This window comes from Hibiscus syriacus, unplaced genomic scaffold (assembly GCF_006381635.1).
Source record: "Hibiscus syriacus cultivar Baekdansim isolate YM2019G1 unplaced genomic scaffold, ASM638163v2 tig00110503_pilon, whole genome shotgun sequence".
Classification (NCBI taxonomy): Eukaryota; Viridiplantae; Streptophyta; class Magnoliopsida; order Malvales; family Malvaceae; genus Hibiscus; species Hibiscus syriacus.
This window is the reverse complement of record NW_024062764.1, coordinates 1,932,976-2,005,064: the sequence shown is the minus strand read 5'-3', so window position 1 is coordinate 2,005,064 and position 72,089 is coordinate 1,932,976. Positions and strand designations below refer to the sequence as shown.

The window sequence follows — 72,089 nt, the reverse complement described above, 5'->3', positions numbered from 1 at the left end:
ACCTACCTCAGATCATTTTTGCTGAAATTGTTGAAACCGTAAATCTTGTTCCTAACAAGAAACTTTGTTCATCTCTAGTTTACGGTTGCATTTTGAGTAATTTATTTTCTAAAGCTGGGCTTAGAGTAGGTCTAGATGCCTCATTTCCTCTAAAGAAACAAATTAATCTTCTTTCCTTAATGAGAGCGGGATGGATAAAGGATAAGGAAACCGGTGAATGGGTTCGATCTTCTGAAAATACTCCGGGAGCTAGTTCTTCACGAGCTCCACCAGAAGCTGACGATGATCCCGAGCTTGAACAATTAATATGAGACATCGATGAAGCCGAAGATGAGCCTGAACAGCCCGAGGAGCAAGCACAACAAACGCATCAAATCCCTCCATATTTTCAATCTTTTATGGAGACATTCGATTTCCGATATGCTACCATGGATTCGCGCTTTACTTCTATAGAGTCTCATTTATCCACAATAGGAGCTCAACAATTAGAAATTCTCCGAGAGATGCGCACAAACAACGCTTCGATGAATGAACTTATTGATGCATTCTCACATGAGATGGCTGCTATGCGAGCTCGTTTTCCTCCTCCCGATCCGGATGTTTGATTCTGTGTTTAGCTTTAGAACTTTGAACTGAAAGATTATTGTTTCAACATTTTGAATATTTTGGAATGTTTGATTTTGTGGATTGTTAGACTTTGGATTTGTTTGGATGTTTGAACTTGTATATTGTGTGGTTAAATTTATTCATTATTGCATCATTTACATCATGTTAGATATATGACCAATTTTTCCATGTTACATTAATTATGAATATTGATTATGAAACTAATGGCTAATGTTTCTCTTGCTTGTGATCTTAGCAGATTAAACTATATATAATCAAATTGGCTACGTGATTTGAAAACCTTGTTTAAACTCTTTTCAAATGTCTTTTTGATTTAACAAAAAGGGGGAGAAGTGTTAAAGTAAGGGGGAGTAATTTAAACTTGATTTCAAAATCTTAAAATTACTAAAATATTTTGTTATATCAAAAAGGGGGAGATTGTTGAAAACATTTTGATATTTCGACATAACAAATTAAGTTAAATGAATTTTAAGATTTTCCAAAAAGATTTTCTAAGTATATTCGATATAATTATTCGAATATCAAAATAATACTCCAAATCTTTCAAATGTCATTTTTAATCCTTAATCAAGTGTAAAATTAAGTTTTAATCTTAAAATAATTTCAAAACGATTTTACAAAATATTTTGAACCATCTCAAAGCCAAAAATTCCAGATTGCTCAGAGGGAACCGATTCCCCCCCAAGGGGGTACCGATTCCCCCTGAATGGTTTGGCTCCGAGAATTCTAGTATGCTCGAAGGGAATCGATTCCCCCCCAGGGGGTACTGATTCTCCCCCTGTTTAACGGTCGAAATATTTGAATTTTACACTTAGGGAACCGATTCCCCTTAAGGGGTACCGATTCCCCCCACACTCCAAACTGTTTTATTAATTGATTTCACACTAAAACGGCTATATTATCTTCATTAATGATCCCCAACATTTAGAACTGATTCAAGGTGTATTTAAGCAAGCTTATAAGCCATTGATCAATAACAAGAAACATCAAGCAACTAAAATCAAGAGAGAATCAAAGAGAAAGCATCAAACCTCAAGTTTGAGCATTTCAAGCCTATATTTCACTCAATATTCATTTTGCTTTCAAGAACACTTATTGTGCTTAATTGTATTCATTGTTGAGTGTTCTTTTCTTTGTTCTAGAATTGTGCAAACAATCTACCTTGTGAGGATTTCCTTGTAAGTTTGCAAATTTGTATTGTTCTCTTTGGGAGAGAGTGTTCTCAAGAATTTGGGGTATAATTCTTGAGGGTTTGTAAAGTTACTCTTTTTCCTCAAAAGAAAGACAAATTAGTGAAATTATGGAAAATCTTTAGTGTGGATAGCTAAGGTAGTGGACGTAGGCTTTGGTTGAGAAAGTCGAACCACTCTAAATCGCTGTGCAATTTCTTTCAATTTTCTGCAAAAGCTTCCACCAAAATTTTTATTGCCAATTCACCCCCTCTTGGCCGATTCTGTCAATCGATTAACTCAACATATACCTGACCCGAATACGAGTCTGAGATATCACATTAACCTTTCAAATCATATACTTATACAAAATCATAAAAATTTCAACTTATTTTAAATAAAGCAGCATTATTTACATAAATTTAGCTAAAAAGTTTACAAATCCGATCAGAGCATGTCTGACTCAAATCTTTAATTACATGCCAACTACATTCATTATTAAAAAATACATATGATTTAGTTCTTTTTGATCTAATCTTTGGAAATTAGAAGCTAACCTGACTTGCCTATTATTGCTCTTTTTCTCTTCTTAGAACCTACGTGTGAAAATAATCACACGCTAAGTCACAGACTTAGTGCGGTATATAAAACTTATAATAAAACATCTCATCACTAAATCATACTACCTGCATTTTCATATAATCATATTAAAACTATAAAACACATTATGCAAAAAAAGTATAAACACATACATATATATATATATATAACCTCATTATCACAATTATCATCCTTATCATTATAAACATCATTATCATCACTGTTTAAAACCATTAAACTATTTAATGCATATAATCTTATAATTAACATTTTAAAACATCATACAATACATTTCACAAGCAAAGGACATAACATCACACAAGGTTTAGTTATGTTATCTCTTTTATTAGCCCATGGTACATTTCTAAGAACTAAAGATATGCAAGTGCATTGAGGTTGTGCACAAATGCTATCACCGCAGCTCGTATAACTTGCACTGAGTGCCATATAGAATGTCCCGAAGGACCGCATAAATGTCCCAAAGGATCACATAAATGTCCCGAAGGACCACATAAATGTCCTGAAGGACCACGTAAAACCGTCCCGAATGACCACATATATGTTCCAAATGACCACATATATGTCCCGAATGACGGCGTAGAACCCTCGACTCTTGGCATGCCAATTATACCCTCAACTCTCATATCATATACTATGGTCTTACCATTTATATCATTTATTGTATCTTATTTCACATAGTTAATTAATCACGCAGATCATGTCACATGGCTTATCTTGTATGTTCATGTAAACACGTAGATCATATCACACAACTAATATCTTGTTCACATGTGTTCTCATATATCACATAGCACTCATTTAGCTTACATCCCAGTTTTGCATAATCACTTATATCACCTCAATTATATACTAGTTTCATATATTCACTTAGTTCAGATTCATATAGCTTGTCACATAGGCATATATTCTCATAACTTATTATCACATAGCTCCTATAACATCCTCATATGGTTTTATATATCTTTTCCTTATACCTCATATCACATAGAAATCTCATAAGACTTAGATCATAGTTTCATTTAAAACATAAGCCTCCCCATATAGCTTATCTGACATGTTCGTATAATCACTTATGTCAATATCTCCTAGCTTATATCCTATTATCATATAGGTCAATGCTACTTATCTTATCTCACTTTTCATTAAAACACATAAATCAATTATACTTATTCATATAGATTTAATTAATATAACTTATACATTGTTATCATATATTCACCTAGATCATTATCACACAAAATAACATATAACACATAATTTCCACACAGTCATGTATTCATATAGTATCATGTAGCATATACAATAATATATGACACCTATAACCATATTCATGTACTTATGCATACATAAGAATCATATCAAGCACATACTGATATTCATAGATTCATGTACTCTAACATGGGAAATAGACTCATCGCAAATCTTATTTCCATAAAATATCCTATACTTCATAGTATGCACTCACCTTAGCCTCACTAGTCCAAGCAATACACTTATCCTTTTTCGTTGACTCATTTGGTACTTGCTTTCGTTCGATATCTACAGATACATATAATCGTTATGAATGTCTTAATTCGAGTCACTAATAATCAATCATATATAACATAAGCTATAAAAAGTACTTAATACACAATTTCCATATGAGTAGTAACGGTACCATATGTACAGTACTGATACTTTTATACTATGGTATAGTTACTATGCTTCAGTATCGATACCCAATTTCGATTCTTGAATTCATCTTCAAAATGGAACCAATACTTGCTCAATGGTATCGATACCGATACCGATAGTATCGATACTTCTCCTTCGGTATCAATATTTCTTAAAGATTTAGTCCACTTTTACCATATGGTATCGATATTCTTCATACAGTATCGATACCCATACCCAATTTCCACATATTTTTACTTTGAAGTATCGGTACTGTTCATCCAGTACCGATACCCCTTGCCCAAAATACACTCATTTAACCAAAAAAATTATCAAAACTTATATAAACTTCATACTCTGAACTCCTTTCATTACTTCAAATTCAACTATACTCTCTTAAACCATCTTATATCACTTGAACACATCATAATATTAAATATCTCACTAAAACACTTAAACTCAAAAATCATACCAAATATTCAACATGTTCCAAGTTCATTTCTAACCTTTAGATTTCTTATTCTGACTGATGACAAGTCAAATTTAACCTCAAACTTCACTTACTTACTTTTTCTCAATAATTCACTTAAAACTCCTTACTCTTAATCATTCATAACTTCTTCATCTTTTGGTTTTAAGAAATCTTAAGCTTTCCTTAAGCTTATGTATCACCCAAAGAGCATAAACCAAACATAAATTTCAAGAAATAATCAACTTATAAAAACTCACCTTAGTATTGAAACTCATGGCTAAAGGAAGAAGAAAGAACACACCATTTCTATATACTTCTTTTCTTCCAACTTATGCGTATAAATATCTTGAAGAATGAATTTTAAATTCATTTCTTTCTTAAAGACCAAATTTCCCTTACAGCTTCTAAACTTTTCTATTCAATCCTAAATCAAGATATTCCAATTAAGTCCTTGAACTTTTCAATTTTTCAAAATTGAACACAAGATTTCAAAAACTTACATTTTAGTCAGTAGCCCAATTTTCGGGATATTACAATATGTGTGTGGAAAATTTGCTGGTAAAGTTCCTTATATGTCATGGGAAAAGAATCGAAATGCTCATTTTTTCTTTCTCTCCTTGGTTCCCTCGAATCTTGTCTATAAGTACCTTAGGGTATAACTACAGCTGGTTTTGATTTAGAGATTGTAATGCTTATGCTGGTGTTTAAGCATTGATATTGTTGACATTTTCTTCTTTCTTCTTCATGGGAGGTCTTCTACTTGACTCACCTTCCTCTATCTTTCCTTGTCTTATAGTTGTCTCCAATATTTTTTCAGCCATAACTAGATCAGAAAAGTTCCCTAATGTGATTGCGAACAGGTACCTAAAGAAGGAGCCTTCAAAGTATGCATGAAGAACTTCCTTGTTTCATTTTCATCCAAAGTTAGATGAACCTCCACGGTTAAATTCCTCCACCGTTGTGCATATTGCATGAAACTTTTGTTATGCTTACTGTCCATACTTTGTAGCATAACATGATCTGGTCTCATTTCATTTACATGCTTGTATTTCTCCAAGAACGACTTAGCAAGATCTTTCCATGTCCTGATGTGAGAACGGTTCATTTGATTGTACCACCAGATGGTTGAACCTGACAGACTCTCCTGAAAGCAGTGAAACAGGAGTTGTCATTCTCGATATACCCTGTCATCTTTCGACAGAACATGGTAATGTGAGCAGAGGGGCAACTGTTCCCATTGAACTTCTCAAAATCTGGGACTTTAAACTTATGAGGAAGAATCAAATCTGGGACCAAACTTAGCTTCAATTCCATAATAATTGTCCTCTCCTCTAACTATCTTCATTTGATCTTCCAACTACTAGATCTTTTCCTCCATTTTCTTTATTTTTTTCTTCCTCGTCAAAGTCTAGAATACGATAATCATCCAGATTATTTTGAGGATTGGTTACAGAGGCTTCTCCTTTTGCAGTAGATGAATCCCCTTGAAGTCCTGGTAAGATTCCATGCGAAATAACCAACTACGAAGTATGTGGTACAACCACCCTTTCAGATGCCCCTACCCTAGGAGCATTCATTTGATTCAGGCCAGACAACCTTGCAACAATCTAGTCAACCAATGAATCTTGGTTTCTAGTGATGGAATCCAATGTATTTTGTTGATTCTAACTTATTCACTCCTCAAGCTCCTTTTGCAGTCTCAGCATGTTTTCTTCAAGTTGAGCAATATTTCCTTCCATCTTATTTTTCTTTATACGGGTATTGTGAGGATGAGGTGTGTCCAGTGCTGGATGAAGTGTGTCCAGTTTTTATTCCTTTGTTTGATGAGACATTTTCTGTTAGTTAATTTGAATATAAAGAAATGAAAATGCAAAAATTATGTAAAAAATGTATGATGCATGAAATTTTTGAGGCAATGATCTAAAACGTGTCTGTTATTTTAAACAGTCTTTATTGGGACAAAAGTTTTATTTCTAAGAGACCAAAAATAATTCAAAGGTACATTCTAGCTAGATCTTCTAGATCTCGAATGGCTTCTAATAAGTTGATAATTCTACTTGCTTCTTATGTCACTGGTTGAATACCTTGTCGAACCACCATGGCTTCTTTTGCAAAACCATGTAAGTGACGAGTATCTTTTTGTACCTACTCTAGGAAGTCCTAAATGATTGCATCTCTAGTTTTTACCCTTTGCTAAGACTGTTCCCAATGGAAATGCCACTGATGCCCTCCATCAAAGGGAACTATTTGGAGTTCATTTGTCTACTTCTTGATTTTTTCTACGATGACCTCCAGTTTAGCTATAGTTTTGCCATCCTATTCCTATTGCCTTTGAAGGTACTTTTCCATATCAGTTACTTTGGTCTTCAACTACTTTTTTTGGTGCTGAATTTCTGATAACTTTCTTTGGGAAACCCATAATTGGTTTTCCAGTGCTTCCCTGTCATCCTGACCTTCAAATTTCCTTTTTAGGCTGCCAGATTCATCTTTTCAATACTCAGAAGATTATTTCAAGCTGGTATTTTTCTGAACCTGTTCTTGATATCCTTTTATCAAATCTTCTAACTCAAAACATACTTTCTTCTATTCCATTTTCAATCTATCTGCTCGGTCTTTTTGAGTATCGGCCTCTGGCTTCTATTGGAACTTTTCAGCTTCTAATTCTCTTAATATTTGTTTTAGTTCCTCTTTCTCAGCTTCAAATTCTTTCTTTGATATTTCTAGCTCAAAGGGAACTAGTTTAATATGTTCTTCAATGTTCCAAGTTTCCTCATGATCTGGTATGAGATCAGTGTCATTTTTCCTTGACTTCCTCCATTCCACATAGTCTAGAGTAATAATGTCTTTAGAAGCCACAACATTTGTATTGAATATCTTCTTCTATGACTATGTTATATCTTTTACTTTCTTCTTGTAATTATCTTAAAGATATGTGAACTTGGATCCAAATATCTCATGTGCGACTGGAACAAACTAACGTGGTTCATACTGTCGAAGTGCCAAAAGTGGAGAATAACTAACTCGTCCCCATAGCCTGAGTAACATTAATATTCCCGAATCTCCACACCGATAAAGAATGTCATTGTGATTCAGCCAAAGGGCTCTCCATACGATGTCTTACCTTTACCTATTTCTCCTTTGGAACGCCTTCTCGCCATTTTTGTGTAAGGAATTCCTCCAAAGGTGAATATGTCATACTGAGCCGGCAGTAAGAAATCCCCTCAGTTCTTCAAAAATGATTATGGATCCAAACTTGAAGTAGTTATATGCATCCTATAAAACGTCCTCAACCAGTCCTTCTAGAATAGTTTAGTAAGTGGAAAGTTTCATATAGAATTATTGGTTTAGGGTTCACTCGCTTAGGCAGTTGTTCAAACAATTCCACCACAGCTGCCTCAATGTATCCCAAAGTTTTTGGGAAGATAACCAAACCATAGATTCCCAATGCTAAAATATCGATCACCTTCCATTCATTAGGATGATTCTTCATTAATTACTTGATGTGAGTCCAAGGAATTCATTCTCCTTTACCTTTGTGTTGAATCCGATCAGTTACCCACTTTTCATCTACTCCTACGACCTTTGCCAAACCATTCTTGAAAGGCTAACTTTTGATGTATTTGATGAAGACCCGGTCCATTCTGATTCCTTCGTAATGTAACAGGGTGGTGTACTCCTCAATTGTGGGCACCATATCTTCTTGGTTGAATGTAAAGCAGCTAAACCCCAGATTCCAAAATTACACTAAAGCTCAAATTAAAGGTTCATCTATCTTGACATAAAGCAAGTGTGCAATATCACCAAATCACTGGCAAAACTTTTGTTTTCTGTTAGTTTTCCAGTTGTCCCAAATATTTTGCAACTCCTGAGTATCATTATGTTTGAGGCTGATGGAAGCGTAGCTAGCTAGATCTGACACATAGTTTTCTTGTAGACTGACCCCTTTTTTCTTTCTGAGTCTTTTCTGACCATAGCCATACTTCTGTATTTTTTACCTCTTGCATTATAACCCCTTTTTCCATTAATGCAAACTGTTTAAGTTTTAGAGAACACTTTACGAATCAACACCTCTTTGAATGATGCAAATGAAAAAAATGAAATAAAATAAAAATGAAAGGAAAGGAAACAAGTTAGTAAAATAGTAATAATAATAAAAACTATAATAAAAATTCCTTCCCCACTTGATTTTTTTACCCAACATGCCTTTTATTCCTACCCAGACATGATCTCTATCCCGCATGTTATTTTCTTTGAACAAATCATAACTGCATATATTTATAATTCGCATGCGTTGAGCATTAAAAATAAAGCAAGAAATAAATCAAACATCCTAAGTTTTGAACGAAGTTTTTGGGTTGGGCTTTAATTCCTTTGCAGCATCTCGGTTCGGTTCTAAAAGAGGTACTCAAGTTCTTATTACTGGTGCCCCTTGGGCCTACCAGACCCTCAGTCCTAAGCCCATCACAAGCTCATGTGGACTAAGTTAAACTCAAGAGGATACATTCCCTTATGTTTGTATGGAGGATAAATTCACACATAAGGTATATGAATCCCGAAAGTTACTTACTAGGCCTATACAGAGAATAAATTATCAGGAAAGCATCGATTTCACTCTCACTTAAAAAGGGTTTGGAGCTCTAGAATAGATCCTGAGATGAATGATTTTTGAAAAAACTGAAATCATTAAAAAAACATCAATACAACTATTTATTTAAATAATAATAATCATAGGTAAATAACAAGGATCGAAAGGATAAATTATAATTTATACTTACAAATTTCGTCTAAGAAGATAATCTGAAATCAATTTTGGCCTGACTCTCTTACCTGTCCCTAGTGGAGTCGCCAAGCTGTCGTAACTGTCCTTCGGGTGGTCCCAGAACCGGGTTCCGACTTGAATTGATGTGTTGGAGCCGCCACCGATCATTTTAAATTAGGTTGATCGAACACCTTAACTTACCATTTATCTGATCTATGTTTTACTAGAAATCAATCGAATTAAGGAGTTGATTACGGTCAATGAAGGATTAACACCCTTGTATTGCCCTTTCGGTACCAATTTGATTTTTCGATTATCTTGATTGTGAAAATTAAAAGTTAAATTAAAATTTAAAATATCGATTTGAATTGCTTACCTTTGACCAATTTTAAACTACCTAAAAAAAGAAATTAATGTTACAATAAAAAAATGGCTAAATTAAAAATATAAAGAGAAATTAATGTTACAATAATGTTAAGTTTAAAACATAAATATTAGAGAGGATTATACTGAAATAAACTGAAATTTAGGGTCAATTTGACACTAAAGGTGAGCTGCAAGAAGAAATAAAAAGGTTAGGGTACCAAATTGTAAAATAAAAAATATAAATAGGGGTTAAATTGAAATAATTCAAAATTCAAGGGCAAAATTACAACAAGTGACCAAAATGAACTATGTATAAAACCTTCAGGGACTACAGAAATAATTAAAATATTTAGTAATTTCACATCAGTCCCCCTATAAATAGACTTTAAATCCTCATATTCATTCATTTTCAACATTTTCCTAAAAACTAAATCCCCTAAAATCCACTCGATTCTTTCTTCACCAACTTAACCGGCCTATGGCCGGCCACCCTCCCTGACGAGACACCGCCGCCCGGACCACCGTTTTGGCCGCCGCCTCTGGTGGTCGAGAACTAAAACTGACCCTTTTCGAAAGCTCTCAACATCCCGAGGCCGAAACCAACCCCTAAATACCAAGAAAATTCCTCTATCGGCATATATCTATGAAAAGACTTTTGGGTTTACCTTTTTTCGGTGAAGTATTTTCCCTTTCCCGACGACCGCTTTCCTTCTGATGCTAGACCGATGATAACCTTGAACTTTTTTGTGATTTTTTCTAACTATGAGAATGTTTTTTGGTTGACTTGTTCCTTTTTGTTGTGCAATACCTTTATTATATATTGCTTGGTTGCTCTCTGTGTTTCTCTTGGTTTTTCTCTGTAGTATATATAGCCCCTCCGACGGGGTTGTTTCCGACTATAGTGGGATGGTGCAGTCCTGATATATTAGGGATTTTGCATGTTTGCACTTGATTGTTGAAGTTGACAAAAAAAACGTGGAATTATTTTCCCTTTTGCTTCTATTTCGCTTAGGAAATTTCAATAGGTTGGTGGCCTTGCTGGTGTGTGACTTCCACGCTATGTTGATTGGTGTCTAGTGCATTTTCGGCTGTTGGATCAAAAGGCCAGATCCAATGGCCCTGGTTGTGCGACGCTGGTGCTAAACATTAGAACCCTAATCTGCTAGGTCAGGCTATTATGCTTCCTTCGATGGGCTCCCACAGGTTTGCTTGATGGGTCAAGCTGGCAAGCACGGTTAGGCTTTATTGTTGGACCTAATCTTAGGATTTTTGGACTCTTTGGACCTAAATACAAAACCGAAAAAATAATATTAATATAATAATAAATAATAGTATATAATATATAATATATAATAAATAGAATATAATAATGACTAATATATTATAATAATAATAATATAATATAATATATAATATATAATATAAGTATAATAATATACTTTAATATATACTATATAATATAAATATGTATAATATATATTATACATTACATATAATATATATTTTATAATATATATGGTATATATAATATATACTACTATAATATATAATATATATTATCTCAGACGAAAATAGGTGTATACACCATGCTTAATATTGGATATAGGTATACAACAATAGTCATATGCTGCCTTAATGGGGTGCATAAAATTAATGCTACAAAGAGACAGTTACGTGTGTATCCTAATGAACCTGAAAATGCATTTGAATAAAAATAATTAAATTAATATAAAACTATATATTTAGTCACTCAATTGTTCTTGTAGTTTTATTTGGGTTATTTAACTATTTTTTCAAAATCATACCTAATATTACATTTTGATTCAGTTTTGATCACCTACTATTTGAAAACTAACAAAACTACTGACATGATAATTTTTTATTTTTTTACAATGATGATGTGATATTATCTTATTATAACACGTCCTCATCACTATTAATTTTTTAACTACATGTGATCAAAATGAAACTCAAAATATAACAATAAGTACGATTTTAAAAAAGTAATTAGATGACCAAAATATAATCATACAAATAATTGAGTGACTAAATATGTATTTTACCCTAAAATTAAAAATGAAATGAAATTATGCTTCCAATTGCATGAGTGTGACAGGCTGAGCAATAGGGTTATAGGGAGGTGCACTAAGCAGCATGAGCGTTGGTTTAACAATGGACCCACTATCGAGACTATCATGCGCCTGCCATTAGTTTCTTTTCATTTTTATATTTTAATAATTATTGTAATAGTTTTATAGCGTGACTTCGGTCCTAAAAGTAAAAGTTGTTGGACCAGTTAAATCAAGTACCCATCCGTGCATAACTCAAATCTTTTTTCCAGGGAATTGTCCCTTTGTTGTCATTCCAAAATGCCGTTTTCAAACAAACCCCCCCCCCCCCCTTTTCAGTAATTAATATATAATAAAGGTTAATTTCATCAACATTTTTATATCGAAATCAGGAATAATTATTAAACGGATCCGATTTATCACGATTGTATGTAAATAAACAATGAATAATTATTTAAAATTATTTTGATATAAATGAATCTTATTGTAGGAACCACCACAATTGAAGTGATAAATCAAATATATCTAATAATTTCTTTTAAATTAAGTATCTATTATCACTAACAATATTTAATTCTTCTCATAACGAATATTTTTTAAAAAGATAAACGATTTATTACAAAAATATTACATTCTCATGGATCGAACCTCTATATGATTAAAGAACGAGAATAATATTTATCGTGCCACGTCTAAGAGATATGTTATTAAACATTTTTAAGTTATGGTTTAAAATTTAAGAAGAGATAGAACTTCAACCTCACAGTTAACGAGATTGTTATTTTTCTAGAGATTTTATGTTCGAATAATTGCGCCTGCAGAATGTATGTCCATTGTCAATTGTTAAGAAAAATATATGAATATATATTACCTTATAATCGCTCTAGACAATTAAAAAAATTAAAAAGAGATATAACTTACATCAAAATAATTATATTAGATCCACATATGAAGGGGTTTAAGTCAAACTAAATTGGTATAATAATAAGAAAATATCGTTGTTATTTAACTGAACAATTGTTTTGATCCTTATATTTTTTTCGGATCACTTTGCCCTCTCCCTCACCCACAATGTTTCATTTATAGGAAAAATTACCTATGGAACCACTAGTTAATTCATGGTTAATATTTATCGTTGATATGATAAGTTATATTTATCCAAAGTAATAGCATGATATATGTAAATAAGTAACGGCATGATACATGTCACATGTTCAAAGTTAGGTAACTTAACCCTCTTATTTTCTAATCTTGATTTTGTTCTTGCTAATTAAGTACTTAAAAGTTTAATATTATACCAACAAATGGCTTAGGATCCGGTCTACTTGGGGGATAACATTGTCAACCTAAAAATTTCAACTTATCTGAATGTACAATTTACAAAAGTTCAGTACAAGTGACATAAAATACACATAGTTATTGCAACTTTAGACTGAAACTCCACTATGAAATTATTGGGATGAAAGAAAATTTGCAAGAGAGAATTAAAGCAAAGCACGAGACATGAAAAGAAAGAGTGGTCTACCGCTGTCTAATGAGGTTGTTGACCGTATAATCCTATCAACCGGCCTTACCACCATGGATCTTTGTGTACATTTTTACAATTATGAGAGGTGAAAATTAAAAATATTATTTAGAAATTTAGATAAAATTATAAAATTTCAAAAGGATCAAAATGTATTGTCACCATCAGATCAAAGGAGATGAAAGTTTCTCCCCTAATTACATGTAAAAGTTGTATCTATTAATAGACAAATGATTTTAGAAAATTCATCCGATGATCTAAGAATAGTTAATTTATTGATCGGAATGAATTAAATTTTATTACAAAATTAAGATAAAGAAAAAAATCGTTCCTATGTAATAATGTTTTTCCCCGTCTCTTTAGCTAATATTTGTCGGGAGAAAGATCTATCGGATGAATTATCTTTCATTTTTAAAGATGGACATGGATTAGGTCATGTTAAATTTTTAATCCACTTAAATTTGACTCGTATATTACACTCTTCCACTTATCGATCTGATTTTAGAAATAAAAATCTGCGTGTGCACCTAACCTGACCCGACAAAAATATATATATAATTATCATCAAGCGTTTGCTTTTATTGGTTGTTGTTTTGTTTGTGCCAAGGAGTGGTGTAAATATTTGGAAAGAGGAAAAATTAAAAAGTGGTTAACAATTTGTACTGTTGGAGGTGTATGAGTTGTAAATAAACAAATACAGGATCACTTGGACTATCTGTCTGAATAAAATAGCCATTAATCTTTCAGAATAAAGACATTAGGCAATACTCAAGTCTTCAACATTTGAACAGGATCCATCCATATCAAAGTTGCCTCATATAGGACAATCCCCACAAGAAGTGTCTTTTTGGTACAAAAGAGATCACTATGAGCTCACTAAACTATGCCGATTCAATCTTATAAACAAGTTGATCGACTTTATTTAAATGTTGGGTAAACTATAAATTTTAGGGTAAAGTACATAAATGATCCTCGTCTATAGAGCATTTATTTGTTAAGTCCTCTGACTATTAAAAGTTATAAATGATCCTCCAACTATAGGATGTTGCTTTATTAAGTCCCTCAACTATTAAAAGTTAAAAAATGGTCACTTGACGATTCATATGTTCCAAACTCGTCATTTTCTATTAAAAATTGATGACAACATGAGCTGGATATTAACCTCTGACTGAGATATGATACAATTTGATCTCAGAATCTCAAACGACTATCATTTCTCGATCAACATCTAACTTAAACGATTCGTTAGTTTTTTTAACGATAAAGATGGGTTTAGAACATATGAATAGTTTGGTGATCACTCCGTAACTTTTAATAACCGATAGACTTAAAAAAGCAAAATTCTATGGTCGAAGTATCATTTTATAACTTTTAATAGTTTAAGACTCAACAAAATAGTACCCTATCCTAAATTTTAACACACAATTTTAACCATATTTTTTATTTGATTGTTTTGCTTTTAGTCATTTTCAGACATTAAATTAGAAACAATAAAACTCTTAATGTTCTACCACTATGTAATATGACGCCAGAATCGTCATTTTTCAGTATCCTCTCTAAACATACAAGACACCAATGAACATGTTTTATTGTTCTCTATCAACTTAGATTTTTCTCAAATCTCTTAAAGCTCTCGAACTCAACACAAAATCTAGAGAAAATGACTCCAATATACAATCTCCATAGTTTGATTAACATGAAAACAAATATATAGTTAATCTCCTCCTTTCCACCTCTTCACTATTAGCATCATGAAGAAGATGTAAACCATAACACTGCCAAGAAATCAAAGAAAATTTGAAATCGTTTTTTTTTTCACAAAGACAAGGAAATTTCAAGAGTTTTTTTATATAATTTTTTAGAAAAATATGTCAGTCATATAACATTGTTAAAAAATTAATGGTGACAAAAAATTGAGCAATTTGAAAGTTTAATGATAAGAACAAAAATGTGGTCAAAATTAAGTGATAAAACTTATAGTTGACCCTTTAATATTATGTAACCCTCACAATTACAAACACATCTCTTACGTCAGAAAGGTGTATGGCTTAAAAGCATTTGAGTAAAACTTCATTTCTAAAAGCAACTTTGCTTGGAAATAACACATCCCCACTTCAAAACTTTTAAAGATTTGATTTTCTTTCACCTTTTGCTTTGTTTAGCCAAAACATTTCCCCAATGAAAATATACAAACTCTCTATCTTTTCTGATGTAAACCCATAATTCCACCTGAAAATGACTTTCCACAACACAAATTGCATCCCCTGTTTCATGTATGTGATCCCTCAATCATTCATGCATGAATACATGCATGTCATGTGAGTAGATATGGCTTAAGTACCATTTTCCATATGTGCATAACCTGTTGCATAAGAGACATGATTAGCGTGCAGAAAGGAGGATATATATAGTTTTAGAAAAGAGCAACTGCATATTTATTATTTTTGAAAGACTAGTAGATTTAGTTTAGTATTAAAAAAAAATTTACACATCCATTTTTTTTTTAAAAAATAAAATTTTAAACATGATTTTGAATTTCTAAATCCGTCAATTTATGTAATGTTATTTTCAAATAAATTGTCACACTATTGCTATTGTATAACATTTTGCAAGAGTGGGAGTGGGACCATGTTATCTTTTTCTTGTCTATAAGAACCCTCTTCCCCTCCAACAAGAGCTTATTAGGTGCTTCATTATCATTGATTGCCAATATTTAGTGTCTTGTTTTCCCTTCACTTCCCTCCCCAAGTCATGCAGCCTAGTGAGATTTCAGGGCTCCAATTTATGGTACCTTCGAATCCGTCCCCGTATTCGGCACCGACATTTGATTTGACCCGATTCTCGAATCCCCTGCACAATCTCTACATCCCACCACAACTTCAGGAACTCATTAGTCCCCATTCATCATGCATCAACAGCAACTCCACCTCCGATGAGGCCGACGAGCAACAACTATGTGTCATCAACGAGAGGAAGCAAAGGAGGATGATATCGAACCGGGAGTCCGCACGCAGGTCGCGTATGCGCAAACAAAGGCACCTCGACGAGCTCTGGTCGCAGGTAGTCTGGCTTCGGAATGAGAACCACCAGCTCATATATAAGCTGAACCATGTCTCAGAAAGCCACGACAAGGTCGTCCAAGAGAATGCTCAGCTCAAAGAGGAAGCCTCTCAACTCCGTTTGCTACTCTCCGATATGCAAGTTGCTAGCCCTTACTCGACTTTACGAGACCTTGAACACACTTTAGCCGACCACTGAGAGTCGTCAACCCTGTTTCATTCCCCAAATTTTATCTAGTCCGTTAGGTGTAAGTGAACCAGTACTCTCCGTGCATAATTTGCCACTGCATAGCTTTCTAAGATTGTATAAGAATTGAAGGCGATGAGAATAACATGTTTTGATCATTTCATTTCATTTTCATTTGAGTCCCTAATAATTGTTTAAATTGCCTCATAGGTACTCATATTTTTCACCCAATATGTTAAACCTGGACTGAAAATATGAGGGGCAAATATGTGAGGTCAGGTATATTGTGAAAAGGAGGCATAAGTGGCATCAGGTGGGGGAAGAGTAGGACTGAAATGACACAAGGGAAAGGTGGTGGGGTTGATTCATCATACAGAGAGACTCATTACCATAAAAGGAAAATACTACAAGATTCTTGCTTAATACTACATCCTGATCTTATGATTATTATTTTACGATTTTTACTTTCTCTGGTGTCAATTTTCATGACCGATATTTATCAATGGAATATTTTCATGGTCGCAATGACAATAAATATATTGATATTTTACTGGTACCTCGTTTGATTCGGATAGAGAGTTGAGTTGATGGTTCTATAAAAGTGACGAGAGAAAATGAGTTTAGGAAAATAATGAATTATTCGAGATACAAAGAGTTTTTTCTTCTATCTTGAATGGTGATTTATATATTCACTTTTAATGTTAGTAATAGTTATTTATAAGTTAATAGGTTAAATAGATCTGATTACCAATAGGATTATAATTATATGGAGAATATAAAATTCTAAAATTTTTAAAACTTTCAAAATTTAGAAAAATATTAATAAATGAAAAATCATATACGAAAAAAAAAAGCTCCGAGGGAGGTACAACAAAATCCATGAAAAAGAATGGAAAAATTCTACGCTCGACGAGCACCGTTGAGCATCATAAATGATGAACACTATTAAGTTAATTAATAAAAAATTTAAAATTATAAGAACTTAACGTATAATTTTAAATTAGTTAAAAATTTAAAGGTAAATTAGTTAAAATAAAAATATTTATTATATTATTTTCATTATCTTTTTAGGTAAACTATAACTGTGACCACCTAACTATTGCTTTTTTATTTTGATCACTATTTTTGAAATTTTGTCAATCAAGTCACTAAATTATTTAAATGTATTCAATCAAGCCACTTGTTGTTAACAATTAAAGGAAGTGTTGATGTGGCAGTTAATAAAATTTGTATAATTACACATTTAGTCATTATTACTTACACAATCTATCAAATTAATCATATTTTGAAATTAATTCATTATATTTTATCCTCCAATCATATAACTTCAAATCTTTATATTGAAATATTAACAAATGATACACAGAAAATTATCATCCAATCATATAACTTCACATTTTGAATTATAATTTGATGATTTAAAATAAATAAGGGAAATAAAAAAAATCAGTGGATCAACAACGAAACATGTTTGAGATGATTTTGTAGTTGTTGATATCAATATGTATACAATAAACCAAGTTTCACGTGATATTTTTTTCGAACAACAATACTTATAATATTTTCTATTATTTTGATGTTTTTATTTAATATTGTTTTATATCTATATCTAAACGCCTCATATAGATTGAGTTACAATTTTGATGTATATTAAGATATATTTTAAAAGTTTCTTAAAAAAAGTAAGTAAAGTATTATTTATTTTATCATTGATGAACATCTAACAATTAATTGATATAATTCGAATAAAAATTTTTATTTTTTAAAATCTATTTAGTCATTAGACAATTGACAACTGACATGATAAAATCATTAAATTATAAATCTCTGTGTATCACTTATATATTATAAGATAAAAGATTTTGAAGTTATATGATTGGAGGATAAACTATATTGAATTCATTTAAAATTATGACTAATTTGATAGATTGCGTAGGTAATAAGGATTAAATGTGTAATCATATAATTTTATTAACCTCTACGTCAGCACTTCTGTTAATTGTTAACAGCAAGTAGCTTGATTGATTGCATTTAAATAGTTTAATGACCTGATTGACAAAATTTCAAAAATAGTAGTCAAAATAAAAAAGGGGTAATAATTAGGTGAACATTGATATAATTTACCAAAACAATTATAAAAAAACAATATAATAAATATTTTATTTTAATTAATTTACCTTTTAATTTTTAACTAATTTAGAATTATAGTTAAATTATTTAAAATTTTATAAATTAAATCAATGATGCTTCTTATTGGTGCTCAATTCCAAAAGAGTTTGCATTGCTCGGCAATGGGGCTAGTGAAATTGGGAACCCTACCAAGTACCACCTGGCCTGGTAAATCAAAATCAGTGGACAAGCCCAGGCATATCTTGGGCCTTGGATATATAATAATAATCCAAGTATCATCATCATCATCATATAAGACGGTGGTTTAATGGTGCGTAAAGATTTTTTTTTCTTAAAAATAGGTGTTTAATATTTTTAACGTTATATGTTTAAGTTTTGAACCACAACGATGTTAAATTTGACCATTATTTGACATGTGTCATATATATAAAATTTTTAAAAATATATTTAAAAATGATTTAATATTATATTTTAAAAAACTCAAAATTACACTGTTGATCAACCGTTACCGATCTGTGACCATCACCGTTGACACCATCAAAATCATCTTGCTACCACGAACAAAGCCCAATCCTTTATCCACTATGAAATTGCACCGATTGTCGTAGAAAACGTCATGAAGGGTCACGGATTTTTTATGTTTTTCCGACAATTTCAACGACTATAGATGGTCGTACGTTAAATGAACACTACCATTGAGTTCCTCATCCTGCCCCGAACAAAACCCAGCCGGTGATTATCCTTCATCGTTGTTGGAGGTGAGGGATGAGAGGGAAAAGAATGATGAAAAATAATTTAATTTTTTAATTCTTTTAAATAATATTTTTTATCATTAAAGAATAAAAAATAGAAAATATAACAATAAAAACCAAAAGAATATAACAGAAAAAAACATTCTAACACTTATTTTTAACGAAACTTTCTTTAGACATTGAAATCAGTTTCATGCATAGTTTACAGTGTATTAAGCCTAAGGTGGTTGCAGTCATTCATTGATCCAATACAAAGAATCGACTTTGACAATGGAAAACAACTACTATAATTCATGTATAAACTGGAATTATATTCTGTATTTTTACTTGTAAGACTTTCTAGATTTCAAGGTCCCACTTAAATTTCAACTAATTTAGCTCGAATTCAAAAATTCTTTAACTTTTTCAATGATCTTCTACAATTTATCAACTACACAATGAAATTATTTGTTTTTTAAAGAAAAAATAATGGGTGTATTGATGTTTAGGTAAACTATATCAATGTCTATATTAATTTTACTATGGAATTTTAAATTAATAAAATTTATTTTTAACTTCAATTATAGTATTAAATTAATCCATCAACGGCCAGATGACGAAATAAGTTATTGTTAGCGTAAAAGATAAAAAATATTTTTTTATTTCACGTTATCATTTTATTTATCAAAGTTATGGTTTTTTCTATCTTTTAGTCGTTATCATAAATTAATATTTTTTTTGGAATCACCTAAATATTGGTAAAATGGCCAAGATAATGTTATTTTTATTTCTCAGGATAGGCTATTTGCTACAGTGGCCCATGAAGACGCGTAGCAATTGATGCGCCTTTTTGAAGACACTTGTCAACCTGCGCGTCTTGAGGTTGAGGACGCCAGGACTACCGTGCGTCTTCAGGGCTGGCCTTCAGTCCGTGCTATAGCTATCCACTTATTTTGGTTTTAAGGTGTTTTTAATGTACTTGGTTTCTGCTTGAAGACGCTTAGAAATTCTGACTTCTTCAACAAATCGCAGTATTTATATGGCGTCTTCACTATTTACTGTAGCAAACGACCTATCCTGAGAAATATTTCTCAGGATGCATTATCTGGAGAATTAAAAAACTGAGAAACATTATCCCATAACATTGACTCCTAGATATTGAAGAACTTATTTTATCTTTTCCTACTTTGTCAATTTAGATTTTATAGGATTTGAGATATTTATTTGAGAATTCAAACAATGAGAAGTATCATTTCGAAAAGGTGAACAATACATCTCAAAATTAATCTCATTCGACAACCGTTAAAAGAGATCGAAATATTTGCACATCGAACATTTAGAAATATTTTCGTTGATTTTGAAGAATTTTATGAAAAAGAAAGAAAGAGAAGTTAAATATGAATGCTTTGATATTGATATTGTTGCGAGTGAACAAAACTAAAGAATTCAATACTTAAAATCAAAGTGTTTTAAAGTTGAATGAAAAAAAATCGACATATCATTGCACCATTGATGATCTAATAGTCTAATGTTAAATTCAAATAAAAAACATTAACATTTAATAATAAAATATAAATTTTAATTTCAATAGTTTAACCTAATGTTTATTATTATATTAATTACCATTCTTGTATTTGATTGAATTTTGTATTTCCTGGACGCTGTGGACATCAAAGTTTGAATCTTTGAATACACTAAGCTGACCTTGAAATCTAGAAAGTCCTACAAGTAAAAATACAGAATATAATTCCAGTTCATACATGCATTATAGTAGTTGTTTTCCATTGTCAAAGTCGATTCTTTGTATTGGATCAATGAATGACTGCAACCACCTTAGTCCATCTCAGTCATCATCTCTACTCTACAACATCTCTATCTCTACTCTAAAGATGAAACAGTAATTCATCTCCAGCACTATCTCTAATAATATTAAATGATCTATTGACCTATTGTTAACTAAGTCATGACCTATTAACGTTACCTCTAATAGTTCATGTAACCTACCAGAGTTAAATATATCATCATCTGACCATATTCACCTAGCTTGTTAGCCTTTGAGTGGTCATAATGATCTTACGTCTAGCAACAACTCCAAGAGTCACTATAAAACCTCTCAACAAAGATCGAAAGAATGGACAAAACCACCTCATTTTCACTCATTTCTTTTCAACCTACTTATAAAAATAAAACACTTCAAAGTCGTCTAACAACATATCTATCATGGAATCTCGATACTCACCTAATCTAGAAATGGTGAACATCTCATATCCGTTACAACTCAAATGTTCTCCTTAACAAAGACATATATAAAATATTATAATATATATACTAAATATGAGATTTGACTAGGATTAAATGTATAATTATATCCATTTTATTAACTCTCACATCAATTCCCATCAAATATTGAAGCATATGACTTGATTAACATCACTTAAATAATTAAATATCTCATTGATAGAACTAAAAAAATCAATAATCATATCAAAATTTTTATAACTAATAATTAAATGGTTACTAATATAATTTACTAAATAAATAATTACACATATAACAACTTTAACTATTAACAAAATCTTAATATTATTGAACAAAATTACATGAATTTCAATGTAGTAACTAAAATAATTTTTTTTTCTTAAGAATGAATCAATAATAATAAAACTAAAGAATATAAATTCAAATGAGGATATCTAAAGAATTCAATACTTAAAATCAAAGTGTTTTAAAGTTTAATGAAAAAAAAATCGACATATCAACGCACCATAAATGATCTAATAGTCTAATGTTAAATTCAAATCAAAACATTAACATTTAATAATAAAATAGATATAAAATTTAAAAATTTAATATTTTAACCTAATATTTTAATAATAAAATTAATTATTTGATTGAATTTTATATTTCCTGGACGCTGTGGACATCAAAGTTTGAATCTTTGAATACACTGAGATTAGCCAAATTTGACCAACCGGCTCTTGGCATTTAATTCCCTTTTTTTTCTTCCCTTTTATACGCAACCCATTGTCTATTTCGTTTCAAAGTTCAGATCTTTGATACATCCGGGTTCTCTTCTTTATCAGGACAGTGAAATATTGAAAGGTCCGGGTTCCTTTTCTTATGTTGAAATCTCAATAAAGTTTGAAACTTTTTTATCTGTTGGTTTGATCCTGTATGACTGTCTTTTTTGGCCAAATAGTTTCATTTTTGTTTTAAAATTTTTCTTGTTAATTGAGCTGATCTGCTTTTGCTAGATATTCTCTGGGTTAGTTCATGCTTGCAATTTGAATGAGCTCAAGATTTAAGTTGTTAAAAGTGGTTCAGAATTAGGTTGTTCTAAATGTGCTTAGATTCAATTTTTTAAATTACGGTTAGTTGATGAGCTTGTAAAACATGAACAATTTAATGGGGATGAATAATCTTTTCTGATCTGTCTGTAAATGATTTAGTGGTATTATAGTAAGTTTGATTAGCAAAGGACCGAGTTTAAATTCATTCATTAGTTGAATCTTCTATAAGAAAGGTATTGTTGAATCTCCTATATTTCATTCTAGTTTTGCATCTGTTACTTTAGAAGTAACTGCAGAGCAATCGTTTTCGGGCGTTTAATCGATTTTTCTTTTGTCGAAACAGTCGACTTTTTGTCGAATAGATCTTAATTTGCGAACCAAAGTGGTACATTTTGCATGTAAGAGTTCATAGAAGGAATCTGTTAGCTTATTTAGTCAAGGATTTTGATAGCTAAACATGGTGAAAAGACCTTTTATAATGTGAAACTCACTTTTTACCAGTTAACATTATCTGGAACGTTTCAGATGGACCGTGAGAACACGATTACTTTAGTGGTATTGCAGTAAGTTTTGATTAGCCAAGGAGAGTTTAATTCATTCATTAGTTGAATCTGCTATAAGAAGGTGTTGTTGAATCTCCTATATTTCATTTTAGTTTTGCATCTGTTAACATTAGTAGTAGCTACAGAACAATCATTTTTCGGCATTTAATTGGTTTTTCTTTTGTTGAAACAGTCGACTTTTTGTCTAATAGATATTAAATTGTGAACCAAAGTGGTACATTTTGCTTGTAAGAGTTCGTAGAAGGTGCCTGTTAGCTTATTTAGTCAAGGATTATACTGGCTAAACATGGCGAAAAGAGCTTTTATAATGTGAGACTCACCTTTTACCGGTTAACCGTATCTGGAACGTTTACATGGGCTGTGAGAACACGATTACTTTAGTGGTATTTGTAAACACTAATTTTTTCATTTTTATTTTTAAAATTATTATTATTATTATTAAATATTATTATTATTATTAATATTATACATTATTATTATTATTATTATTATTATTAAATAAATAATTACAAGCCCAAGAGGAGGCCCAACTCTGGCCCATTTTTCAAAACTCGGATAGCCCAACAAGACCCAAACACTAAGATAGGGTTTTTAAACCCTATCTCAACTAGCTCCGTCGTCGCTGCCAACGTTTCCACTGCCAGGTGACCCAACCAAATGCTGCCGACACCTTCACTGCCACACCACCTCGCCGTCGAAGCTTCCAGAATGCCAGATGGCCGCCCACGTCGAGACTCTATTGTGAGTCACCACATAGTTTGGTGAGTCACCACATAGTTTGGTGACTCACCAAACTTCACTTATGGGACCGGTCTGAAGAAGACACCGGCAAGGCTATAAAAGCCACTGAATCTTGCAAAGCAAAAAAAGGAGGGAGATCGACAACAACAAGGAGAAGAAGGACAACAACAAGCACCCACAACAACACCAAACAAAATAACCATCAAAGGATAAGAGAGAAGGAAACTTACTCTGTCATCGGAGTTTTTCAAAGGTCGCCGGAAAACCGAAACATAAGAGGTAAAAATCCTAGATCTAGAAAATTCTAAGGTGGCGTTTGGTTGAATGAAATCCCTTGGAATTGGTTGGATGGAATCCCTTGGAATTGGGGGGATTTGGAATCCAATTCCACCACTTTCTCATGTTTGGTTCAAGTTTTCCAAGGGAATTGGAATCCTTCATGGCTTCAACTTTCCATCAAATGAGGGAAAGTGAATTCCATCCGAGAATGGATGGAATTCAATTTCCTTGTTGGAGGGAATTAAAATTTGACCATACTACCATCATCAATCTTTTGGTAACTTATTCATATATTGAATAAAAATATTTTTTTATTATTTCGGGTCGGGTCGGGTTTCTAATTCATATATTCGGGTCGGGTCGGGTCGGGTCGGGTTGATTTTTTTAAGTTTGATATTCGGGTTGGGTCGAGTTCAGGTTTAGGGTGAAAATACCCGACCCGAATATATATATAATTTTACCTTATATATTTAGGAATAATTACAATAATACCCCTCTCTATATATTTTTTTTTCAATTAAGTCACTGCTTTTATTGAATAAAAATAATTTTTTATTATTTCGGGTCGGGTCGGGTCGGATTTCTAATTCATATATTCAGGTCGGGTCAGGTCGGGTGTTTTAAGTGTGATATTCGGGTCGAGTCAGTTTTTTTAAGTGTGATATTCGAGTCGGGTCAAGTCCCAGTTTAGGGTGAAAAAACCCGTACAAACCCGAAAAAAATATATAATTTTACCTTATATATTTAGAAATAATTACAATAATACCCCTCTATATATTATTTTTTTCAATTAAGTCAATGTGTTTATTGAATAAAAATAATTTTTTTATTATTTTGTGTCGTGTCGGGTTGGGTTTCTAATTCATATATTGAATAAAAATAGTTTTTGGTATTGGTAACTAATTAACATACTCTAATTGGAATGTATCGAAATATTGCTCTATCTTTTGGTAACTTATTAACATATTTTGATTGCGATGATTTTAACTTATGATGTTTATTAGCATGATTTTTATAATTTATTGAAATGAATAATCAATCAATAAAATGAAAATTTAAATTTTTTTAATATATTACTACATGTAAGTTGTAAAACAAATTAAAATAAAGCAAAAAAACAAGAAGGACAATTCTTTCATTTTACATTACTGAAATCAAATTCATCTGACAGGTCTGCGAATCAAACAGAATATGGAATTGGATTCAAATTTCATTTCTTGCCAACCAAATAGAATATGGAATTAGATTCCAATTCCTGACATATTTCAATTTCCTCATAAACATTCCAGCGAACCAAACGTCACCTAAGGGTTTTTAAGAGTAAATGGCCAAAATGGCCGGTTTTAAGGGTATTTAAATCCCTCCCCAAACGACGTCTTTTTGGGGAGGGACCCCTGCGTAATTTCCAGCATGGTTAAACCCTTTTCGCAGTCATTCGAAGTTTGTAAACTTTTATTTTAGCCACTGAAATCAATTTTTATATGATTCAATTCTATCTTTTAATTTAATTTTATTATATTTTAGTCATTACCAGATTATATTTATATTTAAGGTAAAATAATCTATTTAGCCCATATTAATTTAAATAAATTGTATTTATATCCCTAATTAATTATCTATGGTTAATTACACTATTAGTAATTATAATAATTTGAATTATGTCCATTAATTTTAATATTTTATATTTTATTCATGTTGTTTTAATTTTATTTATTTTAGTCCCTATTTAGTTACACTTTAAATTAATTTTTTATTATTATCTTTTTTAATTCCAATATATATTTAAATTATTACTTTAATTATTATTATTATTTTCATATTAGTCATACAAATATAAATATATATATATGTTTGTTTAAATAATAATATTTATTTATTTTTAATATTAAAGAAATGGGATATCTTAAAGCAACTAGAAGTCCTTTTCTAATATTTTTAAATAAATAAATATCCTATTTATAAAACCCTAAAAATATATATATACGTATATATATATTTAATATTTTTCCATAGAAATATCAGAATAAATTTAAAATAACATGATTGTAAATTAAATTCATATTTGAATTCTTAAGTTCTATTATTAGAGACAATTTATAATCGAGAGGGACCAATTTTAGGCATTGTGGGGGTGCTAATCCTTCCCGAAACGTAATTGACCACGAATTCCTTTTTATTATTAAAAAGAACGAATTTTTGGTTAAACGCAGACCAATTTATCTTTTAACCGATGTTTTCCTTAAAAACTCTTTTAAAAGATGATATTTAGGTATTCGACCTACCTGACCCAAAAGTCCGATGGCGACTCCCAAAACATTTCAAAAACTATTTATCCACATTATTTTTTCCCGCCAAGTAAAATTTTGTGCCCGGGCGAAAACCAGTTACGATAGCTTGGCGACTCTACTGGGGACCCTAGCCAAACCTAAGTCGATTATATATTGTCTCCATAGGTAGAAATTGAGAATCCAATTTTATTTAATTTATGATTTTTTTCTTTCAATTTATTTTATGCTCTTGTATATTTATGTTTGTATTTAATTGCCTTTTAGATATTAATTTTTGTGAAAATTTCTCCTCACACACAACACTTGCATTTGCATAACATAAGCTTTATAATCAAGTTTGTCCCTTTTAAGTGGGAGTGAAAGAGTCGTCTTCGTGAGAATTTATTCTCCGTGTCAGACTTAGCAAGTAACTTTCGGGGTTCATATATTCTATGTCTTCGTGAAAATTTATTCTCCGTGTCAGGCATAGGGAAATGTGTCCCCTCGAATTGAACTCGATCCGCTTAAGTCTGTAATGGACTAGGATTGAGGGTTTGGCAGCCTAAGGGGGCACCAACAAGGACAGTTCGAGTACCTTTACTCCTAGAACTGAAACCCTGCATATAATAAACCCTAGAAATTCTCCTGATCTAAGATAATACTAAAACCCTGTCCGTAGGTGTACACAAAGGAGAAATAAGCTCAAACTTTTAATTTGTTTTATTTTCTTTCTTCTAAATAAATGCATGCAAACTAGAAATCATGCATTTAGGTTAATTTTTCCAAACAAAGCATGGAACTAGAAAACATGAAGTTAAGATATATTATATATATCATGATAGATAGAATTTTTTTTCTTTCCATTAATTGGTACTAACCATTTTATTTTTTTTCCTTATTTTATTTTTTACTTTTTATACATGTTATTTTGCTCTAACTTGTTTATATTGATTTCTTTTGTTTGCATTGCATGATCATGGCATAACCAAAAGGTGTTGATTTGAAAGACTGTTCATCAAATTGGAAAAAATTCATAAATTGACAAAAAGTTTTATGATCAAACAAAATATGACGCAACCAAGGAATGCCATCCTGAGGGAACTCCAAAGATAGAGGAGAGCTATGCACCCAAAGATTGTATGTCCATTGAAGAACAAAAGGAGATACGAGAAATAAGAGAGCAGATGTCCAAGATGATGGGTAGAATGTCTGTTTTGGCCAAAGGAAAAGAGACTCCTGCACAAAAAGAGAGAGGGGTCAATGGGCATAACCCTGCAATTTCAAATATGCAAAGGACTTCTGATCCTAACCAATTTGATAAATTACAGACAATCATCATTTGTATTCACAAACTGCCTGGAGATACCAAAGAAATAGTGACAACTGTAAAAGCTCCCAGAGATGAGAAGAAATCATGTAATCTGAAATCGTCGAAGTTTAATCTGACCCCGACGCCTAAAATTCAGGTTCAATCCAAGACAAAAGGTGATTCTTATTTTGATGCTATCCCTATATCATATGAGGAGTTATACGAGAAGCTACTTGAAGCGCGAGAAGTAGTGACATACTACATAAAACCGTTCCAACCTCCGTATCTGAATGGGTATGACATCAACATTTATTGTGAATATCATGCCAGAGCTCAAGGACATACCATTGAGAATTGTCTTGCCTTCAAGCGTCGAGTCCAAAGTCTTTTGGATCATGGAATTTTACAGTTTATGATAAATGATCGAACTAGTTTGGTAACTGAAGGTCCTGATAGATTAATACCAAAAATATTCAAATGTAAGAATATCAGTAGGGGCGCTCAGAAAGAAGAAGATTTGCTAAGGTTTGAGGCTCAAATACGTCATTTAAAGATGGAAAACAATAAATTGAACACTAAAATGGAAACCATGCATGAAGATTTCCATAAGGTCAGTCAAGCCTTTCAAAATGCTGGCATAGAAAACACCCCAGAAGAATGGATAACAGAGGTCACTAAACTAAAAAAGAATTGTAACATACATGAAGGTCGAGCCAAGAAGTTTTCTCATGATTTAAGAGTTGCAGAAGAAAGATGCAATACCTCTGTCATTGAATCGAGAAAATATCAAGTTGAAAATCAAAGGTTGAATAGTACTATGACCAACATTGAAGTATCATATCAGATTCATCAGCATGAGATCGATACTGAATTAGAAGCCACTAGAGCTAAGAACAAGATATTGAAGAAATGTTTAGATGATTATGAGGATCTTGTACGAGAACTTTTTGAACATAAAGATTCTCTCACAAGAAAAAGTGAGTAACATTGTCTACAACTCTGAGAATTGACACAGAAGATGAAGGAAAAAGACAATATCATGAAGGAAGTTGCTGCTCAAGAAAACAATATGACTCATAAGCTGGTAGACTTAACTGGCTTCACAAGAGAATTAAAGCAGATTGACAACTCCACACCTGAGCATGAGTGGAAGTTAATTTGGCTTTTAAGGGAAATAGAGAAATTAGGAGTGAAAGTTATCCCCTACATGTAAAAGTTTTATTTGATGCACCGAAATTTTTGTGTTCAATGAAATCTGTTTTAAGATGATCACTCTTGAGTAACATCTTTTCATTCATGCATTTGCATTTCACATATTTGCATTTTCATTTTGTATTCATACTTTTATGTTTACTTTTTTATTGCACAGTTTGTATTCTTATTTTTGCATTTATGCATTTTCGCATTTACATTACATTTTTTATTTTTATATGCATTGGTTATAAAAACATGTAAATAATTCTTGAAAGGTTTTGTAAGAGTAAAACCAAGATCATTCATTCATTTTATTTTACCATCATCATGAAAACAATGGAGCAATCTTATGAAGGACTACAAAATCAGTGGCCAGAATAATTGACAGGGTTACCTCAAGATAAAAGGAAAAAAGCATCGGATTCAGTACCAGATAGATCCAATCAAAGTATTCAGGGGATGGAATCTAATAAAAAAGAGATAACTTATAAAGAGCAACCATGCTATCAGATTGAAGAGTCGAGAATGATAATATACCCTGAGGCATCCCACTCGAACCCAATGAATAGCCTCTATAATTATTCACAATATGAGGAGAGATTCAAGAGAGCAGATGAAGCAATCAGAAATATGAAAGGTGTTAATACTTTCCACAAAGAATTAGAAGCATGAGAGCTCAGCTTGGTTCCAGACTTGGTTATTCCCCATGAATTCAAAATGTCTGATTTTGAGAAATATGATGGCACCAGTTGTCCCCTAATCCACCTGAGAATGTTTTGTAGAAAAATGGAAGGATATCTGAATTCTGATAATTGGTTAATTTACTCTTCCCATGATAGCCTCGTTGGCCCAATAATAGTCTGGTACAATCAGTTGACCCAAGAACAGATCAAGAGATAGGTTGATCTAGCTGATGCATTTTTGGGACAATATTGGTATGTTAAAGGTTTAGCTCCAACACGTATGGATCTTCAAGGAGTAAAAATGGAAGCTAATGAAGGGTTTCAGAAGTATGCCTTAAGATAGAGAGAGTTACAGCACAAGTTCAACCACCTATGTTAGAAGAAGAGATATCACATATGTTTCGTGATTCCCTTCCTTCTCTTTTCTTTGAGTTAATGTTGGCAAATCCCACGAAGGAATTCGGGAATCTTATGAAAAATGGAGAATTAATTGAAAATGTGATCAACAAAGGAAACTTAAAAGTCACATCCAGAAACCCGAAGGATCAGAATGTGTAAGTTGATGATGTGAATGAATGTCGCATCCAGAGTCCCCACAACTGCAAAAGAAAAAGAGCAAGTAGTTGTTCGGATCGACCAAAGAAAGTCACGCAATTGAGAAATAATTTGGAGGTGTTCCAAACTTCCATTTCAGACTTGTACGCTCATTTGATTAAAGGTCAGTACATCACACCAAGATCAATGAAAATACCACCAAACCCTTCTGCTCATATCTATGATCAAGGTAGTGTTTGCGATTTCCACTTGGGGGTATTTGGGCATTCTACGAGCAATTGTAGGCAACTGTTAAAGGAAATAGAGATGCTTGTTGAAAAGGGAGTCTTGACATAAGAAATGATCAAAAAATGGGGGGTAAATAAGGATGAAAATCCTGGACCAGTTACACACCCAATATTCAAGGAATGATGAGGCATGATAAATAAATAAGTGGAAGTTGTTATCTACCAGTGTAGTACCTTTCTATTTTCAGCATCCTGTTTGAACTTGTTTTTTGTTCCTTTCTCCGCCTTTTGTGTAATAAATAATTTTGTGTTGCTTTTAAGGTTATGAGCATTGAGTCAATTTTACAATATTGCAGTTCTTTGAATATCAACTAGATTAAAAAAACTCTTTAAATGATTAGAGTTATAATCTCTGACAAAATATCAAGATTGAAAACCAGAGAAAAATGACCCTTGACCTTACCTCTGAAGAAATATACCCAAACACTACCCTTTCCACAAAAATGAGAGAGCTTTCTCCAATGAAAGGAATTATAAAAAGGCTTGGTATTTATATATAAAGGTGTACAATGTGGGGCATCTTGTGTAACATTGCAAAGTTGACTAGATTGATTTTCTATTGATGAAGTTCGACGATGAAACTTTGACAAATCTAGTCTAAAGTCATTTGGTAATGAGATTTTCTGAACTCCACCAGACACTTAAGCTATAACAAGTTCTTATAAAAAATCATATATTCAAAACATGATCTTGATCGGATATTTGGCAGTTCGATGTTTGCTCCACTGTGATTGTCAAGTCAAAGACATTGTTATGAGTTGAACACTTTAGTTAGTCCAATGAAAAAAAAGTCATATATTCAAAGCATGACCTTGATCGGGTATTTGGCAGTTCGGCGTTTGCTCCACTGTGATTGTCAAGTCAAAGATATTGTGATGAGTTGAACTGTTTAATTAGTCTAATGAAAAAAAAGTCATATATTCAAAGCATGACCTTGATCGGATATTTGGCAGTTCGGTGTTTACTCCACTGTGATTGTCAAGTCAAAGACATTATGATGAGTTGAACTGTTTAATTAGTCCAATGAAGGCTAATGTCAATAAAGCTGAATTCATCTAGTCAAAATGGAAAAAGAAGACCGGTTATAGTCTATTTCACACACGTACACACAGAAATCTGGTTATTAGATCGATGCTTTCACATTGCTTTATCAAGGATTTTAGAGAATTGAAATGAAAGTATTGTAGAAGGTCTAGTAATCGTTATGCTAGATTGTGTCGTTTTGTACATATCCGGTTAAAATACCAAGTCCTTAAAGCGAGGTATGTGATAATGTTCACAAAGAGAGAGAGGAGTGACATCTTAAATAGATGTAACCATAGAAAATATGAAAGCCATTCTAAAACTAACCCATAAATATTGATACTTGTCAAAGAGCTATAATTCTCAAACATTAAAGAATTGTTGATTCTTTTGATATTCTTTGAATTCATGCTTATGATTTGATTCTATTGTGAACCTGTGATAGGAAACATTTTACAAAATTCTTTCATTCTTTGATAAAGAAAGGAGAAAAACTTTTTCAAACAGGACAGTCTCAAATGAGGAAAGTCCTTGAAGCAAGTTGTTGCCTATTCTACCTCTATTGAAGAAAAAGAATGAACGAGGCCAGAATGATGAAGCATTTCACTTTCTTGAAAGTAAGTGGTCCAAGAAACCAGAAAGTTTGGAGAATTGAACTTATGACGCTCTCCTGTGACATTATTAGCAATTCATCAAGAAAGATTATCAATTATCTCCTGCTGATGGCGATAAGCATCATCAGACAAATTATTTTCCCCAGCCATTAATCCATGTCTCTTAGTAGATCCTCCAATCACAGAGCCATAAGTCCCATTAGGTGTATTATGGGAAATGAACAAGTCAACACCTTACAAAGTGAAGGTAGAATTCAAATCACATCAAGACACGCAAACATCTGAAGAATAGATGGAAGCAACATGTTACCCAATCAACAAGTTATTTCAAAAAATGAGAAAATGATTTCCAAAGTGTCTCATTTAATCTTTTCTAAAAATGAAATTGTTGAATAGTAAGAAAATGATTTCCCAAAGTCTTACTTAGTAAACTATTTCCCACATCTGTAAGACCTACAATGCATGATGATTTCAAAACCTTTGGGTCATCTGTAAGCCCTTCAGTTTATGATGTTTTCAAAACCTTTGGGTCATCTATAAGCCCTTCAGTGCATGATGTTTTCAAAACCTTCGGGCCATCTGTAAGCCCTTCAGTGCATGATGTTTTCAAAACCTTCGGGTCATCTGTAAGCCCTTCAGTGCATGATGTTTTCAAAACCTTCGGGTCATCTGTAAGCCCTTCAGTGCATGATGTTTTCAAAACCTTCGGGTCATCTATAAGCCCTTCAGTGCATGATGTTTTCAAAACCTTCGGATCATCTGTAAGCCCTTCAGTGCATAATGTTTTCAAAAAGCCTTCGGGAGCTTTTTGATATTTTCAAAACCTTCAGGTCATCTGTAAGCCCTTCAGTGCATGATATTTTTAAAGCCTTCGGATCATCTGTAAGCCCCTCAGTACATGATTTTTCAAATCCTCCGGGTCATCTGTAAGACCTACAGTGCAAGATGATAAGAACTTCGGGCCATTCATAAGACCTCTGGGTAGAATGTTTTCAGCATTTCCATCCTACTCAAAAGAAGCCAAATGAAAAAGTTATTATTTTTTTCGTCTTTGCTCTATTCTTGTCAACATAAGAATGAGCAAAGAGGGGCAGCTGTAAACACTAATTTTTTTCATTTTTATTTTAAAATGATTATTATTATTAAATATTATTATTATTATTATTATTATTATTAAATAAATAATTACAAGCCCAAGAGGAGGCCAACTCTGGCCTATTTTTCAAAACCCGGATGGTCCAATAAGACCCAAACCCTAATACATATAGGGTTTTTAAACCCTATCTCAACTAGCACCGCCGCCGTTACCGATGTTTCCACTGCCAGGTGACCCAACCAAATGCTGCTGACACCTTCACTGCCATACCACCTCGCCGCCGAAGCTTCCAGAAAGCCAGATGGCCGCCCACGTCGAGACTCTATTATGAGTCACCACATAGTTTGGTGACTCACCAAACTTCACTTATGGGACCGGTCTGAAGAAGACACCGGTGAGGCTATAAAAGCCATCGAATCCTGCAAAGCAAATAAAGGAGGGAGATCGACAGTAACAAGGAGAAGAAGGACAACAACAAGCACCCACATTAACACCAAACAAAATACGAAGAGGAAACGAAATAACCAGAAAAGGATAAGAGAGATGGAAACTTATTCTGTCAGCGGAGTTCTTCAAAGGTCGCCGGAAAACCGAAATATAAGAGGTAAAAATCCTAGATCTAGATAATTCTAAGGGTTTTTAAGAGAAATAGAGATCGTATTCGGCTTTAGAAAATGGAGATCTACGATCTGGGCATTTTTGTAAAATCCGGCCATCGTACACGGTGGCCGACGACGGAGAGCGGTGCCGAATTACGGCGACCAGCGTTGGGTGAATTCCCTCCGGTGAGGGAATTCCAGAAACAAACGAGAGCTTCTCTCTCTAATGAGAGAGAAACAAAATAGAAAATGAAGAGTAAATGGCCAAAATGGCCGGTTTTAAGGGTATTTAAATCCCTCCCCAAACGACGTCGTTTTAGGGAGGGATCCCTGCGTAATTTTTAGCATGGTCAAAACCTTTTCGCAGCCATTCGAAGTTTGTAAACTTTTATTTTAGCCACTGAAATCAATTTTTATACGTTTTAATTCTATCTTTTAATTTAATTTTATTATATTTTAGTCATTACCAAATTATATTTATATTTAAGATAAAATAACCTATTTAGCCCCTATTAATTTAAATAATTGTATTTATATCCCTAATTAAGTATGGTTAACTATTAGTAATTATAATTTATAATAATTTGAATTATGTCCATTAATTTTAATGTTTTATATTTTATTCCTGTTTTTTTAATTTTATTTATTTTAGTCACTATTTAGTTACACTTTAAATTACTTTTTTATTATTATCTTTTTTAATTTCAATATATATTTAAATTATTACTTTAATTATTATTATTATTTTCATATTAGTCATATAAATATATATGTATATATTTGTTTAAATAATAATATTTATTTATTTTTAATATTAAAGAAATAGGTTGTCTTAAAGCAACTAGAAGTCATTTTATGATATTTTTAAATAAATAAATGTCATATTTACAAAACCCTAAAAATATATATATACATATATATATATTTAATATTTTTCCTTAGAAATATCAGAATAAATTTGAAATAACACGATTGTAAATTAAATTCATATTTGAATTCTTAAATTCTATTATTAGAGACGATTTATAATATACAATGACCAATTTTTGGCATTGTGGGGTGCTGATATTTCTCCAAACGTAATCGACCACGAATCCCTTTTTATTATTAAAAAGAACGAATTTTTTGGTTAAACGCAGACCAGTTTATCTTTTAACTGATGTTTTCTTAAAAACTCTTTTAAAAGATGATTTTTAGGTATTCGACCTACCTGACCCAAAAGGCCGATGGCAACTCCCAAAACATTTCAAAAACCATTTATCCACATTATTTTTCCCGTCAAGTACAATTTCGTACCCGGGCGAAAACCAGTTACGACAGTATTGCAGTAAATTTTGATTATAGCCAAGGAGAGTTGAATTCATTCATTAGTTGAATCTGCTATAAGAAGGTGTTGTTGAATCTCCTATATTTCATTTTAGTTTTGCATCTGTGAACTTTAGAAGTAACTACTGAACAATCGTTTTTGGGCATGTAATTGTTCTTTCTTTTGTCGAAATAGTCTTCCTTTTGTCTAATAGATATTAAATTGTGAACCAAAGTGGTAGATTTTGCATGTAAGAGTTCATAGAAAGTGCCGGCTAGATTATTTAGTCAAGGATTTTGATGGCTGTATCATGAAAGTTCCGGTCACCTTTTAGTGGTTAACTTTATCTAGAATGTTTCAGATGGTCTGTGCAGACACGATTACTTTTAGTTTTGCACCTATCCATTGATGGTTTATATGTTGTTTTAGAATTTTTCTTAGTTATCGAATCTTTTTCTTTTGGCATCTCATTAATTATGTCGAAATTTAACAGGAAGAAATATGGCTCCACCTACAAGAATAGGGCTTGCTGGGTTGGCTGTTATGGGTCAAAATCTAGCGATTAACATCGCTGAGAAAGGCTTCCCCATTTCTGTTTATAACAGAACTACCTCGAAAATCGATGAGACTGTCAAAAGAGCTAAAACAGGAAGGAGATCTTCCTGTATATGGTTTCCATGATCCTGAATCTTTCATTCAGTTGATCCAGAAGCCTCGAGTGGTGATCATGCTTGTTAAGGCTGGTGCCCCTGTTGATCAAACAATTAAAACTCTTTCTGCGTACATGGAGAAAGGTGATTGTATCATCGATGGCGGCAACGAGTGGTATGAAAACACTGAGAGACGAGAGAAAGAGATGTCGGGACTGGGTTTATTGTACCTTGGGATGGGAGTCTCGGGTGGTGAAGAAGGTGCACGGAATGGTCCCTCTTTAATGCCTGGAGGATCCTTTGAGGCTTACAAATACATTGAAGAAGTTCTTCTTAAGGTTGCAGCTCAAGTTCCGGATAGTGGTCCATGTGTGACATACATCGGCAAAGGAGGATCCGGTAATTTTGTCAAGATGGTTCATAACGGAATTGAATATGGAGATATGCAGCTGATATCGGAGGCTTATGACGTGCTGAAATCTGTTGGAAAATTATTTAATGAAGAACTATATAGTGTTTTCCGGGAATGGAACAAAGGGGAGCTTTTGAGCTTCTTGATTGAAATCACTGCTGATATATTTGGAATTAAGGATGACAAGGGTGATGGTTATTTAGCCGATAAGGTTTTGGATAAAAACCGGGATGAAAGGTACCGGTAAATGGACTGTACAGCAAGCTGCTGATTTGTCCGTTGCGGCTCCAACGATTGCAGCTTCTTTGGATTCAAGGTTCCTTAGTGGGTGATAGAGAAGCGGTGGCGAATTGATGAACGTTGCTATTGTTGAAGAATCAAACCTAGAAAAACTCTAGACTCGATGAAGAACAATATGGATGAATGGGGAAGGTGACGGCAATAGCTAGGGTTCTTTAGGATTTCTTTTTTGTGCTGGAAACAAGATTAAAACAAGATAAATAAAAGATAAAGGAATTGAAAATAAAAATAAAATAACCAAGAAATCAAAAGATCTCCCTTATGAAAGTAAACGGTAAAGATGATTGATGGCGTGGATGGATATGTGGAAAATCTATGGATAATGTCCTATCGAGCCCTCCTAGTCGCAATGAAAAGGTAAACATGATAATATGGCTCTAACCAATCCTCCTAGTCGCAATGAAAAGGCAAATTGGAGTGTGAAAATTAATCTCCCTCACAAGAACTTGAAAGAACTCCAGGAGAAGAAGCTTCGAAGGCACAAGGCAATCAACACTTGCAAAAACAAACTCTCGTTGTATTATTAATCAAAGAAATCTTAATTACAAAGTTGAATGAAGCCTTCTTTATATAGGGGCTGAGTTCTAAAGGTCTTAAATAACTAATGAATAAAATAATAATAAACTAAACATGTCTTAACTCTAATTCCTAATAAAATAATAATAACTAAAAATAATATTTTAACCCAACTTAATTCCTAATAAAATAATAAATCTACTATTAAAATATAATACATCATCCTATATTAAATTATATTACAAATAATCAATAAAAATATTGAAAATTCGTAATATTTATAAAATATTGTATTAATCTCGTATAGGATTTTCTGTATGCACCATCTTCAGTAAAATGACCATATCTTGAGTTCCCGATATCGGATTTATGCGATCCAAGAAACGTTGGAAAGATAAGAGATAGACGGTCGTATCTCCGGAAGACATCTTGACCAAATAAGATCAGGATCCTATTCAAAAATCGTCGCAAGTCTGCTTCTGTTCTGATCTTCTTTTACAATGCTTGGATTAGTGGATCATTTGGAGGAATTATTACTTCTTCCTTTGATATGAGCCTTGTGATGCATGTCTCAGTGGGTTGAAGGAGGAAAGAGTTGAAGCTTCCAAAGTCTTCAAATCAGGAGGATTTGGCGATATATTGACCGACCAAGGCGTGGACAAGGCGAAGTTAATCGATGATGTAAGGCAAGCACTTTATGCATCCAAGATTTGGAGTTATGCTCCGGGCATGAATCTCATTCGGGCAAAAAGCATCGAGAAAGGTTGGGACTTGAAGTTGGGGGAATTGGCTAGGATATGGAAGGGAGGCTGCATTATCCGAGCTATTTTCCTCGACAGAATCAAGAAGGCTTATGATAGAAATCCCGAACTTGCGAACCTTCTTGTTGATCCCGAGTTTGCAAAGGAAATCATCGACAGGCAATCCGCTTGGAGAAGAGTTGTTTGTCTTGCTATCAACTCAGGTATTAGCACTCCAGGCATGTCAGCCAGTCTGGCTTATTTTGACACTTACAGAAGGGAAAGAGTACTGGCTAATTTGGTTCAAGCTCAACGAGACTATTTTGGTGCCCATACTTATGAAAGGGTCGATATGGACGGATCTTTCCACACTGAATGGTTCAAAATTGCCAAAAGGCTAAAAGATTAAGGTTACTCTACCGGTACTTCGGAACTTGCAATAAGTGTAATAACATCTGCTCTGAACTCTATGCTACACAGAGCTACAACTATGGTTATTTCTTTAAATTTTATCTTAATTTCACGCTGCGAATTCAGACTGTCTGAAAGGTTATTGTGTTAGATGTGGTACTAATTTTTATGCTGTTTCCTGATTTTAATACAAATCAAGCCAATGGCTGCATTTTTTTTCTTCACTTAAATGCGATATTTACCCGATGAGGGTCACTGGAAGAGAAGGTTAACTTCTTTTATCATATGGTATGCATTGCATTGTTTCATTCTTGAACTCTAGAACCATCAAATTCCTTTTAAAACTCATGAAACTCAAAATTTTTCATATTAAATTATCATTGTGGTGGAATGTGCATAATTATGCGTCTGCTATACACTGAAAATGGATTTCTGCACAGTAAGAGAAACTGGTTGAGCTAAATCACAACCATTATCATTGTGGTGGAATGTGCATGACTCTCTGTTGACTGCAGATTTTTGCTGTTTCCAGATCCTTGTCTAAATAGTATATATGTTTTACATGAATAATTCTATGCTTAACAGCTACAATGTAAAGATCTTACATGAATAATTCTATTCTCTCCGTGTTCGATTTAGCTACAATTAAGGAAAGCAACATCAGATTGTTGAGTTTGCGTAGATTAGTGACGAATCTGTTAACCCGTTTGTTCAGTTTCTGCAATATATTAGCAGTGTAATTTGTGAGTATGTAATCATCCAAATCATTACAAACAAGTACTCTTCATTTTTTCATATTGAAGACGAACAAAAAAGTGAAAGCCTTTTGGGTTCATTTCTCATATGACAATAAGATAGAAGTTTATATTTTCATATTAGATGAACATTCTGTGTTTTCAGTTTCATTTAACCTTGACTTTATTGCCTTGCTGTTGCACATTGCACTTGCACTTGCATTTCTTGGTATAGTATAAGTTAGAAATGGTTTGTCATTAAAAATGTCTTCTTTGTCCCTCTTTCCAGCACGTCATCCTCTTTCTGTTTTATGGCTTTGCACATACAGACACATGAATTCACATCTTTACTCTAAAATTTGCAGCCATTACCCCACGACTGATCCGATTACCGGAGTCGCAATGCAATGTTTCGGTTCATTATCGAAATGCTTGAAATGCTAAGGATCTCGTAATCTCGTAATCTCGTTTGTGCAATGGCGTCAAAGATATAACATTTGCTTTAGGAATCATAAACACATTGCAAAACAACATCGTCTCGGTACTGAAACAAAGAAAGCAATAGATTGTGATCATACATACATGTTCTTGAAAAGTACATTACCAGGCGAAAGCAACAAATTTTTTTTTTCCCAAGAAAGCAACAGATTGTGATCATACATGAATAGTTAGAAAATTGACCTCTGCCTAGTTGCCGATCCAATTAAACTATATGCCATGTGTTTTCAGACTTGTATTTATGCACAACCCTTCTCTTTGAATTTTTTTTTGTTGCACTCGCCTTGATTAATCTAGATCGATTTAGATTGTACATATAATTGTGGTGGATGAATCTCCTAACAAGAATTTTCTACATAAGGACTCAAATTCGAAATTTATTTAAGTGATATTAAATTACTTACTACTTGAACTAAACTCATTGATATCTCTTTAAAAGCTCAATATGCAATATAATATCTATTGCAATCGTTTATGAAAAATTGCTCCACCATTTATTATGTTTGATTTGTTCGTTACTTTCAAAGTGCATATTTTTTAATCTTTGAGAAATGAGTCAATTTTTGTCAAAAAATAGTCTCATCAATCATTTAAGTATTAGTGAATACGTATAGAATTATCTTCTGTAAAAAAATTTGGAAATCTCTTAAAGAATTAAATTTTAAAATTTATATTAAAAAAATATAATTTAGGAATCTTACTTATTAAGAAGATTAAGATATCTTACAACGTTTAAAGATTGATACTTTATACCAACAATTAGTTGGTATTGTGGGACGAGGCACTAGTTGCTCGAGATATTGTAACATATAAGTATATACTATAGTAGGCCTGGGCCGAAGGAAAATGATGGTATGACCGATTGCAAGAGTGTGTTTTTGGGCAGTCATATTGTCTTGTCTTTGAGGAAGGAGACGAGATCAGCCTTAGACAACCGGACAAAACACTTGGCTTCGGTCGGAACTGGACCAATTTTTCTTTCAATAAAAGAAACACATGGTTTCCGATTATAGAGTTGAGTTTCCAATTAAAAGATACAAGATGATTTTCTAATTATAAAATGTTATTTTATTGAGTTTCACAATTATTAGAAGTTACAAAATAAGAACTCAACTATTTATATGTTATAAATTTGTCATTTTTCGTTAAAAAATAACGGCCATCTTAGCTAGACATTAACATGGTCACTGGAATATGATAAAATCTGATCTCAGAATTATTTGAGTTGTATTTTGTGGACCAAATTTATGTTTATATTATGTCATCGAGCCATTGCTTAAAATATTATGTCGTCGAGTCAGTGTTTGCTTAAAATATGATTTTATCATATCTCAGTCATCAAGTCAACGTTCAACTCAAACGGCCGTCAATTTTTTAATTCTAAAAGGATGAGTTTGAAACATACGAATAGTCAGATGGTCATTTTGTAACTTTTAATGATTAAAGAATTTAACAAAGCATCATCTCATAATAGATCATGTTGTAACTTTTAGTAATCAGAGAATTCAACAGAGCAACACCTATAGTGCGAGGACCATTTGTGAATTTCACCCATATACTTAATACGTACACAAGAAATTAGAAGCAAAACAAACTAGTTAGGCAACATAGTAGGGTTTTGTCTGACTTTTACTTTCTCATTGTCCGAAAGCTGCAATGTAAATTGGAGTTTCTCACCCTTAAAACTGAAGAAAAATAAGGAGAAAACAAATGGGGTTTGATCAAGTAGAGCTCTCTGAAACTGACATTGCACGCGTTTTACGCTTTGCTTCTTCCATGTACACGTGTATAAACCCCAGACTATAAGTAATATCATTTAAAAACACTAAAAATAATATGACTTTTCTTTAATTAAATAGAGGGTGATAGCTTGTGGGGTTGGTCCCTTCTTTTATATATGAATGTGGAAACTTGTATTTGTGCCTTGTTATTCACCAAAAACTTTGAACTGTGTGTCTTTCTGTGTATCTGTTCTTTCCTTATAATCTGTTTGTTCTTCTCTTCTTCTCTTCAGGGGTAAATTTGAATAAAATTCATAATTTATTGGGAAATTGTTGAAAAAATAAGATGGGAAGGCAGCCATGTTGTGACAAAGTTGGGTTGAAGAAAGGTCCATGGACTGCAGAGGAAGATCAGAAGCTTAATAACTTCATCCTCACCAATGGCCAATGCTGCTGGAGAGCTCTTCCCAAGCTTGCAGGTTAATAATTTTTTAAACTCGTTAGTTGATTAACGGTCGATCGAAAATCGAATTCAGGCATTGGAATTTGCAGGATTGTTGAGGTGCGGGAAAAGTTGCAGACTGAGATGGACAAATTATCTTAGACCAGACCTGAAAAGAGGACATTTATCTGAATATGAAGAGCAAATTGTCATTGATCTCCATGCTCAACTTGGCAACAGGTTTGTTCATTTCCCATTTTTTTTATCCATCTTTACCTAATTATAAGCTATTTAAATAATGGTATACGATCGAAATAACAGTTGGTATATAGCGGTAAAAGTATTCTCTGGAACAGTTAATATTGTACAACCGTGACACCTACAATGATCACTGATTATTATCATAATCATATAAAACACAACGCAATCTTAATTTAAGTTCATTTAGTCATATTAAACCCAACGCAACCATAATTTAAATTCATGCTAATTATTTTACTATTGAAACCGAATTTTTTTTTACCATATTTATTTGATTTTATTTTTTTACAGATGGTCTAAGATTGCATCTCATCTTCCTGGAAGAACTGATAATGAGATAAAGAACCATTGGAATACACACATAAAGAAGAAACTAAAGAAAATGGGCATTGACCCTCTCACACACAAGCCACTACAACATCAATCCCGTCAGGACAAAACTCCCAATGACCTGCCTGAAACATCTTTACAATCCACAATAACCGAAGCAAAGGAGGAAGAAAAGAACATGAAAAGCGCATTTCTCGACGGTCCGACGATGACGGTACTCGACTATACCGATGGGGTTCCGTTGATCGAACCACATGAGATTTTGGTCCCTGTTGCTTGTTCTGAACCATCTTCAACCTCTTCTTCCTGTGTTTCTTCCAAGTTTCTTGAAGAACTGCAGTTGCCTGATTTTGATTGGCCGACTGATTGCAACACTGGTAATGACAATGACGAGAACTTCGGCCTGTGGAATGATGATTTCAGAGACTGGGGGGACTTGCTATGTGATAGACCAAAGCTGGGTGTTGATGATGATGGTCCATTATATTCTTGGACATTTATATGATTTGCATTTGTTTTGAATCTGAGTTTTGTTTGTAGATTTTGATAATCGGATGTTATGGTATTAGAGAAAGGAAAATAAGTTATCGAGAAAAAGTGAGAAAATTTTCATTACAGGTTTTTGGTTGCTTTCCTATTTTCTAGTCCTTTCCCCCCCGGAAAAGAATAAAACTCTTTTTCTTTTTGCTTTTGTAAATGATGTTGAAAACGGGAATTCAATGTCTTGCAAGTATAATTTGATTTTTCTTTAATCGGAGGAGGGAATCGGATATAAACCTTAATATTTTTTTAATAATATTTTTCGCCTAAAGTATACAAATGATCCCTAACTATAGTGTATTACTTTATTAAGTCTCTTAGTTATTAAAAGTTATAAAATGATCCTTTAACCATAGAGTGTTGCTTTGTTGAGTCCATCGGTTATTAAAAGTTACAGATAGTCAATAGACTATTTATTATGTTTCAAACTTATCATTTTTTGTTAAAAATTTGATAGTATTATGAGATGAACGTTAATTTGTTGACTGTGATATAATAAAATCTGATCTTGTAATCTCAAACGACTATCATTTCACAATCATCATGTTAACATCCAACTTAGACTATCATCAATCTTTTAACGAAAAAAGACAAGTTTGAAACATAATAAATAATTAGGTGATCATTTTTATAACTTTTAATAATCAACAGACTTAATAAAGCAATATTCTATAGTTGGTAGACCATTTTGTAATTTTAATAGTTGAAGAACTTAATAAAACAATATTTTATGGTCAGAAGATCATTAGTATTCTTTACTTTTTTTTATTAGATAGAGGAGTGTTATATTTATTAATTATAGTATAAAGTAATGTTCAAAGGTTTAATATTTTCAAGTGATGCAAGTAGCGCTGAACATGAGATAGATAAATTATAAGCTATTCAAATTTAATTTAATTAAAGTTTGATGAACATTTAATTCAAATGGGTTTGATACTAACTCGAGTTTTAATAAGTTGAAATGAGTTACTTGATATCTAATTCGAAAAGTTCGTGAATAAGTTAAAAACGATTTATATTTTATTTTTTAAATTAAATTATTAATAATATTAGTATTTATATGTTTGTTGTTTTTTAAATATAACAAAAAATTTTCATGTACTTAAGGTTTATGTTCGAGCTTGAATTCAAATTTGAGTTTCATTCAAGCTAAGTCTGATAATGTTTTGAGTTCAAGTTTTTTTAGCTCATGTCGAATTTCAATTTTTTATTTCGAGATCAAGTCTAGTTGCTTTAGGCTCGCAAATTTTTGAGTTGAGTCGAATTTAACTTTAAACTTTTTGAGTCTAGCTCTACTTTTATCATTTTCGTCCATAGATGCAACAAATCAGTATGTTCGAGTTTAATCAGGTCTCGAATTTATGATTTTAGAAATAAAATAACATTAAATATTGTGTAAGAATTTTGTCGATTTTGTGATCTTATCATATTTCACGAGATTAGTCTCTACATATGCTGTTAAATAAATGGTTAAACAATACCACTGATCTCTTAATTACTGTCTCTTTTTATTTTGATCACTATTTTTGAAATTTTATCAATTAAACTATCTAACTATTTAAATACATTTAATCAAGTCATTGTCGTCATAATATTGACGTGACAATTAATAATATTAGTATGATTACATATTTAATATTTATTACTTATATATTCTATCAAATTAATCAAATTTTAAATTAATTTAATATAATTAATTCTTCAATCATATGACGATACGTGTCATGACATCATTGGAGAGCATTTTTTATTTAATTTTATTTAATTTAAACATTTTTTCTTTGAATCAAATGTTCACAAATGATATTTTTGTTCAAAACTTAATTTTATACTATTTTTATATCATTTTATGTCATCTTTTAATATTTTTGAGAATATTATATTGTATCTTTCTTCAAAATTTTCTTAAAGAATTGATAACGCACACACTCAATATAAAAAATTAACTCAAAACTTTTAAAGAAAATAATATATATATATTTTTTATCATTGAGGTCAATTGATGAATTCTATATTATATTTTAATTTATTTTATATTTTAGGTAGTTTATCAATGCTTAAAATTTTAGTTAATATTCATTACACTTTGGCTTTACTTGGCAACCAATCTTACAAAAGATTGCCTTGTCGTGTTAGCCAAAACCGTAGATTTCCCGAAACAATCATTAGGATGGATGGAGGGGTGGGCAAAGACAGTCGTCTTTTGAAATTTTAAAATTATTATATATTTTAGATTTTGTTATTTATATTTTATTAAAAATCAATTTTTGACCTCTAAAATTTAATAAATTTAAATTGATCCTCCAAAAATTTTAAACTTTTAAATTTTACCCCTAACATAGAATCATGTGTTTGCCCCTTACATTAACATTTGGTCCTATCGTCACTGCATACGAATATCTCAACTATACAGCTTGCTCGAAAACCCCATTTGTTTTAACTAATTGAAAATGAACATATTTTCATATTATTCTTTGTTTAATAAATATAGTTTTGTAATGTTATATCCTTGCATATTGCCATTTTTGAATTTATCTAGTGTCAAACAATATAATTTAAAATTAACATATGGAAATCGAGAAGAATATAACGTAATAGCTAAGTGAGCTGGAAATGACTATACATTGTCTTATTTAATAAACAGTAGAGGAGGAAACATAACAAACATGATAACCTGAAAGGAGAATCACTTAAGCATATTTATTGAATGAGTCGATCGCGAGTTGAGTAATATTCAATTTGTATTCGTTAAAAATTTTTTTTTTCGACTCGACAAGTTACTCGTTAATCAGTGGCGGAATATAAGTAGAGCTAGTGGGGCCATGGCCCCCTAAAAATTTAAAAAATTATAATTTAGACCCTTAAATTTTCAAAAATTTAATTCGATCCTCCTATATTAATCTTTAAAATTAATTAATATTCTTAAATAAATCATTTCCCATAATTTAAAAAATTTCTTATAAAGTCTCTCAATTTTTTAAAAATTTTAGTTAGAGCCTAATATTTTTGGAAAAATGTAAACTAAACCCTTCAAAATTTAACTTCTAAATTTTTGAAATTTTTAAGTTGGCCCCCAAACTTTACCACAAAGTTCTGCCACTGTAGTTAAGTTCAATAAAATTTTACTCAACTCATGCTTGTTAAGAAAAATTATTGCTCGACTCCACTCGTTACTCATTAAGTTTGATAAAATTTTGCTCGACTCATACTCATTAAAAATATTTTTTGCTCGATGCTCATTATGCTCACCAAAATTTTTACCTTATTTCTTTACTATATGTAAAATATAATAAATTAATAATTAGTAAATTAATAATTTATTAAATTTGTTGTTATTTATTAGAAAATTAATAAATTTATAGTAATTATTCATTAGTAATTTAGAATCTTTCTTATTTCTATTACTAAATTAGTAATTATTAATTAAATTTTTTAATGAAATAATTTTTTAAGATAACTAATAAAAAATTATAAATAAAATTAATGAACTTCTCGAAAATTTATCGAGTGGAGATGAACTAATGAACAGTTCAACTCAATTTAAACATACAATGGCGAATCCACCATAGAATTCGAATTTTCTTCGATTTGTTATATATTTTATTGATTGTGCTCCACCTGGAAATTTATTTGTGCTCATTACATATGAAAATTTTATATTATTAATACATATTTGTCCACCTTAAAAAATATTTTTAGATCCGACATTGTAAATCTCCATAGAATCAATAGTCTAAATAGAAAAAGATTATTATATATTAGTAGTAGTATTTTTGTCAGTAATAAAATTAAAATCATGACAAAATTTTTAATTATTTTAATTTTTTTTTAAAATATACAAAGAGTAGTTGACATGATTATAATCTTGTCTTAGGGAGAAAAGCTCCATGGATAGTATGTCTGATAATGTATTAAATAAAATAATATTTAAAAATCATAAAAAAATATGAAAGTTTCAAATGGGTTTAATTTTATCCAACTTGTGTATAACAATTAACTATAACAATAAGTCAAACAGAAGGCCAGTAATAAAATATTAATGTAAAACTAAAGAAAAGTGTTGACGTGAGAAATTGTACTTACAAGTCTCCTAAACAAGATGGAATATGCTAACAATCACAAATATTACATTATTCTTAGTTAGGTGCTTGATGATTTTAATTTTCGATTTTTTTTAATAAAATTAATCATTGAGGATCTATAGAATCCTTTAAAAGAAATATTCAGCGTTGTTCACTTAAATATTGATTATATTTATAATGTAATTCTCTAGACCTGACCTAAATGTTATGGTTGAATCTTGAAAGTCACATTGATAAGAGAAGTGATCCATAAATCAATACATATATTTTAATATACATAAAGTTAGATTTTCAAATAATAGTATTCAATTTGATCCTATACTTAAAATTAAAGATTCGGTTATTCTACAATCAATCATATACTATTGTACAACAAGGAGAAGATTATCAAGAATCCTAGGGTTCCATGATTTTCGGAGCGAGTTTTCTAGGGTTCGGTTTTATGCATGGTTCTTACTCCAACCTCATCTCAGGTGGTGGTTCTACCGTGGTGTCGGTGTCACTAGAATGACGGGGTCTCCGGTTCCTGTAGAGAACCAACAAGTGTCTAAGAAGGGATGTACTACTCCCTCTGAATGGCTAGTATCGTTAGAGCAAAACCTGACGGGGAATAATGACTCCATTGTTATAGATGTGAAAGAAGATACACTGATGGGTGAGGATGGATCGGGGATAGGATTTTGGATAAGGAGGGATATGTTTCTATTGAGGCGAAGAGTAGCATTCCAGTAAAATCTTATACTACTATGCTAAAATGAGATGAAAGAAGTTCATTGGCTTGTGAGATTTTTGGAGACAAAGATTTTGTCTTACAAGAAGGGGACGTGCAACTTAACAAAACTGGGTCCTATCTGGTTATCAAATTATCTGATCGATCACATGATTCCATTGACTCAAATATTAGACGAACAATTATTGTTAGGTTTTTGGAGAAGACAATTGGTTACTTGATGTTATTGACGAATATCAAACTCTTGTGACAACCTTAGGGTCAGTTCCAGCTAATTGATATGGATAATGGCTATCATCTGGTTCGTTTGGAACTGGAGAGTGACTACACAAAATTCTTACTGAAGGGTCTTGGCTATTTTTTGGTAGTTACTTACTAGTTCAACCGTGGAGCAGGCATTTCAATACGTCGGATGATCATGTTAAAGTATGAAGTGCATTGCTACGTTTCTTGCTGTGCATGAGTTTGTTAAACAGTTATTAATAGTTTGTTATATGTTTGCTTACGTTGCGTGCTAAGTTGGTAAAAGAGGTGTTAGAGTTGTTTTTCAAATTTGTATATAAATACCTCTTGTATAGTCTAAAAGACAATTTTTTTATTACAATAAAGTGAATATGAAGTTTTTTCTCCTTTTTCTTTTGTTATGAATGCATTACATGAGAGTTAAGACTTTATCTTAACATGATATCAGTCACCATTTCCTGGAGGCTTGATCTTCGTTGTGTGATTCCCTACTTCTGGTTTGATTGAGTTATTGCGAAAGATGCATCAGATCAGGTGTGTTGTTTCTGGCTTGTTTTTGAGTTTTTTATAGAGAGAGGCATGGCTGATCCACCGGCAGTATCTCCTGTGAATTCCCCTGGGAATTCTTCGGTGTTTCCCTCTAATCTCTACTGTGTTCAGCATATTCCCAAACATGACACGGTCAAACTTGTTAAAAATATGTATTTACTTTGGAAGCATCTTGATGGTTATGGTTTAATGAAATACATTATTCCTGATAGTGTTGTTCTGAGTGAGTGGATTACAAATGAGTCTGGTCAAGTTGAGGAGAATCCAACTTTTATTGTGTATAGACAACAAGATAATTTGCTAGTGTGGATGTTTTACCTCACCTTACAAGGGTAATGTATTCTCTTACTATTTGAAATGCAATAGCATGATTGTTTGGAGCTAGGTCTAGAGCTAAGATTTCTGCACTTAGACATAATTTGCACTCTCAACGAAAAACAGGATTGTATGTAAGTGAATATTTAGCAAAGTTAAAGTCTATATGTGATATGTTAAATGCATCTGGATATGTTGTTACTGAACATGAGCAAGTGAGTGTTGTGCTCGCTGGATTATCCATGGAGTTTGAATCCATTATTGCTATTGCATCCATGGTACTTTATCATTAGATGTATTTACTGAGATGCTTCTTGATTGTGAAGCTCGACAGAAGGATTTTCTTAGTGATGCTATTTCAGCCAATATGGTGGTTCGTTCGAGTGATACTCGTGCTCGTGATGTGCCAGTTAAGGTTTTTACTGATAAAGAGATGTCTGAGAAACAATCTTCTCATATAAGAGGGCAGCAATGTAATAGTTATCGTGGGCGAGGTCGAGGACGATTTAATGGCTCAAATCGACCTCAATGCCAGTTGTGTGGTAAGTTTGGTCACATTGTTCAAGAATGCTATTATCGGTTTGATAGGGACTTCACTGGTTTCACTACTGGTGAGGCTCTGCATAGTGATGCTTGGAAGAAATCTTCGATTTCAAATGTTGATAGTCACTTATCTCACTCGCCTTCTCCTAGAATGTAAGCTTACACGCATTTTATGGCTTCTCCTTATCCAGCTGGTTTGGTATATCCATCTTCTTTATATCCTAGAGCTCCAGGAATGTCAGCTCCATTTTATCATGGATTTCCATATTCATCATTTGGCTTTTTGCCTGATGATACTCGATTTAGCTCATCCACTCTAAATGTGCCATCAGTAGCATTTGTTTCTACTTTGCCTGGTGTTTCTTCGAATATGTCAACTCAGTCTACTACTGTTAATGTACTATGGTATGCAGATACTGGTGCCACTCATCATGTTTCAAATGATCTGTCAGTTTTTGATTCAGGGACTGCCTATATAGGTAATAATACCCTTCTCATAGGTAATGGTAAGGGTGTTTTAATCACTCATATTGGTCAAGGTTGCTTATAGTCTAGTTTCAAACCTTTGATCTTGCAAAATATACTTCATGTTCCTGATATTAAGAAGTTATTGTATGTTTCTCAGTTTACACATGATAACAATGTGTTTCTTGAATTTCATCCATTCGAATGTTTTGTGAATGATGCTCAGACTCAAACCATTCTGTTGCGAGGGAAGATTACGGATGAAGGGTTATATCAGTTGCTTCCTAGTGTTGAGAATGAGTCTAGATGTCTTGTCAATAATGTGTCAAGATCACTAGCTCTTTTATATCTATGGTATAAACGATTAGGTCATGCTTCTGTTAAGACTGTGAAGGCAGTTATGAAATCGTGTAATGTGACTTTTGATGCTAATAGTTTGTCTCGAGTTTGTACTACTTGTTTGCAAGGTAAAGCACATAAGCTGCCATTTTGTAATTCAATGACTGAATACACATCTTCTTTTCAATTAATTGCTCGGATGTATGGGGTCCAACCCTTTTCACTTCTTCTGATGGTTATGTCTATTATGTGTCATTTATTGATGTGTTTAGTAGACATATTTGGCTTTATTTGTTTAAGCTTAAGTCTAAAGTGGGGCAATGTTTTGTTCATTTTTATAAAATGGTTGAAGTTCAGTTTCATCAGAAAATTAAGGTTGTACAAATTGATGGTGGAGGTGAATATCAGGCCCTTTATGCATTGTTTCTTGATCATGGAATTTAGCATCGAATTTCATGTCCAAGTACTTCAGAACATAATGGAAAGTCTAAGAGAAAACATAGGCATGTGGTTAAAATGGAACTGACTTTGTTAGCTCAAGCACATTTGCCTTTCAAATTTTGGAGGCATGCATTTACAATAGCTGTTCATTTGATAAATCATTTACCAACTGATATTCTAGGTGGTAAGTCATATTTTGAGAAACTTTATCAAGCATCACCTGATTATTCTGATTTGAGAGTTTTTGGTTGTGTTTATTTTCTGTTTCTGAGACCTTTAAATAAACACATATTGGAGTTTCATTCTTGGCAATGTGTGTTGATCGCTTGTGAATGTATATGCTAAGGCAAGCTAATCTGTGCAAGTATACACAATCGATGCAAGTAATATAGTAGTGAGTGAGTATCGTCTTCACAGGGATTGGATTAGAAATATCTTTTCACCGCAACTAGACCTAATGCCACAAATTAATCCTACTAAGTATTAAAGCTAAGAACTAATATTAAGGAGCTAAGAATAATGATTCAATGATTTCAGACAAGTGTGGTCGGGACAAAGAAAATATGCATACAGATAAAACAAAACAAGTATTGGATTAAATATAATGCAAACAACCTCACATATTCAGACAAGTCATAGAGCACTGATGCTAAACCATTGTCTCGACAACAATTATTTTAAGCCCAAAATGAATTATTATAACTCACTATACTACCCGATAAGATTACTAGGTATTCTTAGATGGTTGCTATGGCAATACCTCTCGGTGTTAACTATAGACGTTGTCTTAACCTACTCTAGCCTTTATCCCTTTTAGTCGTTTGAAACTCACTCCTTATCTCTAAGGTAGACAAGTTAGAACTTCACCATCTCGGATTCATTCCTTTGCTCACGTTGATCTCTCTTAATTCTCTTGAATTCAAGAATCACTTTCTAGACAAAAGGCTATCTCTCGATGCTCTTACAGTGTCTAGACATGTTTAACCGAAACCCTAGGCGATCTCTCAATGCTCTTACAGTGTTAAGGCAAAATATTTAAACTATGAGCAAAACAATCATAAGCAAACATAATTCATCATTCATAAACAAAAAATATTGTTAAGGCAAAACAAAGTTTAACACCAAGTAAAGCATTCATGGTGTTATGAAAGATCATCCAAGATTAAATCGTTTAATACAACCCCAAATAAAATAAGAGTTTAAGAACAAAGGAAAAACGACTCCCAAAACCGAGGCTTTGTCGCGACAATCCTGTTCAGCACCACGCCTGCCTTGGTGATCACCCTCTCTCGAGGCTTGATCACCTCTCTACTATCGTCTAGCTATGGAGGATACCAAGGAAAACTGGGGGTAGACGAAGGGAAAGCACTGCAGTTGCTTGCTCATGTCTAAGGTAAAGCTCTTCTTTCTTCTTCCTTGCCCCTTTTCTTTTTGCAGCTACGACTGGTAATTATAAGGAGAATCTCCTATGGCTTTGCATGCTTTTGGAGTTTCCTTAATTAGCCGTTATTAATTTTCCTAACTTAAAAAGTAAATACGGCTGACGGTTGTCACAATATTCAATGTTTGCTTGTACGTGAAGCAGGTCATCCAGCTGGCATTTGACATAGGCGGTTTCACCACATTTTCTTCAGACTTCTTCAGATAAATCTTGCCTCGACGAGATAAATATGCTCTCCACGTTCTCATCTGCTCCATTGGCCTTTGTAAATTTTCATTGTCATGACTGAAATGTTCTTCCTCTATAGAATTCCTGCACAAACATAACTCAAACAACCCCTTCTCCTCAGCAACATCAGTTAAGCCAAATAAATCTTGCCTAGGAAAAACTTATCCACCACAACCAATATGTAACTAAATGCAACTAAAAATGCATTGCATACTTTGTTTAGACGAGCAATAACTTAAGCTATTGCTTGTCCTCAAGCAATGGATAATAGGTAGAAGAAAATCAAAATTATCATGGCAAAGCAGTATCAAGAACATCATTAGGTTTGAGATTTCAGCCCTCAGCAAAAATATGTGGCCTCGACATGTTCGACAACCATATTAGTCAAGTCCCTTCCCTAGTCAAGATCCTTTGCTATTGTGTGTTCGTGATTGTAACTAGTGTATGCATAGAGGTAATTAGAAAACTTAAAGTAAGCACTTCTAGGTTGTCAAGGCAACAAATTATTCATCAGGCTTAGGTTATACTCCTAGTTATTTATCAACTTTTATTCTCTTTATTCACACTTTTTTTATATAGGGGAGTCAGTTCATCACAGCTATCGTTCCACACTCTAGGTGAAAGGGAGCATACCTTCCACCCCCAAGCTAGTCGGGCAGAGTCATCCTGTGACTACTTTCATTCACTCATATGCCTTGGCTACTCTTAATTTCTTTTGGAGTTTTTATTATTCATGCCTTTGCACAGTGGAGTGTCCCTTTTTATTTTTCGAGTTTTCAAGTTTTTAAACACTAGAGAGTTTTTACCTTACCCTTAGAATATTTTTGAGGTCTCGGCAATTAGAAAGTTCTTTCCTACAAATTTTACAGATTACCTAGAGAAAAGACAACCTACAATCGTGTATATAAGTTTCAAAGGATCAAGCCTAGGGTTGGTCCTCTTTTTTAGATAGTCTTTACAATAATTCTGGCCTAAGCAATAAAATTTTGCATTCATCATTGGGCCTCCCTAATTCATTCCTAACAATAATCCTAACCTGCTTATGTCATGACAACCAAAATTTTCAACCAATTAACATCAATTACTATTTAACAAAGTATGGCAGAATGGACAACACCTCCCCCAAACTTGAGGGATTCATTATCCTCAATGCATGAAAACTACACTAAATGTTGTTATATGCAAATGCGAAAAAAATGAAAACTACAAAAACTTACTATGCTGGTGTGGCTTGACTAGACGCCCTCGTGCGGCGTCGTTTGGGAGGGGAAGGGCTCTCGGATCCCAGGCCAACTGTTTTTGTCTGAAAAGGAGACGGTTGAAGTATACGCCCCGCCGTTCTCTTGTATCGCTTCTTGCTGATCGAAGCTCAGGCTGGAGTGGACTGCTCGGTCGCGGGAGTCGGTTGTGCTGGAACTAGTGGTGGACTTGGAGCTACTGTTGGGGATGGTGGTGTTGATCAAACTGGGGATGGAATAGGATTCTGCTCAGTCTTCTTAGGTGCTGGCATGAAATCTTCATAAGTGAAGAAGTGGGGTGGAGTATCACTGCTGCTTTCGATAGTGGAGAATGATAAGGAACTGAGGAACTCCTCGGTGTCACCGTGGCTTTCTTCTGGTACGGGTGGGACATGGGTTACCAATGGTGGCACATTGTTGGGCACCTCTGGTGGAACGTCTGGAGGGACATAAGATGTCGAGGAATGGAATGTGCTGCCGCCTACATTGTAGTTGAGGATGACACCGGGGAAGGTTGACAGTCTGATCATTATGGTTACGGGCAACTCCTTGATGAAGGCGTTGAGTTGTATGTCCTTTGCCTTGGCGTATTCAAAGTAAATTTTCATGTGCTCCTCTAGGCGCTCGATCTTTTCACGCGTCTCATGCATGTGCGTGACCACAGCGGCCATTCTAGCTGCAATAACCGATTTTGCTCCTCGCTCTAGACCCTCTTTTGGGTCATCATCATTAAAACTCATCAACTCGGAGACCTTTTTCTTTGTAATACCCTCCTTGGGTCTGATGAAGTCTTCAAATGGTTCCTCAGGAACCTTTTTCTTTCTGCACAGCACGGTTATAAGGTTTGGTAACAGTAGGTTACCACGGTTCCTCTTGGCACAGTCATGGATCCGCTCAAAGATGATTTCACCCACATCGATCGTCCTATCGTATATGATCGAGTGCAACAGCATCAGCCGCTTGACAAGGCAGTGGTGTTGTGGGACGTTGGCATCAGCTTGGCTTTAAGAAAATGGTTCTACAGTTTCACGTGTGGTTTGAGGGCTCGGCGATCTACTCGCTTTCTCGTGGGGGCATTCCCTTGGAACTTAGCCCACCCAAAACATAAATCCTGTAGAACTCCATTGTACGTTTCTTGATTAGCCTCAGCCACAAATCTCTTATGCTGGTCATTCACTTTCCCCAACTTAAAGTATTTGTTACGTGCAGAAGGGGAAAAATAAATGAGTTATCCTTGAACATATACCGTGTGGTTGGAGGTGTCCACGAGGTGGGCATAGAATTCCTTCACCATTGCTGGTGTTACGACGTTAGGATTATGAGCAAACTTCTCCCAATTATGCTTCTTTATGACGTCCATCACCTCAGGGCCAAACTGCTCTTCTCCTTCAGCTGAAAAATTGAATCCATCTTCCAAATAGACTTGGTGTTGCTGAATGGTTTTGAAGTGTGCCTTTGCTTTGGCTGTTTGGAAATGTTTGAAACTCTGTCTGGGGCTGGGGCCGGTCTCGATCTTACCATTTTTCTTTGGCTGATTTTAGTGGTGGTGATGGGGAGGTATTTTGAGAGAAAGAAAAGAATTTTTTTGGTTTGTAAAGAAAGAAGGAAACACGATGAAGATGAAGAAGAGTGGGTAGTTTTTCTTGGAAAGTGATGGGTGGTTTTAGGGCATTTTGGTCTTTACACGGTGGGGAAAAGATTTCTCATTAAATGAGAAATATTTGATAAGACATAAAGGGGAAGAAAATTTTTATTTCCCTCTTTATTCTGCCACCAAATCACGTACCCTAGGGCTTCTTTGTTTTTCTTCATACATGCTTCAACTCCCCATGCTGCCATGTGTTCTTTGCTCGCCTATAATATGAAAGAAGAAAATAGTAAAATAAAACGGATTAAAGCATAAAATAACTTAACTTATTTATGTACAAAATTCAGATTTTCGTTGCCTTGGCAACTAATGTTTTCTCAATTAAGAAAAGCAAACTCTTGGGAATCATGTGCCAACGATGCCGGTTTGTCGCGCATGACTAGGGCTCGTTTGTACTCCTTGAGTCTCTGGCTGTTCACTTTGAAGATGGAACCATCGTTTTGGTTCTGAATTTCAATTGCTCTATTGTCATGGACATGGTGTACGATGAATGGTCCTGACCATCATGATTTTAGGTTGCCTAGGAATAACTTAAGGCGTGAATTATAGACCAGTACTTGTTGTCCAGAATAAAATTGCCTCGGTAATATTTTTTTGTCATGCCATCGTTTTGTTTTCTCCTTGTAAAGGCGGGCATTCTCGTATGCATGTGCTCTAAATTTATCCATCTCATTCAGTTCTAATAGTCTTCTTTCTCCAGCAAGCTGAGCATCCATGTGTATCTTTTTGAACGGGGACATTCCCAGCGATGTCTTGAATGCTGTGCGATAAGCCCATAGTGCCTCATATAGCTTCAGCGACCAATCTTTTCGACTTGGGTTGACCACTCTTTCGAGGATATGCTTGATTTCTCGGTTGGATACTTTGGCTTGCCCATTCGTCTGAGGGTGATATTCCATAGAAATTCTATGTCGTACTCCATATCTTTTCATTGCCTTGACAATCAATTTATTATCAAAATGTGTCCCTTCATTGCTAATGAGAGCTCGTGGTGTTCCAAAGCGGGTGAATATATTTTTGTGCAAAAACTTCAACACCGTTTTGGAATCGTTTTTAGGTGTTGCAATGGCTTCAACCCATTTTGATACGTAATCCATTGCCAAGAGAATGTACATATCTCCGAATGATGTTGGAAAATGTCCCATGAAATCTATGCCCCATATGTCAAAAAGTTCGATCTCTAGAATATTTTGCCGGCATCTCATGTCGTTTCGAGATGTTTCCTGTATGTTGACATCTATCACATGACTTGTAGAATTTATGCGCATCTTTGAATAGGGTTGGCCAATAAAATCCCGACTGAAGTACTTTTACTGCTGTTCTCATCCCACCAAAATGCCCTCCATATGGTGACAAGTGGCATTGGAGTAGGATATTTTGCTTCTCTTCTTCTTGAATGCACCTTCGGATTGTTTGGTCTCCGCAATGCTTGAATAGAAATGGTTCGTCCAGTAGTAATGTCACACATCATGTCGAAACTTCCATTTGCCCGGGCTAGATAAATCAAGAGGAATAATACCACTAACAAGAAAATTAACGATGTCAGCATACCACGGTACAGCCGTGAAAAATAATATTTTCTCATTAGGGAAATACTCTTTAATATCTGTGATGTCAGGATAATCAGGTTTGTTATCTAGCCTAGACAAATGGTCTACCACTTGATTTTCTATACCTTTTCTATCCTTGATCTCTTAATCAAATTCAGTCTAGGCTTTGTATATTTTTATTAATCAGATATTTAATAGCTGAGTGATCTGTGTGCACAATTACCTTAGTGCCTATTAGTTATGGCCTAAACTTATCGACTGCAAATACTACTGCTAAGAGTTCCTTTTCAGTGGTGGTATAGTTCACTTGAGCATCATTAAGTGTTTGGCTTGCATAGTAGATAACATGAAAAATTTTACTTTTTCGTTACCCTAGCACTGCTCCGACTGTATAGTCACTAGCGTCGCACATAAGCTCAAATGGTTCGTTCCAATCTGGTGGGATAACTATTGGCGCTGCTGAAAGCTTTTTCTTCAAATCTGTGAAGGCATTCAAACAATCATTAGTAAACTCAAATGGGTGATTTTGTTGATGCAAAAGACATAAGGGTTTAGAGATTTGAGAAAAGTCTTTTATGAACCGCCTATAGAATCTTGCATGTCCAAGGAAACTGCATACACGTTGTACATTAGTAGGTGGGGGAAGATTTGCAATTGCATCCACCTTGGCTTTGTCGACTTCAATGCCATGACATGAAATTTTGTATCCCAACACTATTCCTTCAATTACCATAAAATGGCATTTTCCCAATTCAGTACTAGGTTGGCTTCTTCACAACGCTTCAATACCTTGGATAAATTGCCAAGGTAACGACCAAAGTCATCACCCGAAATGGAGAAGTCTTCCATAAATATTTCCATGCACTCTTCCACCATATCTGAAAAGATTGCCATCATGCATCGTTGGAATGTAGCTGGAGCGTTACACAGTCCAAACGGCATACGCCTAAATGCATACCATACGGGCATGTGAACGTTGTTTTCTCTTGGTCTTCGGGTGCTATGGCAATTTGGTTATACCCCGAGTATCCATCAAGGAAGAAATAAAATGCCTTTACCGCTAATTTATCCAACATTTTATCGATGAAAGGGAGGGGAAAATGATCATTCTTTGTGAATTTGTTGAGCTTTCTATAATCCATGCATATGCGCCAGCCCGTGACTATTCTCGTGGTGAGTAACTCATCATGTTCGCTTTTAACCACGGTTACACCACCTTTTTTTGGCACGGATTGGACTGGGCTAACCCATGAGCTATCAGATATAGGATAAATCACTCCCGCATTCAGCCATTTATTATTTCCTTCATGACAACCTTCTTCATGATCGGGTTGAGCCGTCTTTGGAGTTTCACCGAGGTACTATGGCTAACTTCAAGATTGATTTTGTGTATGCATATGGTTGTACTGATTCCTTTCAAGTCTACCATCGTCCATCCTATAGCTTTTCTGTACTGTGATAAAATATTCAACAAACTCTTCTCCTGTTCGGAGGTTAGGTTGGCAGAGATTATCAGTGGTAAAGTTTCATCAACTCCTAGATAAGCATATTTCAAATGTGATGGTAAAGTCTTAAGCTCCAATTTCGGTGCATGTTGTGAAGATAACTCTTGAGATTTAACTTCATCTTAATCTAAAGGTTTGAATTTCATACCTGACCTATGAAGAAATCTCAATTGGTCATTTATCTTTCCTTCGCATTTTGCCTTGGTATCGCTTTCAGCGTGTTCAGTGTGTAGATTTTCGTTATCGTGGCCATGATTGTCAGAACCATCTTCTAAAAATATTTCGTCATGGCCAAAGTTTTCTACTTCATGTATTTCGGTTGTAGGATCATGGTAAAAATTGATGTACTCATCGAGCCTTAAGGATTCTCCTCGTCCCATGATTACCTTTTCTTTAATCTTATTAATGCATTGGCATTCCTCTAGATCATCTGCGTATTTCATAGAGTTGAATACATTGATAGTGACAATTTGCTCACCAACTCTCATGGTGAATTCTCCCTTTTCATAGTCTATTAGGATTTTGCCTGTGGCTAAGAATGGGTGTCCCAGAATGATTGATGCATTTTCATCAGCTTCGCAATCCAGAAAGAGAAAATCCAATGGGAATACGAATTTATCTACCTTTACTATGACATCTTCAATTCTGCCCTCGGGTTGCACATAAGACCTATCAACCAACTATAGAATGATCGAGGTGGGATGGGTTTGATACCCGTCTAGTTTCATTAATATCGATTTTGGTATCAAGTTTACCCTTCATCCCAAGTCAATGAGAGCTCGTCCAATGAAATCATTACCAATGGAACATGGTATTACAAAGCTGCCAGGGTATTTTTGATTTGGTGGGAGCTTGCTCACTGCCAAGCAGATTTCTATTGCCGTGGCGACACGTTCTACTTTCCTTTTATTTGTAACAATTTTCTTCAGATACTTGGCATAGGAAGGCATTTGCTCGATGGCTTCGAGTAGGGGCACATTGATACACAACTGGTCTAAAACATCAATGAATTTCTTGAACTAGATGACATTATCATGTTTCTTCAACCGTTGAGGGAACGGTGGTGGAGGTCTCATATCGACTACTGATGGTGCAGGGAAATCGCTGGCCTTTACCATGAATTTCTTGTTTTTTGTTTGATGTTTTTCTGAGCCTTCACTTCTTTCATTCTCTTCATGCGCTTTCTCTTCTTCAGTATTCTCAGATTCCTCATCCGGTTATGTTACACCTTGGCGAGAATTGTTCAGTTGTTCTCCCCCAAACTTGTCATCTTGATCAAATTGTTTTCCACTCCTTAGAGTAAGTACATTGTATTGCTCCTTCCCATGATGCTTAGTGACTTCAGTATCACTAGGGAGATTTCCGGCTGGGTAAGAATGTAATGTCTTGGCAATCTGTCCCACTTGATTCTCCAATGCTCTGAGAGATGAAATATGGCTTTGCAAAAGTGTTTCCTGGCTTTGTAACAAATTTCCTTGATTTTTTATTGTTGCAGAATGTTCGTACATCAATGTTTTTGTAGACGCCATGAAATCTTTTTTCGAGGCCATGAATTCCTGCAAGGATAATTCCAATGAGTTAGTATTGGAATGAGTGTTAGAGGAAGAAAGTATACCTTTTTTGTTCTGCTATGGCTGCTGATGGTGATTCTGAATATGCTGATGGTCAGAATTATTTTTTGTGGCCTGTAATTTGTGGCTTGATTGTTTTTATTCCTTTGATTATTCCATGAAAAATTTGGGTATTGTCTCTAACCAGGGTTATAGATGTTCGAATAGGGATTATTGTTGTTCTGATTGTAGTTGCCCACAAAATTAGTTAACTCATGGTTTTCAGGACATTAACTCTCATGATGGTTGCCTTGACAGAATAGGCACACATTATTGGTCGCCTTGACTTCTCTTACCTCATTAGGAAGTTACAAATTTTTCAACATATTGGTTATGACAGAAAGTTGGGCTGCTACCGAATCTTTTCTTTCTAATTCATATGCTCCAGAGGTTTTTCTATCGATTCCCAATCTTGCACTTGGAAATTGATAGTCATTATTCGCTATCCTGTCGAGGATGTCAAAAGCTTCCTCAAGTGATTTGTCTAGTAGGGAACCATTTGCTGAGGCATCTAACATCATTCGAGTTGGTGCATTGAATCCATTGTAAAACATCACCACTTGCGTCCAATCATGAAATCCATGATTAACACATTTGCGAAGTAAAATTTTATACCTATCTCAACATTCGTACATTAATTCATCATCACCTTGGCGAAAACTCACAATGTCTTTCCGAAGTTGTGTATTCATATTGGGCGGATTATATCGAAGTAGGAAACTCTTGCATAAATTTGCCCATGACTCCATTGATCCAGAAGGAACTCTGCTGAGCCAAGCTCTTGCTCTATCACGTAAGGAGTAAGGAAAAAGCTTCAGTTTGAGCACATCTTCATGTACTCCTTGTTGTCTAAATGAATCACATACTTTAAGGAAAGAATGCACATGCTGTCTAGCGTCTTCATTGGGTGTACCACCAAATTGGCCTATAGCGTTCAACATATTAAACATCACCAGTTTGAGTTCAAAATGAATGGCTTGTATCTCAGGTGCCACTATGCCAGGATTGAGGTCATCGAGAATTGGGTTCAAATGATATCGTATCGCTCTTGGTCTTGCAACTTGATCTCCTAAATCTCCCATGTCGTTTTGCATTTGATTCAATTGTTCTCTGGTTCTTTGGGCACACAACCTTTGTTTGAATGATTGCTCAACTTCGGGGTCGAATGGTTCCAAAGGCTTACCAGCAGATCTCAAGGTCATACATTAATAAAAACCTATAAAAGAAAATAATAAACCACGTTAGACTAAATAATTATAAAGTGACACAAAGAACTTGTTATGGCTGGAAAATTTGTCAGTTGCCAATCCCCGGCAACGACACCAAAAACTTGATTGCTTGTGAATGTATATGCTAAGGCAAGCTAATCTGTACAAGTATACACAATCGATGCAAGTAATATAGTAGTGAGTGAGTATCATCTCCACTGGGATTACATTAGAAACATCTTTTCACCACAACTAGAACTAATGCCACAAATTAATCCTACTACGTACTAAAGCTAAGAACTAATATTATGGAGCTAAGAATAATGATTCAATGATTTTAGACAAGTGTGGTCCAGACAAAGAAAATATGTAGACAGATAAAACAAAACAAGTATTGGATTAAATATATGCAAACAACCTCACATATTCAGACGTGTCACAGTGAACTGATGCTAATCTATTGTCTCGACAACAATTATTTTAAGCCCAGAATGAATTATTATGACTCACTAAATTTCCTGACAGGATTACTAGGTATTCTTACATGGTGTCTATGGCAATACCTCTCGGCGTTAACTATAGACGTTGTCTTAACCTACTCTAGCCTTTATCCCTTTTAGTCGTTTGAAACTCACTCCTTATCTCAAAGGTAGACAAGTTAGAACTTCACTATCTCAGATTCATTCCCTTGCTCACGTTGATCTCTCTTAATTCTCTCGAATTCAAGAATCACTTTCTAGATAAAAGGCTATCTCTCAATGCTCTTACAGTGTCCAGACATGTTTTACTAAAACCCCAAGCGATCTCTCGATGCTCTTACAGTGTTAAGGCAAAATATTTAAACTATGAGCAAAATAGTCATAAGCAAACATAATTCATCATTCATAAACATAAAATATTGTTAAGGCAAAACAAAGTTTAAAACCAAGTAAAGCATTCATGGTTTTATCAAAGATCATCTAAGATTAAACCGTTTAATACAACCCCAAATAAAATAAGAGTTTAAGAACAAAGGAAGAACGACTCCCAAAACCGGGGCTTTGTCACGACAATCCTGATCAACACCACGCATGCCTTGGTGATCACCCTCTCTCGAGGCCTGATCACCGCTCTGCTATCGTCTGGCTATGGAGGACACCAAGGAAGACTGGGGTGGACAGAGGGAAAGCACTACAGCTGCTTGCTCACGCCTAAGGTAAAGCTCTTCTTTCTTCTTCCTTGCTCCTTCTCTTTTTGTGGCTACGACTAGTAATAATAAGGAGAATCTCCTAGGGCTTTGCATGCTTTTGGAATTTCCTTAATTAGCCATTATTAATTTCCCAAACTTAAAAAGGAAAGACGACAGGCGGTTGTCAGGATATTCAAGGCTTGCTTGCACGTGAAGCAGGTCATCCAGCTGGTAAGTGATATAGGCGGTTTCGCCACATTTGCTTCAGACTTCTTCAGATAAATCTTGCCTCGGCGAGATAAATCTGCTTGTCACGTTCTCATCTGCTCCATTGGCCTTTGCAACTTTTCATTGTACGACTGAAATGTTATTCCTCTGTAGAATCCCTGCACAAACACAACTCAAACAACCCCTTCTCCTCAGCAGTATCAGTTAAGCCAAATAAATCTTGCCTAGGCAAAACTTATCCATAACAACCTATATGTAACTAAATGCAACTAAAAATTTAGTGCATACTTTGTTTAGACGAGCAATAACTTAAGTGAAAAGACTATAATTTAAGTCTTTTTACGGAGTTATCACGTGTTTCTAGGATACAACTCATCTCACAAGGGTTATAAATGTTTGGATGAAAATGGTCGAATATTTATCTCTTGGCATGTAATTTTTGATGAGACAATGTTTCCTATAGTGTTTGCAAGGTTGTTGAAAAACATTGTGCTACTCATGAAACTTCCAATGGAGTATTGCCTGTGATTGTTGTTCCACAAGATCAGTCTTCAGTTGGGAGAGGAACTAATACTGAGCATGTAACTCTGGTTCAAGGTGCTTGTTATGTTAATGGACATGAAGCTTTATCTACTCCAAATGTTGTAACTGGTTAAGGGTTGACTATTATCAGTACAAATCAACTGGTTAATGATGCTGATGAATTACCTAGAGCTGACAGTGAGTCATGTTCACATGAAATCGTGCCTGAGCCAACTGTTTCACTGAATAATGCTCATGATACTAATGATACAACTCTTAATATTCATCCTATGGTTACAAGAAGTAAAAGAGGCATTTGAAAACCAAAATATTTCAAGTTGCATGTTCTGATAGAGAGCCTCCCAATATAAAAGAGGCTTTCATGTATCCTCATTAGAAGGTTGCTACTCAAGAAGAATATGATGCATTAGTTTAGAACAAAACATGGTCTCTTGTTCCTCTTTCTAAAAATAGACGAGAAGTTGCATGCAAGTGGTTGTTTAAGGTAAAACGAAATGCTAATGGTTTTATAGCAAGATTTAAAGCTTGTCTTGTAGCAAAGGGCTTTCTTCAACAACCAGGTGTTAACTTTCATTAAGTTTTCAGTCCAATAGTTAAATCTTATATAGTACGTGTTATCCTTTCTCTTGCCTTGACTCATGGTTTAACATTAAGACAAGTCGATATTAACAATGCCTTCTTGAATGGGATTCTTACTAAGGAAGTGTACATGATTTAACCACCAGGTTCTAAGCTAGGTGATGTGAACACTATTTGTAAACTTCACAAGGCCATTTATGGGCTTAAACAAGCTCCTAGAGCTTGGTTTGAGCGAGTCTGTATGTATTTGGAGTCTGAGGGTTTTGTTTTAGCAAAATCCAATTAATCTCTTTATGTTCACAAGTCAGCCACCAATGTTATGTATTTGTTGGCGTATGTTGATGTTATCATTCTCACTGGAAATAAACATAATGAAGTGCAGATTATCATTAACAATTTGAACAAGCAATTTTCCTTGAAGAATCTTGGAACTTTGAACTATGTTTTGGGAGTTGAGGTTTGTTATGAAGTAGGTGATATTGTGTTGACTCAGAGAAAGTATATTATTGATTTGTTACAGCGCACTGGTTTTGTTGGGGCTAGGATTCTTCCTACGCCAATGGTGTCGAGTTGTAAGCTGTCGAGTAAGGATGGATCCAGTTTTGAAGATGCAACCTACTATAGAAGCATTGTTGGTACGTTGTAATATATTGTCATTACTCGTCCTGATGTTGCATTTTCAATTAATCAATTATGTTAGTTCATGCAGGCACTACTTGATACTCATTTTCAAGCTGTGAAGTGAATTCTGCGTTATCTGCAAGGTACCATTGATTTTGGTTTACATTTTTCACATTCCTCCAAATTAACGCTGACTAGTTTTGTTGATGCCAACTGGGGGTTGGATTTAGATGATAGGCATTCTACTTCTGGTTATTGTGTTTACTTTTCTGGAAACTTGGTCTCATGGAGTTTTCACAAACAACAGGCTGTAGCCAGATCCACTGCTGAGGCTGAATATCAGAGTGTTGCATGTGTTGCAGCTGATATAAGATGGCTTCAATCCTTACTTGCTGAGTTGCATGTTTTTCTTAATGGTACACCTACATTATGGTATGATGAATCAAGTGTTGTTTTTGTTTATTCTAACCCAGTTCTTCATTCTAAATTCAAACATGTAAAATTAGATTTATTTTTTTCAGATAGATGATTGCTACTTGAAGACTGCAAGTTCATAAAGTTCCAGTAGTTGAGCAAGTTTCTGATATTTTCACAAAACCTCTATTTACTCCTTTGTTGCTAAAGCATATACTATGCTTGCTAATTGTTCAACTCAAACAAAAGTCGTTGATTCATGAGTAGTGCAGTAAAAATATGATTGAAGGTGTTGATGGATGATGAAGGAATGTTAAAAGTTTTTACAAGGTTATTGAGCAGAGTGAATGTTGATGAATGAAGTTTTGATGTGTTGGGTATGAACTTTCAAGAGCTATCAAGTAGGGTGAATGTTGAAGTATGAAGTGCATTGCTACGTTACTTGCTACATTGTTGCATTGTTACATTACTTGCTGTGCATGAGTTTGTTAAGCAGCTGTTAAGAGTTTGTTATGAGTTTGCTTACATGGATTGCTTGCTTACGTTGCATGCTAAGTTGGTAAAAGATGTGGTTAGAGTTATTTTTAAGATTTGTATATAAACACCTCTTGTATAGTCTAAAAGGCAGCTTTTTTATTATAATAAAATGAATTTGAAGTTTATTCTCCTCTTTCTTTTGTTACGAATACATTACATGATAGTTAAGACTCTATCTTAACAGATCACCCCTCACGGGTTAAGATTTGGATCTGACTCCCAAGCCTCCCCTACCGTTACTATACCAAATCTCTTTTTCATTTCTTAGCTTCAAAAATTGGTAAGGTTGTCAAGGTGGACTATAATAAAAATGCTAGAGGAATTGATAGTTTTGTCCAAAAATTATAGTATGAATGCCTTCCTCATATTTATTTTAAGTGTGGAAGGTATGGACATTCATAGGAATCATGTGGGGTTCCACCGAAGCAACCAAGGAACATAGAAGTTGTGGTAGCGTAACAAGAGAAAAATGTGGTGGAAAACCCTACTGGAATAATTGGGGATTTATATGAATCTTGGATGCTTGCACCTAGTCGTAAGAGAAGTCCTCGTAATACGTAAGAAGGAAATGAGATGAACTAAGATTGAGTATCTAAGGTTGTTATTAGGTTTAATGCTCTTGCGGCTATACTTGAGGAAAAATGAGAATATCAATCCAAATACTCCAGGTATTTCGAAAGAACAAGCTTGTGGTATTATAGGGCAAATGAAAGATAAAGGCAATGCCTCGATGTCCCCATCATCCCTGACTATTTCTACAAGTTGGATCACTACTAAAAGAAATCTAACTGGCACTTCGAGTGAGAGTTATCTAAATGTTGCACACAAGGAACTCTGGAAGTTAGTTTTGGTAAAGGAGGACACAATGTTCAGGTAGATTCATTAAAGACGAATAGAGAACCTTTGGTTGCCATTCAAGCTTCAGGGATAGATGGGATATAAGATTTGGCTGTGAAAATTGATGATGGAACCCGACCTCATAGAGCATCAATCAAAGAAGGACGATATAATCACAATTTTTATCTATATATATACATTAAACAAATAAAGAAAATCCCAATGCAATTTTGTTGGATTTAACGCCCAGTTATGGTCCCAACAGTGACTCAAAAGCAACCTCAACAACCAAGAAACATACCAGCAGTTTTCCTCTCATCTCCATACATGCAACAGTGGTCCTTATCTGACTCCACAATAGGTGCATCCCATGCTGGTTCCCATACCTCTAGCTATCGATGCCCATGCCCCTTGATGCTGGTGGCCAATCTTGTAACACCAAAATCACATAGTTTCAAATGTCACACAAAATTTTAAAAGTGAAGACCCAAACATTTTCCTCAGAAATCATACTTGCTTCAAAGTATTTATATAAAGTACAAATCATGATAATTTATAAAAACAGGGTACCAATTTAGAAACTCAATAAATAAAATAAATAACCCATATATATACTAACCGACTCTTTTCAAACCATGACCTTTATATGCCCATTAAGCGGACATCGTTGTATTATGGTACTCTGCTGAGACTCCTTTGATGATCTTGTTGTCCCATTGCGATCCACAAAACCTGAAACCTACGAATGAAAACACATTTCGAGCGTTGAGCTTGCAAGCTCTGTGTCACCCTTTTATATCAAGCAAAAAAGTGAAGGGATCGATCATTTCTTTCGAGGGATCGATCCTTTTGAAAAGAGATTGATCCTATCCACAATATAAAGTTTGGGATTGATCCTTTTGGTGGAGGGATAAATCCTTTTTCCTAAGGGATTGAACCTTTGCTGGACAAAAACTTTGGGATCGATCCCTTTGGTCGAGGGATCGATCATTTTTCTTGGAATGACTTGATTAAGCTCGGGAAACACATAAAAATCCACCCAATAATTCCCCTAAGACTAGTAAACATTTTCAACGCCTTATTTAGTATCTTAAAGGTCAAAAAGTACTATCTTTAATGCTTGCAACACACAACCATAGAATATGCCATGAATTGTTTATACATGCTTCATGAACCCAAACCGCCAGATGCTTTCCTTACCCTATACATGTAACATGTTCATTGAGATGACATTACAAGTAGTAAGAAAGAATTATAGTGTGTTACCACAAATCCTAGAAACTTCAAAACATCTATAGCTTACCCCAAGGATCAATTTTCCTTGACTTAACTCAAAAAGGGATTCTTGCTCTTCTCTCCATCACTCAAGAGCCACCAACCAGGTCCAACATGAAAATGAAGGATACTAGTTGTTAAATGACAACTACAACACATGAAAATCAAATGGGAACATTGGAGAAAGCTATTCAAGCTTAAATCCTCTTAAAACCCATGAAAGCTCAAGAACACCATTTATGGAGATGGTAAGCTTTTCATAAAGCTCAAGAACTCTAGGTTAAGAATCTTACCTCTAGATTTCAAATTGAGGAAGGAGATGGAGAAAGATGAAATCTTTTTCTTGGTTCTTTCTTGAGTTGAGAGAAAGAGAAGAAAGAATGTGAAGAGAGAAGAGAAGATAAAGAGTAAGAAGCTTTTAGGGAAGAGAAAGAGAAAAAGCTTCCCCCAACCCATGTGAAAATCAGTTAAAAATCCTCCTAAATCAGCCATTTTTTCTTCAATGGTATAATTACACTATTGATCATTCTATCTTCTTTTTAAGCTTAAAAATCCCATTTTTAACTTTTAAATGGCTAATTTCTTATTCGTTCAAACTCAAATTTGAACCAAGGGACCTTGGTTTAATAATAAATCTATTAAATAAATTATTGGGTTGACTCGAAACTACAAGGATGATATTCATGGCATTACAACTCTCCCCTACTAAAAAGAAAATTTTATCATCAAAATTTACTCGGTCCAAACAACGACACATCTTAGATTAACCACTTAGAAACATCGAAGACCTTAAACTTATAATAACTTGATCCTGAGAGAAGAAGTCCTTGCAACTTGTCTTACATCTTGAAACTTACAACTGACCTATGACTTCCTTTTCTCTATAGGGTGCTAACTACATCACTTTTTAAGCAACAACCTTTGAGAATTGATAACCTAGCGAGTCTCATTCCGGTTAATCTTACTTAATCAAGTTAATTCACTACATAAATTTATAAGTTCCTTTACCTATTGAGCATAAGTAATCCATCATGCTAAATTTTGAGATCTTATGCAACTTTTCAACAATGTCTTATCTACCCAAACATTGCATATTAGAGTGTCTACTCGACATCATCGATAAGATCAACCCTTAGAAAATGAGATTACGTCAGAGTCTCAATCCTATACAAAAGTTCACAAACATGAATCATGACAAATGTCCTTGAGAGCATGATCAAGAACCTTCAATTGATCGAGGTCAATTAAGAAAACAAGTTCTTAATGAGAAGGGTGTTCTAACAAATTTTCTTTTATGGGTTGACAACCCTAGGAAGTGATATCTCACTTTTTTCACATAATTCGTTTAACCAATCATGGATCAAACTCAATTTATTATTATTACATATATTCTATTTCCCATAATATGGCTAGTAAGAAAGTTTCATTTTTCACTGTATACTCTTGTATCAAAGACACTCTAGGAATGAGATTAAACTCTACTTACACCCACAAAATTACCCAAAGAAAAATAGTCTAATCGACTCTTGTCCTACTAAATCGCACACCACTCTGATGAGATCACCCTACCCCACACATATAAATATCACTGAGGCACAACACTTTCATTTTTTTGGTCTTACGAAAATGTTTTACACCCTTTATTTGAGTACCTTTATATATAGATTCATAATTTATTTTCTTAGCTATATTTACCGTCAGAGAATAGGTTCCTTACTCGAACCATTTTCTACCATATTTTAGCACTTGATATGCCAATTTTACTAGTTTTCAGATCCTTAATTTAGTCATCTTAGTATATCTTTTCTGTAAGCTTATCTTAGTTATCCATTTATTCGTCAGACTATCATATTAACTTACCGATCAGTGATGGACGAACGTCATCGGAGTCTCAGTCTATGAGTACATTTTACAACTTTTAGGTCATATAGGACTTGACCAGGCTAACCTAGAACCGACTAAACTCTAGCTCTGATACCACTAAATGTAACACCCAAGTCACACATATTCAAATATTACATGAAATCTTAAAAGTGAAGACCTAAAAAGTTTCCTCAGAAATCATATTTGCTTCCAAGTATTTATATAAAGTACAAATTGTGACAATTTATAAAAATAAGTCCCTAATTTAGAAACTCGATAAATAAAATAAATAAACCATATATATATTAACTGACTCTTTTTAAACCATGGCCTATACATGCCCATTAAGCCGTCATCGTCGTATTCTAGTACTCTGCTGAGACTCCGTCGATGATCTTATTATCCCATCGCGATCCATAAAACCTGAAACCAATTAACGAAAACACATTCTTAACACTAAGCTCGCAAGCTCCACGTCACACAATACCTCTACCATACTAAATGCATTAATCAAATGATCATGTTTAAGAACAAAAATATGTGCATAAAAATACACTCAAACATCCTAAGGTAAGCCTAGTGGTTTAGTAGGGGGAATTTACGTGCATCTCAGGACGACACCACTAGTTTACCTAACATCTCATTAATATGTAGAAACATATCAACAAACATGAGATAGGTCCAAAAATATGGTCAGAGGAATTTACGTACATCTCAGATAACATACTAGCCTATCTAAAATGCAATAAATTTAGGGTAAGAACCGAAATTTATGAGCATCAAAACTTGAGCCCTTAGTCTACCACGAATCCTCGAGAGGTCGAGGCAAGGTTCAAAATTTACGTGCATCGAAACTTGTAGCCCTTAGTCTACCATGAATCCTCGAGAAGCTGGGGTGAGGTCCATAATTTATGTACATCAAAAGCTCATATTTCGATCCCACAGATACGGGCTCTCTAGCATAAGATATGATTCCAGAATTTATATGCATCGAAAGTCGTACTGGTACGACCCATAAATTACGTGCATTGGACGCATACCCAAACAAAAGATATACAGATATCAACATAACATAATAAAACAACGTCATAATGCGAGAATAACTCGGATATCTTATCCGTTTCTTGAGTATCAAACAAAGGCTAGTTTTATGTCACTTTATTTCATAACGTTATTAGTCGAGTTGATCATTATCAATGATATCCTAGATTAAGGATTTAAGTATTTAAGAAAATTAATTAATTAATCAAATTAAACTCATTCAAACATACTGAGGTTAAGATAACATTTCTCAATACTTCAAACCCCTAAAAAATACAATTTCACCATTCTACATCAAGCAAAACAGCGAAGGGTCGATCATTTTTTTTAAGGATCAATCATATGCAAAACAGAAAGTTTGGGATCGATCCTTTTGGTCAAGGGATCGATCCTTTTGGTCAAGGGATCGATCCTTTTGGTCAAGGGATCGATCCTTTGTTGGACATAAACTTTAGGATAGATCCCTTTGGTCGAGGGATCGATCCTTTTTCTGGTAATGACTTGATTAAGCTTAGAAAACACCTAAAAATCAACCCAACAATTCTCTTAAGACTAGTAAACATTTTCAACATCTTATTTAGTATCTTAGAGAAAATGTATTATCTAATACTTATTTAGTAAACATGTTTTCCTTACCTCATAGATGCAACATGTTTTTTTAAATGACAAGTATTAAGGAAGAGTTATAGTCTGTTACCTTAGCTCCTAGAAACTTCAAAACGGATCAACATTTTATTAACTTAGCTCAAAAGAGAGTTCTTACTCTACTTTCCATCACTCAAGAGCCACCAACCAGATCCAACATGAAAATGAAGGATACTAGTTGTTAAACGACAACTATAATACACGAAAATCGAATGAGAATATTGGAGGAAGCTCTTGAAGCTTAAATCCTCCTAAAACCCCATGAAAGGTAAAGAACTCCATTTATGGAGATAGTAAGCTTTTCATGAAGCTCAATAACTCTAGGTTATGAATCATACCTTTAGATTTCATATTAAGGAAGGAGATGGAGAAGAGGTGAAACTTTTTCTTGGTTCTTGCTTGAGTAGATAGAAAGAGAAGAAAGAATGTGAAGGGAGAAAAAAAGATAAAGAGGAAGAAGTTTCTGGGAAAGAGAAAAAGAAAAAAAAACTTCCCCCAACCCATGTGAAAATCAGCTAAAAATCCTCCTAAATCAGCATTTTTTTCTTCAATGGTATAATACACTCTTGGTCCTTCCATCTTATTCATAAGCGTAAAAATCCCTTTTTTCAGTTCTACATGGCTAATTTATTGTTCAATTAAACTCAAATTTGAACCAAGGGACCTTCGTTTAATAATAAATCTATTAAATAAATTATTGGGTTGACTCGAAACTACTATGCCGATATTTGGGGCATTACAATGCTCTCCTCAGACCTGTCAACAAGTTTCTCTTAAGTAAACCAGAAAAAGAAGAACAAAGACAATCAAGTCATAGGAAGAAAAGAAAGTCTTTCCATTTTATTTTTTGATTTTTTGGAATATGGTGAGGTTCTATAAACCCCCTCCTAAAAGCATGTAAAAGGGTCAATTCATCCCCATTTGAAAGAGAATCAGAAGCAATACAAGGGCCTTCACCCATATTAAAAAATGTTTCAAAATAGGATATTCTATGTTTCATTTTTTTAGAAGCAATAATCATATTTTCTTGAAGAAAATACAAAGCCAAAACAGAAAAAAAGGGTTAATCTTTTACATGGTTGAGTCAAGTTCTTCACTGAGGAAGGTGAAAGTCAAGTCGTAGCATCGCCAGAGTCGAGGAAAGTTTTGAGTTGGTATATGTTGTGGTTATTTTCATGAAGTCTGGATTGAAGCAAAAGGGAGAGATTAGAGAAAGGCTTTGAGTCAATAGGGTTTTTTGGGTATTCGCTAGTCATTAAAAACGTTCAGAGCAAGGAAGGCCACTAGAAGACTATGGCTGGAACACCTGACTTTGGAGGTGGCGTTGGATTGCATCTCTTGTGAAAGAGAAAGAATAGAGAAAGATTTTATTAATTTTTAGGTTTAGGTTTAAATGAAATAAAAAGAATGTTTTAGTGTTTATTTTGCCTCACGTGTAAAACAAAATGGGTTATCTCCTTTAATTCATTAAACT

The 72,089-nt window shown here is 33.8% G+C and overlaps 2 protein-coding genes and 1 pseudogene across 2 annotated transcripts; all 3 read left to right on the top strand.

Moving 5' to 3' along the window:
• The first annotated feature begins 15,950 nt into the window (after nucleotides 1-15,950).
• Nucleotides 15,951-16,562, top strand: LOC120129650 (basic leucine zipper 43-like). The gene has a single exon (XM_039147104.1). It carries the CDS (start codon nucleotides 16,013-16,015, stop codon nucleotides 16,517-16,519), a length of 507 nt encoding a protein of 168 aa, XP_039003035.1. The 5' UTR covers nucleotides 15,951-16,012; the 3' UTR covers nucleotides 16,520-16,562.
• A 19,016-nt stretch (nucleotides 16,563-35,578) lies between these two features.
• On the top strand, nucleotides 35,579-38,446 carry LOC120129564 (annotated as a pseudogene).
• A 3,009-nt stretch (nucleotides 38,447-41,455) lies between these two features.
• On the top strand, nucleotides 41,456-42,694 carry LOC120129681 (transcription factor MYB20-like). Its single transcript, XM_039147130.1, has 3 exons — nucleotides 41,456-41,635; nucleotides 41,709-41,838; nucleotides 42,151-42,694. The coding sequence occupies exons 1-3, from the start codon at nucleotides 41,503-41,505 to the stop codon at nucleotides 42,692-42,694; spliced, it is 807 nt and encodes a 268-aa protein (XP_039003061.1). The 5' UTR covers nucleotides 41,456-41,502.
• Nucleotides 42,695-72,089: the final 29,395 nt, after the last annotated feature.

Excerpts from the sequence above, each read along its gene's own strand:
- LOC120129650 (XM_039147104.1), top strand. The coding sequence starts at position 16,013 with ATGCAGCCTAGTGAGATTTCAGGGCTCCAATTTATGGTACCTTCGAAT.
- LOC120129681 (XM_039147130.1), top strand. The coding sequence starts at position 41,503 with ATGGGAAGGCAGCCATGTTGTGACAAAGTTGGGTTGAAGAAAGGTCCA. Across the intron at positions 41,636-41,708 it reads AGCTCTTCCCAAGCTTGCAG|GATTGTTGAGGTGCGGGAAA; the intron begins GTTAATAATTTT and ends TGGAATTTGCAG. Across the intron at positions 41,839-42,150 it reads CATGCTCAACTTGGCAACAG|ATGGTCTAAGATTGCATCTC; the intron begins GTTTGTTCATTT and ends ATTTTTTTACAG.